At 37.4% G+C, this 72,089-nt stretch overlaps 2 protein-coding genes and 2 pseudogenes across 3 annotated transcripts; 2 read left to right on the forward strand and 2 right to left on the reverse strand.

Moving 5' to 3' along the window:
- Positions 1-1,878: 1,878 nt before the first annotated feature.
- On the reverse strand, positions 1,879-9,184 carry LOC143535161 (putative UDP-N-acetylglucosamine--peptide N-acetylglucosaminyltransferase SEC; annotated as a pseudogene). Its single transcript, XR_013135666.1, has 28 exons — positions 9,171-9,184; positions 8,117-8,262; positions 7,937-8,035; positions 7,794-7,844; positions 6,974-7,090; positions 6,824-6,880; positions 6,597-6,716; positions 6,418-6,480; positions 6,250-6,328; positions 6,057-6,166; positions 5,926-5,979; positions 5,758-5,825; positions 5,569-5,671; positions 5,277-5,474; positions 5,109-5,205; positions 4,913-4,984; positions 4,735-4,811; positions 4,541-4,657; positions 4,376-4,460; positions 4,127-4,294; positions 3,940-4,050; positions 3,758-3,844; positions 3,535-3,662; positions 3,373-3,455; positions 3,175-3,280; positions 2,452-2,598; positions 2,238-2,358; positions 1,879-2,154 (listed from the first exon to the last, which is right to left on the reverse strand). The product of XR_013135666.1 is annotated as a putative UDP-N-acetylglucosamine--peptide N-acetylglucosaminyltransferase SEC (transcript).
- A 7,353-nt stretch (positions 9,185-16,537) lies between these two features.
- On the reverse strand, positions 16,538-23,315 carry LOC143535169 (protein PUTATIVE RECOMBINATION INITIATION DEFECT 1-like; annotated as a pseudogene).
- A 3,727-nt stretch (positions 23,316-27,042) lies between these two features.
- Positions 27,043-37,652, forward strand: LOC143535155 (protein TIC 22-like, chloroplastic). The gene is made up of 7 exons (XM_077029492.1): positions 27,043-27,516; positions 31,973-32,047; positions 32,136-32,192; positions 32,414-32,473; positions 32,605-32,685; positions 36,401-36,436; positions 37,256-37,652. The coding sequence occupies exons 1-7, from the start codon at positions 27,043-27,045 to the stop codon at positions 37,334-37,336; spliced, it is 864 nt and encodes a 287-aa protein (XP_076885607.1). The 3' UTR covers positions 37,337-37,652.
- Positions 37,653-64,803: 27,151 nt separating this feature from the next.
- Positions 64,804-66,669, forward strand: LOC143535162 (xyloglucan endotransglucosylase protein 1-like). The gene is made up of 3 exons (XM_077029496.1): positions 64,804-65,067; positions 65,525-65,718; positions 66,239-66,669. The coding sequence occupies exons 1-3, from the start codon at positions 64,810-64,812 to the stop codon at positions 66,594-66,596; spliced, it is 810 nt and encodes a 269-aa protein (XP_076885611.1). The 5' UTR covers positions 64,804-64,809; the 3' UTR covers positions 66,597-66,669.
- The last annotated feature ends 5,420 nt before the right edge of the window (positions 66,670-72,089 follow it).

Here is a 72,089-nt window from a genome sequence, read left to right on the forward strand (position 1 = left end):
CCCCAAGTGCTAAGCTTGACGATAAGCTGAGAAATTGCTAGTCTTGCGAAGCCTGGCGAACCTTAAAATAGAGACCAAGTTCCGAGCTTGACGATAAGCCGGGGAATCGTCACTCTTGTAAGAGCTTGGTTAATAATCTAAGAATCATTAAAACAAACACCAAATACCAAGCTTGATAATAAGTCGAGAAATCGCTATTCTTGTAAGGTTTTGGTTATTAAATTAAGAATCTTTAAAAGAGCCGCCAAGATTCCTAGCTGGATGATAAGTCGAGAAATCGCCATTCTTGTAAGGGCTTGGTCAGGGAAAAAACGTGGATCCTAATATTGACATGGACCAAGTGAAGTATTATAGGTAATTAATCATTTTAAAATGGGAACTATCAATAATGTTTGTGGAAATGGATTGTTGATGTTCATCCACTAAAACCGGTTGATTGCTTCTTACGTGAGTGTGCAACATAACCTATTTTAAACAACTCTTGGGTGGTTATTACACGAGTTCTATAATTACTCAAGAGTTGTATGGTTTAATACGTAATTCAAGGTTAATCCTTTACAACTTAACTAATCTTAATTAATATTTTATACATAATACAAAAGTTATTTTTACTAAAGTATCAAAGACAATTTACTTAGTAATTTAAGGGATTGTCTCACCTTTAAAGTGAGTTATCTTATAAATATTTATCATAAACCACTTACTTACATAAAATAATGTTTTAGTGGAGGTCATGAAATCATGCATACCTCTTTCTTTAATTTATTTTTTTTTTATAAACATGAAAGTCATTAATAAATGTTCATTGGATTACATCGAAACAGAAGGCAAGAAGGCAATTCTATTTCTTTAATAAAATAGAATTGCCGATTATACAAGAAATCTCATTCCCTCTGCACACATCAAAACTATTCTTCTGCCACCACCACCACCGCCTTCACCATCTTAAAAACCACCATTGCCACCTTCCCTTGACCACCACTATCGTCGTCGTCGTCGCCACGCCACCACCACCATCATTGGCACCAGCCCCCATCGGCATCGCCACCACCACCATTACCATTTTTTATTTTAGTAATTTTTTATTTATTTCAAGACAATGGAATTTTTGTCATTTGTACCTCATTCTTGCGTCTTTTTGTGCCTATCAAACAACATAAACGAATAATTCTTTCAATTCTCATAGGTTAACCAAATAAGCAATTGAATGGTAAAAATCCAATTTCATTCCCTTTTCTCCCATTTCATTATTCCGTACCAAGCGCACTGTTAGTTTAACATTAAAACCATGTTCATCATTAGCTTGTTACCGTCGGCAAATGTGGGCCCTTCGGTGCTAATGTTGACAAATTGCCAATACCAGCAACTTGCCAGCACTTCATTAGTGGTATGTCAATGTTATCGGCATAAACTTTCACTCCTTCAGCATTGGGAATTGCTCTCAGTAACAACCTTTTTTTCATCAGTAAATCCTTCAACCTTATCAATCACCTGCTAACAACAGTTAGTACTTAATTTTGATTTTGCATCAATCAATTTTAGAAACCCTTCAGTGACACTTGTACGATTTTGATTTGTGTCAGGGCAAACGCGATTTGTATTCGAGCGTGTGCTATCTTACCTCTCCAATGCTTTTCCCCTTAATTTGTGTATGGATCAAACAGTAAGTTTCCCTTTTAGATGTTCCACCGAACCACAATCCTATCGTTTCGATATAAAGAACACAAATACACTTGGTTTTGCCTCCACACAAACGATAACCCTTTGATAAGTTGATGTGGTAATGACAGTCAACGCATCGGTTGGCACCAAAAACAACCAAAACGTTATAAAGCTTGATGCAAAATGCAAGAGATATACAAACCTCACTTCCACCGACAATCAGAACTCATATTTTCATTAAGATACGAGTTAGCCATCTCATATAACTCCTTGCATACCACAACAAACCAGTTTTTAAATACTAGGTGCTCGCGTCGTCCTAAAATACCACAATATAACAATGATATACATTATCTTCTTACTCATCATTACCTACCATTAATGATCATAAGGATACTCTGACTCATTCTCGGTCACTTTAAAGTGCTGTGGTTGTTGCCCTGAACAGTGCAGATTCCACATCTTGAAGTATGACCTTTCAAGATTCTTCACCTGCAAATTCACATCCACATCAACAAATATTTCACCTTAAACTGGTAAAACATATTTCACCATCAAAAACCAAAATAGCTTACCCAGCGGGACGTGTCAAACAGAGGGCAACTAAGGCGCGATAATTTAAGTTTGTTGGTCAACTCTTGAAGCTTTGACCGGTTTAAAGCTAAATACACCGCCCGATCTTCATATTCCTTCATACTTCATATGCAAAAAGGACAATGGTCAATTAAAACGAAACCTAAAAACCATAATTACAACTTCCATATTGTGTTAAGAAATTGGGCCACTAACCTGTTGACAATCATATCCTCACCAACTCCAGTGGCCAAGCAGAGTGAACCAGCAGCTCGAGTTGCCATTTTCTCAAGGGGTAGGGTCACCATTGGCAGACCAGCCCAAAGAACATCAGTGCCCGTTGTATGTGCATTGCATAACGGCCTACTCAAAACAGAATAAGAGGTTAGCTAGTGGTGGGTGGTGCTAGCCCATTTGGACCTGTTCTAAGTTAGCTAGTTTCATAAGATTGACTTCTTGTTCAATTTGAGTAACCCAGACATACCAATTTAGCTAAAAAAAACTACCAAATCAACCCATTTATTGAAGAATGGGTCACGATTAAGGTAAAAATACCCGACAAGATCCTTACATGACACAAAAAATAAAGTTTTGGATTAGCATATCTGTTATCTAACCTGTTTAACAAACGGGTAGTGTTCGGTTGACCTGTTTAACCCGTTTAGATAAACAGGTCGACCAACTAACAACCGGTTAACATGTTTACAGCTTTATTATTACCCGCCAAACCGTTTTGATAAATGGGATAAACAGATGGTGTTTGGGTTACATGATTTTAAGTGTGCAGGTTGGGGTTCATGCTTTGGACACAATTTAAGTGTGTGCAGGTTACACAATTTTACTGTGTTCGGCTTAAACAATTCAAGCCGCCAACCCGGCACGATTGACACCCGTCTCATGATTCCCTATATATAAAAAAATCATAAATAAATGACATACGTGTCAAGGCATAGATCTGCTAAAGAACTGCGTCTGATGTGCTCATTTTTCATAGCAACATCAGTGAAAATAATTTGGTCCGGCCGCACACCCTGCGCGGCAGCATCTACAGTAGCAAACATAAAATTATAACACAATTACAATTTCATACGCATGCATATAATAGAATATGAAAATCAAAAATTATAAAACGCATACAGGCACGGAGTCTCATTTCACCAGCAGCTGGGAATCTCAAAAGCCAAAGTGCACTATTTGGAACACGCTTTAAAATATTGCACCTGAAACATCAACTTAAGTGTTCAAAAACTAGTGACATGCAATTGTCAACCTTCAGTAATGCACAAACTGACATCATACCAAGTCATAAAGATTTCAGGATCCATCTTGTAAAGCTGATTAAAGCAACCAAATATAAACTTGTTCTCGGGCAATCCATAAGCTGACCGCTTTGGTTGACAGTTTGGATCCAGCACATCAAGGTTTTTCTGAAACCAACCATAATAACATAATTAGTGAGTATTTTATAAAATGAAGAAATCTATATGAACATTTTGAATAATTTTGGTACTCAAACGGCTACCTGTTTGTAGTCGTTTACAAAGTAACAATGAGGCAGATGCACAAGCTTCTCAGAGTAGATATGAGCAAACCTAGTTGGAGATACAAACTGCAACATAGGAATTATATATTCAGTTAACAATAAGGTACACAGAAAATAATAATAATAATAATAATAACAATATAAAAAAAAAAGTCTCTTACTTCATCAGTGACCAGATACTGTATGTAGCTAGCACCAGTTGTACCTGGGAATCCCATATACGAGACCTGAATGGGAGCAGGCTGCAGAGCAAATATTTCATTTCTAGCCCCCTGTAATAACATTATGAAAAATGTAAGATAAATGAAAACTGGAAACTGATGACATGGCGCTTAGGTTAAAGCCTACCTTGGTATAACCATTGAGGTTGATAAGTATTTGTATTTGATCTTCGTTAATCAGTTTGGCAATCATATCAGAAGTCATTGCTGACACATCCTTAAAGTGTTCTGCTTCTGACTGAATACGGAGCCTCCATTCAGTCCCATCATTTGGACTCAAAGCATAGCAGAATACCTAAATTTTTCAAGCATGTTTTAGTCTCAGCCCAGAATTTAAATCTAAAAACATAAAGAAGTAAAATTTAGACAAGCGAACCTCAACGTTCTCTCTATTATGCATGCCAAATACTGATCCCATCAAATGAGATAGTGGATGGTTTCCAAAATCACTGCTGACATATCTACACAAGCAGCAACAGTATTTCAGTAAGCAATCTCTTAATTTAGATCCAAAGGAACTAGATCCTATATAAATGCACACCCGATTTTCAGCCGATTGTTACCCCCTGTAGTTTTTATCCTAAACGGAAGAGGATGGTTGAAAGCAGGAAGAGAAAAACGGCTTGCAATTACAGAACAGTGTGACGCGTACTTGCAACTATAAAAAAAATAACCAAATTAGAAACTTAGTACTTCATAATTCCACGTTCCAGCTAATGTAAACTACGCACATACCTGATTTCAAGCGCAAGCATTGGATCAAGGGGATATGCAATTGCATGGAAAGGTTGGACACTTGGAATAACTGACATCTGGGTGGAAATAATGAATTCATTAAAGGTTAGAGCTATGCTACAAGAGTACACAAACAGGTTACTGAAAATAAGTCATTTCCAGAAGACACAGTCAAGACCTTGATCTGTCTTCGAAGTATGCTTTCCACTTCAATAAACATTCTTTTCCTGTCATCCCAGTCACATACACACTAGGAAAAAAGAAAACAAATGTCCAATTAGCAAGTACTGTATAAACAAATAGTCAAAACTTTCTCCAAAAAACACAGGAAAAACAAAGACCCAATGATCCAAAGAACTGTTAAAACAAAATACCTGTAGCGTATGCAGCAGATTACAAGTTGCTTCAGGGAAGTCAGGGCGTATGGCCAATGCTTGCCTGTAGCTTTTAATAGCCTCTTCCACGCGTCCACTACAAAACAAAAATCTAGATGTTATAGCGTGTTCCAAAATGATAAGAAACAGGTATGAACTTAAAAGTACCTGTCTTTATAAGCTGAAGCCAAATTTGCATTAGCTTCAGCCATGTTTGGGCGTATAACAATAGCATGTGAGTAGTCTTGAATTGCTTCATTAACTCTTCCAATCTCCTTGTAAGTGTTTCCACGATTAACAAGACGCTGCCAGTGGATCAATCCTAAGAACCTCATTGTAGCAAGATATAGCATCCGCATAATTACCCTGTTTGTGAAATCACATATTTTTATGTTTTTTTAAACCATAAAAAATAACCTTTAACGAGTTTTAACCAAACCCTAAAGGAAAAATTGGGTACCTGTTGTTTGTAAATTATAGCAAGATTGTTAAAAGGGGCAGACAATCCTGTGGTTACAGTTAAAGTTGCCTTGTAGCATTGTGCAGCAGCCGTCATCATATTCCTAAGTATCAAAAACTTCGCTTTAGAAACATTTAACATATATATTATAATATTATATCATAAATCAGTCTGTATGTGAAAACATACCATTCCATGTATATGTTTCCAAGATTAGTGAGAGCTTGAGGATGGCTAGGTTGCAAAGAAAGGCATTGCTAAATTGCAAAAAAGTTAAATACAGTCAGTTCTAAGTCAATGAACAGCTTCACAGTAGAATAATATTATTATATCAATGAAAATGATAAACTAACATACACGGTAGCAATGAATGGCTTCTTCAACTTTTCCAGCATCCTTAAGTGCATTTCCCTGCAAACATAACATAATTAGAAACATAATATGCAAACAAAACCAAATTAATAACTACAGACGAGACTAAAACTCACCAAATTATTATATGCTTCCAAAAATCCAGTATCACGGGCAACAGCCTGCCTATAATGGCTGATTGCCATCTCCAAGTTACCTTGCTCATAATATATGCTAGCTAAATTACCTGAAAGATACCAAAGCACAACAGAGAATGAATTTTAATTCATGTAGAACATAGAAAAATACTGATATACTAATATTACTCACCAAAAGCCATGGCATAATCTGGTTTAGACTGAAGAGCATGCTGATAACATACAATAGCTTCTGGAGCCATTCCCAAAGCCTATAATGCAAAATAAACCCACTTTATTAAAACTTGTCCCGGCATTTATATCTGCCAAGAAATGCTAGAAAAACCAACAAAAGTTTCACCTTGTACACGTTTCCCAAGTTCAAATAAGCATCAGAAAAAGTTGGTTTAAGCTTGACCGCCTCCTGCAATGTGAAGGCCCGCATTCAGAGTAAGTTAGTCCAAAGAGTACATGATATAGATTTGACATAATGATCAGTTTAAGAAGAAACAGTCACTAGAAGCAATAGAACATACAAACCTTGTAATACTGGAGTGCCCTATTGAGATCACCAGACTCCATGAAAAGGCCAGCAAGATTGGACCAGGCAATGGCAAAAGTTGGTTGAATTCGAAGTGCCTCCACATAGCAATTGTATGCCTGTTAAACAAAATTTTAAAAATTATAAAAGATGACGTGTTTCTAGCATATTAAACACAATTACACTTATAACATGGTGAAATGACATGCTGGTCAAGTATTCTTACTTGTTGAACTAATCCTTGAGCTTTCATCAAGTTCCCAAGGTTGCTATGAGCATCAACCTATAGAAACAGACAAAGTAACTATATTTGTTCAAAATAAATTAAAAAAAAAACAATAAATCAAAAAATATAGATTGGTTTTAAAATTCTGACCAATCTAGGGTTCAATGAAAGAGCTTGACGACAGCATTGAGCAGCTTCACTTAACCTTCCTTTCCGCATATAAGCACTTCCTAAGTTTGACCATGCATCCGCAAAATTGGGACGAAGCTGCGTTAATCATACTTGCAGAATAAGCATTAAGCAAAGAGATAGCTACCATATTTTACCAAAATAAAATGCTATAACATAAGGATTTTTTTTCACTAAATGTTTGCAGAGGCTATATTATGATTTATATAAATAATCTCTTGAGATAGTGAGCATCAAGCCACAATGCTGTTTGATCACTGCTGGGGTCCATCTCTAAAACCGTATTAACGTTGTGCAATCTACAATTTGTAAATATAAATATTTAATATCCATCATTATTTCTCTTTCAATTCAAAGTTATCTTCTATTCTTATTTTAAAATACTAACTTATCTTCTTCAAGGTTTTTACTTGGTAGCCAGCTCATTCAGTCCAGCTGTCTAGCCAACTTTTACTATAGTTTTCTAATTGGTTCAAGATTCAAGGCTTAAAGCTTTCTAAGCGTTGTGCTCTTCTTTTGTATTTTTCTTTAACCATCTGGTTATGCTATTATTATATGTCCCCAACTTTTATTATCCTATGTTCTTCTCTCATGAGGGTCAGTCCTTGGTTTTAAAATTAATGGCTGATGCAATAGGCAGTTTCTGGTGGATTCCATGGCCTATTAATTTTCATAATAACTAATATTCCCCGGTACCTTTCGACTTTATCAAGTTAAAACGTGTTCAAAAGCTAAGAAATACTAAAATTTCAAGACAGATATAACTAAAATGTCAACGTACCTCAATTGCAACTAGATAAAAACGAATAGCAACATCAATGTTCCCTTTTTCCTGTAAACAAAAACAACGAATGAAACACTTTACGTACTGCTCGCACATATATAAACCAAAGATGCACCAACAATTGAGTTGTGAATTTTCACCTTCCATGCATTAGCCATATTCCCATAACATTCTGCAAAATTTGTATCAATGCGGAGGGCTTCTTCATTCTTTGCAATGCACATATCAAAGTCATGAAGCTACAACAACAGTAAGCAAAACCTTTGTGAGAACCATGCATTAAACTAGAAAGCTGCATAACTCACATGTAAGCAACCAACCTGATAATATATTGCCCCCAAAAGAAGAAGATTATCTGCTCGCATAGGGTTCCTGTCATATACAGCCTTGCTATGATCTAATGCTTGTCTAAAGTCCCCAGATTTGTACTTCTGATGAGCGAGGGACATGAGCGTATCTTCATCAGCTGTAACATGTAATCATTATCTTCAGTTTCCAAACCAAATAACACAAAAGAAAGGACTTAACGCCTGTCTAAAATTATGCAAATTCAACAGTAACCTAACTATCTTCAAGTAAATCACATTGCCCTAAATTTGATCATCTAAGAGATAGTGTTTCAAACTTATTAAAGATTATAAAGACAAAAGATAATTAAGGGTATGTTTGGCAAAACTAGCTGGTAGTGTAGCTGGAAGCTGGTGGCTTGAAGCTAGTAGCTGTAGCTTTTTGGATATATTTGAATGTTTGGCAGAGTAGCTAGAGCTTTTAATAAAATGTATAAAATGACTAAAATGGGCATAACTAAAAAATATAATAGTAAATGTATCTATTTTGGAAGGTTATTTAAGTAATTTAAAATGCTAAAAGCTTATGGCTTTTTCTAAACGCTACTAGTAGGAGCTTCAAGCTTTAAGCTTTTTCTCATGACCTAAAAGCTTCAAGCTCCTTCCAACCAAACAAGGCTTTTAATTGAGTAGAAGCTTTTTCTTAAAAGCTTGAAGCTAGAAGCTCCTAGAAGCTCCCAAAAGCTCTATGCCAAACATGCCCTAAATCAACTTGTGATCCACTAGAATGACAAGTAAACCACAATTGAATAATTGATCATCTCACACACAAAACAATAACTAGAAATTCCCGAGTTACAAAGCCCTAAATCGAACTTCCAGGCAAGGGACAAGAGTGTATCTTCATCTTGCCAAATTTGGTCAAACAGCAAATTTTGTTTCAAATGAATAAAATAGAATTAAACCACAATTGATCATCTAAGGCACGAAACAGCAGCCACAGATTCCACTACTCTAATTCAAGTTGCAAGGTTTCATCCTACAATCTATCAACACCATAAAATTGATACTGAAATTGAAATCAAACCTTCACGAATGTCAACTCCTCCTTGCGACAATTTGAGACTAACGGTAGCCGCCGACGAAGGATCAAATTCCGTGGACAACACATGATGATCGCCGTTATTATTATTATTATAGGAAAGCCTAGCAGCTTGCTGGTGCTGGTGCTGAAGTTGCCTTAGATCGGGCTGTAACTGTAAGGACAGCATGATTAAGCGGATAATAATCTGAGATCCGATTGAATTTGTTTGATTTCAAAGATGAAGAATCATGGAACGCGAGGGTGATGATTGTAACGACTCCTCATAAAATTAATTAAATCACAGGATTAATCAACAACCAAAGATAAAGATTTTGATTTTGATTTTGATTTTGATTTTGATTTTCTCTCTCTGGTTCTCGATTTCTGGATATCTTTGCGTAAAAGAGAGAGAAAGTATGTTGTGTCTAAATTATATTATATTATAATACTAACAAAATTAGCTTAATTGATTTTTGATATGTATGGAGATTACTTTAGGAATGAAATCAACTATGAAACAATGAGGCTATCACACATTTGTTTACTTTTTTTTATATTGTTATATAAAAGTCGTTAGTTTTAACATCTCTATTGGTGCTACTCGACAGGATGCTTTAGAAATTGGCATTGTATCGGGTTTCAGATGAGTTCTAAATTCCACTTCACGATCAAGTGGTTGTTCAGGTAAATCCTATGAAAAGACACCATACTACCATAATTTCCTTTAGTTCTTTTCTTTTGGTGCTAATGATTGCATAAATCATATACACCGCGCCTTGCTTCCATAAATAATTTGTCGCTTTTATCACAAATATAAACTTTGTTGGTCTAGAAGGTTTATCTCTTTGAATTGTGATTATCTCTCCTATTGGCGTACCAATCTTAACAGAATTCTTGTTGCATAGGGTTCGAGCATGATTGAATGCTAACCAATCCACCCCTAATAAGACAACGAATCCAGCCAGATTCATTGGAAAGTAAGTTCATTTTAAATTTATGGCTTAATAAATCTATCTTCTCTGCTTGAAATATTTCACGAATATGAGTGGAATTTTTGTCGCCTGTTTCTACCATGCAGAATTGGTTAGTTTGGTTAACGGTTGATTGAGGGCTTGGCAAAAAGTCGTATTTATGAAACTTTGATTACACCAGAATCAAATAATACATTAGCATAAATGTCATGGATAAAAAACGTACTCGTAATTGCCTTTGGAATAATTGTGCTTCTTGTGTAGTAAGCACCAAAGCTCGTGCATTCTTCTTGGGTCCTTTTGTATTCTTTAATTTCTTGTCAGGCACCTTTGTAAGCTTCAGGCATTCTATACAAATGTGGCCATGTTCTCCACAGTTATAGCAAACATAGGTTTCTTTCCTTTTACACTTTTCCTCTATATAACCAGGTATCTTGCAATAATTGCAGTACCGAGTTTTCTTAATAGCACATTTCCCCAAATGCTTCTTTTTGTAGGTTTTACAGAAAGGCTAAGCTTAGGACTGGCCTGCCTCTTTCTTCCTATTATCCGAATGAAGTTCTCGGAAAATTTTCTGGGCTAGTTCCTTCGTTTTATTCTCTTCATGCGTTTGGATTAATCCTCCCATCATGGTATTGGCCAATTTAATTGTTTCCTCAATAGTCTGAGGTCTAGCCACCTTTACCAGATCGTGGATTTCGCTAACTAATCCCCAAATATAGCGAAAAATTAGTATTGATTCTAGCAAAGCCCAAGCCGAAACCATTCTTGCATATTCAAAGAAGTTTGTCGTATATTCACGACAATTCACACCCACCATTTTGTCGTTCAGGAACATTGAAGCAATCTTTTCACTTTCATGGGGAGGGCATAATTTTCTTTCTGTTATTTGTTTAAATTCTCTCCAGGTTAAAGTATAGACTAGTCACTTCCTTTTGCTTGAAGGACTGTGTTCTACCATTCTAATGTTTCATTGCTGAAGATATTATAACCATACAACACCTTTGTCTTCCTCAGCAAACTTACTGATTCGTAGAACAGCTTCCGTTTCCAGCCAACACAATGCTGAGATGGCTCCTTCATTACCAGTCAATTTGGTTAGCTAACAGGCCAAGAAATCTTTGTAAGTACAGCCGTAAGTTTTTCTCTTAAGTTATTTAGGTAATGGAGTTTTGATAGTATTAGATTTTCTCCATTCACATTGTGGCTAGCATATGTGCCAAGTTTTCGTTTATTACTTTCGGTCTTCTCTCTATGACTTTTGATCTTATCCTTACCTATTGTTACTGGTTGCCTAATTGCTTCAGCAATTAAAGGGATTGCATCAGCAATTCTTTGAGCAATCATGTTTTCAATAATGTTCACATTCAGAGAATTTTCCTAATTGGAATTTTCATGATTGTTTTGGTTAGGATGGACTTAATTCGACATCTGAATTGCAAACAAGAAAAGAAATATTAATATCGCAGATAATTAATAAAGTAGGCAAAATACTAGTGACACACAAACACTGATATATATCAAAATCGTCGATCATTGCGACTTTTACTCTTTTTATATATCTTTATATTCCGCATTTAATATATACTACCGATATATTTTTAGGGGGGGTTTACAAAAAGAAAATACGATAACGAACATATATTATATTATATGTTAGTTGTTCTTTTAGATGTATGGCTCCCGGTAATAGTACTTCCATGTAAGGCTTCCCCAATGTCCCTCAGTTAGTTTCTCGTCTCTACCATCTCTACTCCATATTGGCGTAGTTTTGCCATGTTTTTTGGCTTCATGTTCGTGTAATTGGAGGTTTCGACTTGGAATGGTGCATAGGGGTTAGTCATCATGTTTTGGAATTGCCAGTTGTTGGTCCACCATTCCTCTAACTGAGCTTGGTTGAGCAGTTCATAAGGGAGAATAGTAGTTGTCTGATTTTCGGTCACCGAGTTATAAGTTGGCATGGGAGGGTTTATAGATGTTCCTTCATTAATCTCATTTATTATGGGTTGGAAGATTTCATACTCTGCGAGGCATATATCCAGTCTCCCCCATAGGGGTATTGGTGCGGTTTCTTGTGGCTGTGACGGCTGTGTGGTAACAGTTCTCTTTCAATTATTTTCTCTTTTTCCATCCTTCCATTGTAGATATTTCCTCTTCTTTCGTTTCGGGTTTGCTGAGGCTTTAGCTTGGAATATCATTGGTTCATTTGTGTCTCCTCCATCTCCAGATTGATTATCACCTACTTGTATTTCCATATCCATGTTTGAAACGGATATGTTATGAAAGTCTTCCACCAACATATTGTTAATAAAAAACAATAAAAACAACGAACTCCACAAAAATAATCATATATTTATATTCATGTGTGGTTAGAATCTTATCCATATAATTAACACAGAAGTTAATACATTTATTTCCTAACTTTATGTTTAAAATTAACTATTATCAAAATACATATTTTGCTTAAGTCGGTAGCTCTGATACCACTTTCTATCACAGCCCCCGACCCCTTACCCGAGCAGGGGCTGCAGACACGAGCAATGGTACCGGTATTTATTAAAATATTTAGCGACGAATAAATTCATCAAGGCTGTAGTTAGGAAAAATCATCATAGTTCAAAACACCAAAATTTTTATTTCATAAACTGGTAATAAAACCCATATTTTATAAACAAAAGTTTTATAGGGATAAACCCTAATTTACAAAAGACCATGTCCTTTTCATTCTGATGGCAAGCCACCTATTTAAACTGGAGTGCCCCGCAACATTATTTCCATTTCTTTCACACCAATCACCTGAAACATGTTTAAAAATATTTAATCAGCGGAAAATACTGGTGAGTACATTCATTTGTAAATGACATATTTTTACGATACAACATTAAGGTGCTTTTACATTTGCCTGCTTAAAATTACCAAAAAGTATTTGTCACTCGATTGTATCTGTAACTGTGGTCATATTACTTATTAGCTAACTCTTTGTCCAATAAGTAACGATATTATAAGTATTGTAGAAAAAATCCCATAAACCAGTAGTAACCATCACGTAAGTCTATAAAGACATAATCACTGTAATGTAATGAAAATTGTTTGAAACGTTTTGAAAACAATTGAACTGTTATACTCTGTCATGAGTTATACAGGTTTTAAAATCTCAATGACAGTGTTGGAAAACCGGGTGTCTCACAAAAATGTGAGCTTGTACAAAACTCGAATGTCTCACCTTACAAGTTTACTATTTACAAGTTTCTTGGTATTAAACACCTAATTTAATGCACTGTAGTATGTATTAGTATAAACCGAAAAGCTTTAACGATGATCATGAGATTGAAAACTTTACACGATAGCAGAAAGTCTCACCTTGTTCAGGAAGAGATTTGGATTTGCGTATCAAAGCCTCGATCGATTGGACAGGGTATCGTTGCGTTGATTAGTGGCATTATACCAACACTATTGTATAAGAGAAAACAAAAGAGAGAGAGAGAGAGCGAAAGTGAACGGGCAAAGAAACTAAGCCTTTCACTCCCCATTTATAGTTGACTTTCTTACCAGTCGCGTATTGTGACAGCCCCAAGGGATGCGCATCGCGTAGCTCAAAGGCAATTTTAGGTTTATCGAGTCAGCCCTAACTATGCCACGTAACATGCAACATGTCACGATTACTTAACCTACACTTCGCGTATAAAAACTTGCATTTCACGTAGCGCGATAGCCGCCAAAATATCTGGATAATTATTGGTCACCGCTTATCGCGACGGGTCTTCTAATGATCCATCGCGTAGCGCAAGAGAAATAAAAATAAAATTTTTTATTTTCTTATGTTGGTTGTCGTCGTATGGCGTTTAATGTTTTGATTCTTGGTTGCTTCGGAAATATTTTTGAGAGTCCTTACAACGGGTAATGATCCTGCCAATTGTGACATCTCATTTTCCCGAAGTATGGGACTAGTTGTAGTCGGTTCGTTAATAACCAATCATTGCATATTATTATAACGAAGATTGCGAAGGTTATGTTTCTAAATGCTAAGTAACAGAAATAAAGGGGGTAAAGTGAAAGAAAGGAGATTATAATTATATACACACATACACACATATATTAAAACACAACTTCCTGACATGTACTTTATGCTAAGTGGTATGTACTTCATGCTTGTATTTATTGTTGTATGTTTGCTTTACTGCATATAAAGAAATTGTACAACCTGCAATGTGAGTTGTAATTTTGCAGAACTTTCTGATTTTTGCCACGTATTGCTTACTCACTTGCTGATTTTGACACAAAATCCTATTCTCATTCATACATATACACGTCATGTATCTAGAAATAGGGGTCTGCCCATCATTGATGACCCTCCATAGCCGATGGTCGCAACCGATGCATGGCGTTGAATACGCAGGTTATGCTTTTGACCACTTTCACGACTTTAACCCCTTCATCGAAAACAAAGGCGGCCGGGGGAGGGCGGATCTCCGATGAAGAAGAAGAAGAAGAAGGAAGGTTGTGGTATTTCTATATCTAGTTCTAAAGATGAAGAAGATGAAAGACAAAGAGAGATGGCGACGACAGTGGTGTCTTCAGGAGAGTCGGGTGATGGTGTTTTAAGGTGACTGAGATGATGACTAATCTCGACTGTGTTGTGGCGATGCCACCGTGGTGTAGTGAGGAGGAAGAATGTTGAGAGAGAGAGAGAGTAGAATGGAAAAAAATAAGTCAGGCTAACGATGTTTGATATTATCTCCAACTCTATTTTTTCAAAATCATTTACTTTTTACTTTTTATTTCTACAATAATTTTTTTGTTATTGGTTTATGGATGTGAGAAACTTGATAGAAAAATGGTTTCAAATGTTGGACCAGACTCGCCGGCCCAACGTTGAACTAGAACATTAAATTGTAGAACATATTGATGATTTTTTAGTGTCACAAAAACCATATAAATTTCTATTTCTTTTGTTTAAAATCAAATTCGATTAAAAAGTATCAACTATTAACATATATTGTAGTATTTAATATAGTTTATCATCCAAAAAACTTGATTCAAAATATGAAAATAATTAAATGATCTCTCTCAATTATGACAAGCATGCTCATGTTAATGGTCATGTCGCTTAGTTTTTACATGTTGATTGTCGCTTAATTTTTACATGTTGATGGTCCTGTCGCTTAATTACACACAAATAGTTTATTTTTATCGTTTAACATTCCCGTCGCAACACAGCGGGTTCTAAGTACTAGTTTGTACTAAATGTGAGGTATTTTGCCAATTAAATGACAGAAAGCGAAAACAATAAATGACCTAATCTGTAAATTGACTACTTTTAGAAGACAAAATTTGTATTTTTGTCCTTTTTTAAAACTCTATTAAATTAAAATTTGCACTCCTTTTTTTTCCTTATATTTAAACTTATATTAGTATTTTTATTAAAATAAAAATTTAATAAATTGAGTATAATTAATAATAATAATAATAATAGTTAATTATCAAATAGCCATTATCCACCTATGCGTAAAAAACTAATTGCTTACGTGACAGTGTTTTTCACATTTAAGTGTAACCACCGTAAAAACCAAAAAAACCACTCTTCAAGCTTTCGTTCCCTTATAAACTGACAATAAATTTGGAAGGAAATCCATGGCAAAAGATTACGTGTATCGCTATAGTGGACCTCTTCCATCAATGAAAAGAAGAAACTCCTAATGTTTTAGTATTAAGTTAAAGATCTTTCCATTTAATAAAATTCTTTGGTTAATCTCGTCATTTAAGCCATTTGTTTTAACAATCAAATGAATAACCTTCGAAAAATTAACATATAATGTTTAGCATTTATTTAGAAAACTATTTGTAGCTGGTTAGTGGCACTAACTACAAACCAGTTTACCGAACCGACCCGAAAATCAAACTGAACCAAACTGGTTTGGAACTGATTATGTGAAAACCAGTTTGTAATTCTCACTACCAAAACCGGTTAACTGAACCGAAAACCAGTCAAAAACCAATCGTAAATTGGCCAAAAACCGGTTTCAAGCTGAACCCAAACCGACCATAAACCAGCTTTGACTTGTTGACCAAACCGAACAGGTTTAGGGTTTGAAGCTGGTTTGTGCACCTCTAGTTAGTGTGGTTAGAAGCGGCTTTTTACATTCAAAATCTATAATTTGTATTATACACATGCATAACCACATACTTAAAAAAATGAAAGATTAATAAATGTAAATTCCGAACTGTGAGCTCGAATCATTAAACCCGGCCTTTTGAACCAGAAACTATAAACCTGACTGTATAAACCTCAAAATATCAGTAAACATAGTTTGTACATGCTTCTTGGTTTCACCTTCTCTTATATTTTATAACAAAAACTATTAAATATATTCAAATTTAACCTATTATATTCTTTTTTTTTTATTCTAATTCCATCAGAGTTTCACAGAAAACTTCTATTTCTTCCAACAGCCCCTCATTTAGAGACAATTCAGGTGCAATTAAGTTTATAATTACCTCATAAACTTTCCCCAACTCAACAGGATAAACAACCATCTTCTTCTCCTCTATCTCATCATCTTTAGCATCCTCCGAGTAAACACGTTTTCTGCACGCCTGCAAATAATAACAATTCATATCACACTATTAACCTGTCAAAGATTCCAACTAGTACCAGTTTTCTTTACCTGAAAAAGCTGATTTAAGCAAGCAATATGCTTAGAGTTGTTAAGATGCCCTGAACGAATAAGCTCCCGAAATAATATCACCATTTCACGCGTTATATTACCCGCTGAAAGGTTTTGAATGATACCGGATACACAGGAATCATCAAACACATCAGATACCCATGCAGGAGCTTCCAGTCGTTTAAGCATTATAACTGCTATATCAACCGCTGGCTTGTGATGAATCATGATGGATTTTGATACCCGACCTGAAACAGCCAAATTCATTACCAGTTCTTCAGTTATCAACCGATACCAGATGTCTGTTTCAACTTCTTGGTCCCAATCAACCGCCATTGATATACAGCTGGCGCAATTTGTAGCCACCCTGATATCACTGTGAAAGATTAAGCCTTGTAGGATGGAGATTATGGACCGCATATGATGTTTGACTTTGACTTTATCGGGTTCTTTACTTTTTTGTACTGTTATTCTCTGAAATAGTTCGAGCAGGCAGTATGAAGATAAAAGTTTGACCGGATTTGACCCGAAATGAAGCAGCCTGCACAAGTCATAGCAATGAATGCTGATATAGAGTAATGACTGCTGGTTACGGTTTTCATGGTTAACTAAGCCTTGTGCATCTTCAATCCCTGGTAGAACAATATGTACACTAAAATACAAGTATGTTAGATGTATAAAAAAATAAAAATAAAAAATCCTAGTATTTTGTTCTGTACTAGGAAGTTTTAAGGTTTAAGATTTATAAAACTAACCTTCTGATACAGAAGTAGTTTAGCATGAGACAGAATATCAGGCGTTCTCCGGTTTGTGTTGCCTCGTCATGATCATATAATGCGGGTCCTTTTAAACAAGCATCATGGATTGTTTTGGTAACTAATGAGATCAACTGAGTGTTCAAAAGTATGGTCTTGGAAGCTTCAAGAAGGTTCTGGTGAAGAGAGTGATGTAAGATTAAGCAAAGAATTCCCATCACTAGGAGAGCTTCTTGAGTGCATCCAGTTTCAGTTATTGTGGATATCAGATAGTGCATCAACTACATAAATAGCTAATAAAATTCAAAAAATGCATAAAGAAGTGTTTAATTTTGTAAAAATGTGCTAAATTACCTCTGTTGCAACTGCAAGCCAGTCTTCATCATCTGAAAGTGAATCTGAGTTAACTGACTGCAGTACTGTAAAAACTAGTTGACACGTGGCATTGAATATCTCTCCAGAAGAATGATGATGATGATAAACGTTCTGGGTTGCAAGGGAGATTCCATTTAAGCATAACTGCCCTGAAGCAGCTGGAAATAAAGTAATAACTGATGCAATCATATTTAATAACAAAATGATGTCATCTTCATGTCCGTTTTCTTCTAGAAGCTCTCTCAACAAACATACTACTAGTTTGGCTGCATAGTTGTCTCCAGAGGCTACCAACTCAGCAATTTCTTTAAACTTTATGGTTTCGGTATCATTAGACACAACAATCTGGTTTCCATAGATGATACATCTTCTACACCACCTTAAAACTTGACTAGACAAATATTCACAAATTGTCTCTTGTTGAAACAACCATTTTAGTGATGTTTTGTGAGTTCTTGTTGATAGGATTTCAATTTGTTTTTCTGTTACGAGATTGAAAAGGGTATTTTCAGCATCTTGACTATATGGTATTTGGTATGCCATTTTGGCCAGGCCCCTATAAAGGGCATATAGATTTACGACTACTTCCAGTATCAGCGGTTTGACAATTCCACTTAGAATTTCAGAATTATTAAGTAAAATATATTGCTCCAATGATGCTAATACCATCCTATCATCTGCAAGCCTTGGGTAAGAATATAGAGCAATTAAACACCATAATTAACTATGTGATGGCAGGTCAAAGTAGGTAAACTTTGTACAGGCCAAACAGGTTGGGTTCACCCGAAACATCTTTCATCTAGTTTTCTTTTGTTTTTTTTTATAATAACTAGTGCAATAAAATACGATTAAAATTACTTTAAGAGAATTATTTAGAAGGTTTTATGCATTAAAAGTTCACTTAACACAACCTTTACCCCATATGAATTGCTTCCCATTTGCCTTCTTTTTTTCTTTTCACTTTTAACTGTTTGACCCATTACAGATCAAGCAAAACCCAGATCGGCACATTTAGGCTTGTAAACAAACTGAATAAACATGTTCATGTTCGTTTAACTTTAACTGAACAAACAATCGAGCACGAATAATTAAATGAAAGTTTCCTTGCTCGTGTTCGTTCATTAAAAAAAATTAATTTGTTCGTTTATGATCGTTCGTTAACAGTATAACAAACGATTTACAAACGTAAAAGAATATAACTTAAGATAGATAAATAAACATAAATGTGCGAATATCAATTAAAAATTTAAATGAGAACAACAATCTGTTAGGCCTAAACATCTAGTGAAAGTAGATTAAACTGTAATCTTCAAATTCATAAAACTAGACCAGATTGTATGGAATCTAAGATATTTGAATGGATGCATAGATGAACGAACTTAAACAAACATAAACGAAAGAACTTAAACAAACATAAATAAACGTTCACGAACATAATTGAACAAACAAGACATGTGTTCATGTTTGTTCGTTTAACTACGATGAACAAAATATGTTGTTTGAGTTTGTTTGTTTATTAAGTAAACAAACTTCCTGTCAAACGGTTCACTGAACGTGCTGCTCATTTATAGGCCTAGATCCATTAATGAATAAACGGATCGAAATTGCCACCTCAAGGAAGTCAAGAGTCACCATGAGGACTTTGTTACCTGTCATCATACAAGGAGCTGGTATATAAAATCAGCAGAACTGCGATTGGCAATAAAAGACTTCCTGATTATGGGATCCCTTCTGCCCGAGCAGAAACAACAAATCAACCGGATCAGATGGAAGATGCAAAGCAGCATCTCTAATGGGTTGACCAGAGTCAACTCCAAGAATCACATCCAAGATGGAACCCAACAAATAATAAACTCTGCATTTCATCTTCTCAGTAGGAAAAAGGCCTAAACACCCAAACGAAAAACTGAACCAAGAGGATGAAACCAGAACATCTACAAATTCCTTGGGCTGAAAATCAGTATAATCCAGTATGGAGTGAAATAACTCAAGCACACCCAATGCAATATCCTCATCGATCTCGTTAACACTCGTGGAAACCCAAGGCAATAGTTTAGTTTCACATATGTCTAATATACAGTCACGCAATCCGTTATCGTTTGAACTTAAGTGCCTAACTTCAAAACTGTATTCGTATGCCTCTTTGAGCAGGTATAGGGAGTGTAACATTTGGGAAGAATGTTCCCCATAATAGCTCAAACAAATTGTAATAGTGTACTCCGATATATCTTCTAGTGATTTGGCAATGATAAGAGTTTCATGAGAAGATGGTGATTTCATGAGAGCTACAAGAGTTGAGCAAACTAAAGTGAATGTTTCTGGAAGCATGTTGGCATCCCCATCGATATGTTTCTTGAGCATTGCTTTTATTACAAGGCTTATTTCTTCAATGTTGGAACTTGAAATGATTCCAGGGCAGTTTGAAACACATTCTGATAGAAGTTTTAGTGATTGTAATTGAGCAGGATGAAAAGGAACTTCAGCAACATAATGTAAAACAGGAATCAGAGTTGTGAACCCGATAGCAAGCCTTTGTTTGAAAGCTACTTCTGCCATTGATAACAGATCAAGAACCTGTAGAGATGAATTAACAAGAGAATCTTTTTTGCACCCTGTAAACAACAATATACATTTTACGTTAGCTAATCAAATATGCAAAAGTGCAACTCTTTGAAAAGAAACCCAATTATTGAATAGTGTTGAACCTACCCGACAATCGTAAGATTTCAAAAACATAGTCAGCAATATTCTCCTCAACAAGAACTTGGACCTCCTTTTCTGAAACACCTCCACAAGACAAATACAGGACAATTAAATCCAATGCGGCAGTTTGAACTTCAGAATCTGAAGAAAGCAGAGGCGCTTTTATGGCTTCAGCAAACAAGAGATTCAAAGGAGTCTTTTCTGGTATATACTCATTTGTATCCATAAAATTGTCTACTTCATCATTGTCTTCAAATGCATTCTCAAAGACTCCTCTGCGTGCAAGCACAGACAATAGTGCTTTGCAGAAGCAACAGAAACATGTTATTTGATGGGAGATAAAACAATATAATAATAACACAGTTTCAAAGAAGCATGGAGTTTTGACAAACCTATACAGTTCATACGAACATCATCACGTTGGGTCTTCAAGAGGGCTTCTAATGACAAATGCAAGATCTTTGAAGAATAGCCACATAAGACATCACCACTGAAATTACCTAACCACGCATGATGAATAACGCATATTTTGTACAGAACAAATAGAATCACGCCTTGGATCTCTTCACTGCATTTAACAAAGCAAAATAGGTAGCAACAATCAAGCACGCTGAAACATGAACATATACATAACAATTGCATTCAATCCAACTGTTACCTTGGCAACTGGAGACCTGTTACGAGGTTCAGATAAAGTGCATCCTTGTCTTTGATGTACGTGTAGGGGTCGTTCTTCTGAGAATCCAATAGAACACCTAAGCAGTGTAGCTAAAGAATGAAATGTTAGCTCTAAATTAACCAACTAGACAAGGTGATACAATAATTCATTGGCTTAATTCACTACTTTGTTGGTCTTAAATCACATAATCTGTTTATAATCTGCAAAAGCAGGATGTTTGTAAGCTATATTACAGTGGTTGAATCATGAATGAGTGGCGCCACCGATTTAAGTATCAAGTATCAACTATGACTAAAATAGATCCTCACTTTTGTTTCTGAAACAGTCAAAATTATAAATCAAACTAAGAAACAGAAACGAGCTGAGAGATACGATTATTTAGGGGTGGCAAATGTGACCCATGGGTTGTATTAAAACGTATATAATGGGTCAGAATGGGTCAAACTAAAAAAAAAAATGATTGAAACGGGTCAAAATGGGTTGACAATTCTTGAGTATTTTTTATTATTATTATTATTATTATTATTATGGAACGAGAAAAACGGAGGAAACTTTTTAGCTTTTTTAATTTTTTAGTTTTAGATTTATATTTTGAGTTATGATTTTTTAATTATTTTTTTTAAATTTTTTAATGTCAAAATGGGTTGAGATTTAAGATACCCCTCATTAAAAAATTCAAAAAAAAATAATTAAAAAATCATAACTCGAAATATAAATCTAAAACTAAAAAGGTAAAAAAACTAAAAAGTTTCATCCGTTTTTCTCGTTCCATAAAAAAAAAAACTCAAGAAATGTTGACCCGTTTTGACCTGTTTCAATCCTTTTCTTTTTTTAGTTTGACCCGTTCTGACCCATTATATACATTTTAATACAACTCATTCAACCCATATGACTTAATACAACTCATTCAACCCATAGGACACCCCTACTATTATTCCACACGATAACGCAAACTGACAAAACTTAGTATTCTACGATGCATTCAAATACTCCAAATAAAACAATATGTATAACTGAATCAAACATCGAGTACCATATTGAAGAAACACGAAACGTACCGGGTATAGCTCGGATCGTCTTCTACGGGATGATGTAACCAAATCTCGCTCTCCTCCGCTCAGATCTGCAATGGTTTTTGGGGGTGTGGAGGTGACTGCTAAGAAATCTCGAGGATCTCTTGTTTACAGACACAAAAATGGTTATGGTGGTGGCTCTTATTGAGAACCCCCTTTAATAAGGAGGTGGAGACCTCCTTATATAGGGAGCCTCATGGCCACCATCATGGTACCCTAATGGGCCTAGCCCAGTTAGGGTTACCTCCACAAAACCCCCTCAGCCCAATAATATTGTATTAGTCCATATAATAAAATAAGCCAAACATAATAAATTAAGGTCGTAAGCCGGGTTTAGTACCATACCCCTACAAGCCCCCCAAGTCCAGTGTTGCTCCTAGGCGTGCAAGCGTTTAGGTGGAGCGCTGGACTTCATAAGGTGTGTTAGGATATGAGGCGGTTTTTTCCCCTTTCTTCGGCCTTGTCTTTGAGTTTTGAGAGGTTTTCTCCATGACGGTGACATGTTGTGATCCTTATGATAATAATGGTGCACTCCACATATGTATAACTGAATCACACATCGAGTACCATATAAACCTGACGCCTGCTCCAGGACAAGGAGCCCGAAGACAACCGATCCGAAACCCTAGCAACGAACTCGCCATAAAGCGAAGAGTCAGCATGACCGCACAATTCGGAAACGAAATCAATGGTCTGTTTGGCGAGCGGCTCGTCTTCGAAGGAAGAAATAGCGGTTACGAGAGGAGAGGCGGATGGTAGGTGAGGAGATTGTGGAGGAAAAGAGGCTGGGAGATGGCGTGAGAGAGTGCGTAGGAGACGTGTAGGGTTGGGGTTGGAGATGAGATTGGACAGGCAGACTAAACAGATGGATCCGCCCTCTGAGGTTTGGAGGATTAGAGAGCACCGCTGTTCATCGGAGGAGTACATTGTTTAACCTTCCCGCGCTTCAACTATCAACCATTTATTTGGTCATCATTTCAGGTGTGTGGGTATGTATTGGTGTTTGTTCAAAAACTTAATTATATAAACGAAATGAACATCAAGTAACAATTCAAATATAAAATTGTTATTAATATAATATTAAATTATTTTCTATTAATATTTAAATGAACGTTTACGAATATAAATGAGCCAACGAAACATGTGTCCATGTTCGTTCGCTTAATCAAACATAAATTTTTTGTTTATGTATTAACTAATCCTTGATTTGATTAACTGATTGACAATTACGCAATCTGATCCATAAAGCCACACCTGCAAGAAATAAATGTATGCAAAGATCTTGGGCAAATCCAAAGATGGTTTTTGTGTAATTATGTTTCTCATTCTTCTCCTTGTCTAAGATTATTGTTTAAACCAAACGAATAGCAAAAAGCAATTTTTGGTTCACGAATAGAACGTTCGGTTCGTTTACAGACATAAACGTTAACTAAAAGTGTGAAAATGTATTGTTTCGTCACATCACTATGAATGTCACATGGATATAGAGGTTGTCATTAACGTTCCACACAAAAACACGTAATGGTTTTATAGAAAAACAATTATTGTTTGATATTTTTTATTTCATTTTATACAACATTATGTGTGAGATAGTTTGAATGGTTGGAAAAAAAACTCCCACCCAACACCTTTTACCCGTCCGCCAATTAATCGGTTAGAATGTCATAGACTTCACATATTGGCGCTCATGTGAAATGAGTTGGCTAAAGATGTTGGGGTTAAACTACAAATGTGGTTGGGGTCGCATCTCAATACACTCAGTCTAAGCAGTGTCGTGCTATAATGGTTCATGTAATTGATATCAATTAATTATAATTCAAATTCTATACTTTATGTATAAAAAAATATTGTGTAAAGTGTATTTCATACATAATTAGCGCACTCCCACTAAGTCTCCCTTTTCTAAACTACGTTTTTATGGGACACGAATATACGATAGGTGTCGGGTCCCAATTTTCAGCAAACGACCCCTGTCCTTCCCTGTGTCTTCTCTCTAAGCTTTCACACATCTATTTAAGTGGCCATTCCGCTCTTCTTTCATTTTTCACAACTCTGCTTTAGAAATCAGCAGTTCATACTTGTACGTTTCCTTCTCCCTCTCGTCAGATATGTTACTGGTGTCAAAATGTTACTGGCGTAACTCGTGCCACAGAATACAGGGATAGGGAATGAGATGTGAACACCATAGTACTTTGGTTGTGATACATAAGATATCATGTAACGTTTATCTTTTCCCTCTCACGGAACTTTGATTATATGCACTATATACAAATGTATCATCGGTTATCATAATTCTAAATATATATATATATATAGAGAGAGATATATGTATATATATATATCTATATATCCAAAAAAAGTAGTTTCTTAAGAAGACTATGAATAAATTATAGTCATTGGATCATGTTAATCAATGGTAGAGATTTAAAATTACCAAAAACCGACATAGTTTCATAAATTACTCTTTCACCATTATAACCGACATAGTTTCCTATAATTGTTCTTTCATCATAGGTTGTAACGTCACATGTCAAAAATCTGTTGTTTCTTACAATTCCTAGGAAACTCCTTATTTTTATTTGAATCATTCTCTCTCTCTCTCTCTCTCTCTCTATATATATATATATAAGAGTGGGATCAAATGAAAACTTCTCTTGAAGAGAAAACTTAAAAACTCATAAGGAATTATTTTTAACTTTTTTAAAATTTATTTGTAGTTTCTTTTTTTTTCATTATTCTTATATGTTAATATTTTTCCAAAAAAAAACTGTTGGTGTAGTACACATGTGTAATAGTATGCATTGTATATATGCAAAAGTGTTGTATTACATAGAATACAACACTATTGCACATATTGATACACGCTATTGTATATATGCAATATAAGACTAATACACACATCAAATACATTTTAGTACGTATGTGTAATACAACATTAACGCACATATGCACTACATCGACTTTTATTTTATTTTTTGCATATAATACAACCTACTGCCATATATAATACACAAATATTGAATATATGCAATTAAACACTATTAAACATAAAAATACATAGTAATACACATGTGTAATACAACATTATCGCACGGTAATACGTATGTGCATTACAACGTTATTTTTTTGTTATTTTTTGTTTTTTTTCGAGTGAAGGGTAACAAAATATAATAATAATGCCAAAAAACGGAAATTTAAAAATATTTTTTTATTTTTAATTAAAAATAAATCTTTAGGTGTTTTTAAGTTTTCTCTCTGATGATGAGCTTTCTTGTAACATCCTACTTTTGTTAATAATAAATAAATGAATTTTGTTGATTTAATAGTGTGTTATTGTTTGATTATGTTGAATACTAATAAGTTGGGTATGGACTTGGAAATGGGTTAGGGAATGGTTATTGGCCATAAGGTCCATGGGCTCCTATATAAACCCCATGAACCCCCTAAAATCTCATTCTTCCATCACCTTATCTCCACACACACTCAATAACTAACACAAACACTCTCCTTCAAACCCGGATCCGAATCCGAGCCAAAGAAGGGCAGATTTCGTGTTCAAGCACCATCACACAACAAGAAACACCTCTAGATCATGTACTAAATCGGACCCGAGGCAAAACTAAACCTAAGAAGGTATGTTTTGGTTAAAAAGGTTAAGTATTTGAGGTCAGTTTGCCATGAAACTCAGTATGGTAGTAAATCGGGCTGTAAGATGTAAGAAAACATAAACTCAAGAGCACAATCTTGGAAGTTACAGAACCACATTTTGCGAGATTGTGATGTTGATGGATTGGATTATGGTTTTGGGTGTGCGTTAGATTGTTTGCACAATTCCATTCCAAATCTTGATCTTGGCGGGTTAGCTAATAAGGACACAACCCCCTAAAGCCTAACATGCTTTGGCAAGTGTCACTTATAATAAAATCGTCCAAAGTCTGGGAGAGAAGTTTGGCCTATCCACCGGCATCTCCATCGAAGGATTAGGCTAGCACATGTCGGTAGTGGAGTGCCGAGCCATTCTTAAGTATCGTTTATAATCCCCGTGTTTCCAGTTGATGAGCCATGCACGATCTGTCATAAAGTTTGTTTAGATACTTTTGGTGATCATGCGGTAAATGAGCGGGGATCTCGGCAAAAAAAGAGGTCCCGTAAATATCTTGTTGGATCCACGTGAAGGGAGGTCTTCTTTCCGGCTATCCGACGTTCTTGTGTTTGGATTGGGGGGGGGGGGTGGGGGCATGCTTGTGTGAACCTTACTACCGTGTCCCCCTTTTTCGGGCTTAGGAACACTGGGTTTGTTGCTAGGTAGGCCGTATTAAAGGCAGAATCCGAAAAAATTACTAAGCACGAGAAAGTCTATGCTAAGAATCAACATGCCTTCATTGTTTTTGCTTTTGATGCATTTGGATCCTTTGCCCAAGATGTGTTTTATGCTTATGAATGAAAAAAGTTCAGCAGATCGTGTGCACGATATCATATCGACAACGGAGTATAATAAGATTGTTTTCAATAGAATCGGATTTGCCATTTAAAAATGGATTTGAGAGTAGGCTGTAACATTTATTTATTCAATTTGCAAAACCCAACCAAAACCCTTATCATAATAATAATAAGCATCTTCGTTCTTCTCCACCTGCAAGCAGCGTCATACCAGATGGAGTCATCATCAACACCACCAAAACCCTCTAAATTCAACCTGCATCAAGCCATTCATCACCTTCAAAACCAATGTTCTAACTTCCTCCACCAACACCTTTTCAACCCTAACCCTAACTCCAGCTCCGGCAAACTCCAATTCGAATTCAACTCTCCGGCAGCCGTAAAAAAACCAACATCATCTCTCTCTTTCGGAAAAACCCCTGCTTGGGCTCGAATTGCGTCCGACAAGACCGCTGTTTCTGCCGCAATGTCGGACGAGGATATCGAACAGCGGTTGGCCGGAGTGCCGGTGTACGCTCTGAGCAATTCTTCGGAGGAGTTTGTGGTGGTGTCGGGGAATAATCAGGAGAAGTCGCTTGGGCTGTTGTGTTTTAAGGAGGAGGATGTGGAGACGCTTCTGGGTCAGATGAAATCCATGGACCCCAGAATGCGCCCCGGCTCCAAAGTCGTCCCTGTCGCTCTCAGCATGGTACTTCGAATAGAAATGTTAAATAACTTTATTATTATTATTATTGATTAATTAGGTGCCAAGTAATTAGTTCTGGATAAGGTTTGTATTAGCAGCTGCATCTGATTATATAGTAGTTGATTATCTTGATTGATACATGTATTTTGGCAGATAATCACTTTTAAAACACAATGACCAAGGACCACTAATTAAAAACCTATCAATTTTTTGAGTTGAGTAGTGAAGTCTTAATCTTTAAATGGTGATTATACCGTAATCTCATAGATATTCGTTAAAGATGTATATGAAATACTTCTGTAAGAAGGTCTTGAGTACCAAAACTAGGTTGGATACATTCTCGTTTTCAGAATATGTTATGATGGATCTTATTATAATCTAAGCAGTTAATTCGGAAAAATATCGGATATCGGTCAAGGACCGATATATGAGATATTGGCTATCGCAGTGAGACATCGGTGGGATATCGGTAATTTTAATATCATGTAAAATTCATATATATATAGCAATTTAACACTAATAATTCAGTGTAGGCTCCTACCATTAACAAATTAACCTTTTGCAAATTGAAAAACACTAACAATCGTAGCAAGTAAGAATTGATTAAGACTTAAAACAATAACATTGAACACTAAAAGTTGATAATTAAGAATTAAAACATTGATATTGGGAATCGGTGATATATCCGTCAAATATTAGTCCAATATCTGTCAATATCGTTGGCATTATCGGTACCGATATTCTGACTTATATATCGCCAGGGGACCGATAACCGATATATCACTGATATATTGGTGATATATCGGCGTTATCGACTGCATAGATTAATCGCCTTGGACTTAGAGAATAAGAGAACATAACTGTTAGATCTTTTACTTAATCTGGTGAGAAGCGAGTCTTCAAATAGATGAAAATCATTAGTCTCAGTTTCATTTTATGAGGATCAGTTTCTTAAGGGCCTATAAGTGAAAGTCATGTTTTCAATATTCCAAATAGCTTTCAACTTTCTACCAAATCAGTAGCTTACACGGTCTAGCATATATTAACTAGAACTAGCATTTTGTTCATACCAAGATAAGACATATTTAAACCTCACAAAGTTATACCTGGGGAGGACTGCAAAGTCATACCTGGGGAGGCAGTTGTGACTCAACATCGACTACTAGTGACAGATATAGCCTTCAGAAATAAACTGACTGTTCGAGAGAAGAAAGGTACACCGAGAATTCGATGGGGAAATTTGAAGGACGAAAATCTCCTACTGTTTAAGGATAAACTCATGCTGCATACGCGGGCTCGACTAAATGGGGACTCAACTCATATATGGGAAGCTATGGAGACAAAGATCATCCAAGTAGCAAAGGAGACTCTCGGGGTCACAACAGGAAAGACAAGTGGGCATAAGGAGGCTTGGTGGTGGAATGACGCGGTGCAAGACAAGATAAGGGACAAACAAGGATGTTTTAGGGAGCTAATGAGGTGCACGAATGAGGAGAAGCGAGGGGAATTGAGGGACAACTACAAAACGGCCAAGATAGAGGCGAGAAGGCAGTGGCGAAAGCAAAGAAGGCGGCCTTTAAACGGATGTATGAAAGTCTAGAAACAAAAGAGGGGGAACATGCTATGTTTAAGATTGCCAAAGCCAGGGAGCGTAGAAGGCAAGATCTAGGACCGGTGAAGTTCATAAAGGATACAGATGGGCATGTACTGGTCAAGGAGCAGGACATCAAGCTAAGATGGCAAACCTACTTCCACAATCTTTTTAACAATGGGAGAGCTTTCCAAGAAGAACATGACAACACAAACTTTCAACGACAACAATCGAATAACTGCTACTGCCGACGGATCACACGAGAAGAGGTGAAGGATGCACTTAGGAGGATGGGAAGGTCTAAGGCGGTTGGCCCAGACAACATACCCATCGAGGTGTGGAAGTGTCTGGGGGAGGAAGGAGTCATGTGGTTAACTACTCTGTTCAATAGTATTCTCAAATCAGGTAAGATGCTAGACCAGTGGAGGAGCAGCGTTGTAGTTCCTATCTATAAGAACAAAGGAGACGCCCAATGTTGTGGTAACTACTGAGGAATCAAACTACTAAGTCATACTATGAAGCTATGGGAAAGAGTGATTGAGGGTAGACTTAGACGAGAAACTCAGGTTACGGTCAACCAATTTGGCTTCATGCCGGGCCGTTTTACCACAGAGGCAATACACCTTATAAGAAGATTAATGGAAAAGTATAGGGAGAAGAAGCGTGATCTACATATGGTGTTTATTGACCTAGAAAAGGCCTACGACAGTGTACCACGACAGGTGCTCTGGGAGTGCTTGGAGGGTAGAAGAGTGCCCAGGAAATACATAGAGATAATTATGGATATGTATACCAGGAGTGAAACAAGTGTCCGTGCGCCAGTGGGGGATACTGATTTATTTCCTGTAGAGGTAGGTCTTCACCAGGGGTCAGCGTTGAGCCCGTTTCTTTTTGCAGTAGTCTTGGATGAATTGTCAAAGTCGATTCAGGGGACTCTCCCGTGGTGCATGATGTTCGCAGACGATATTGTGTTACTTGCTGAGAAAAAACAAGATCTAAACATGAGGCTTGAGGAGTGGCGAACAACCTTAGAGACAAAAGGTTTAAAGATTAGCCGATCTAAGACGGAGTACCTCCACTGTGATTTTGGTGGGATAAACGACAATGAAGACGCACAGATCACAATTGAAGGTCAGGTGGTCCCGCAGGTAACGAAGTTCAAGTATTTAGGATCATTTGTACAGAGCGATGGGGAATTAGACAGTGATGTGACCCACCGAGTTCAGGTAGGATGGTGTAGATGGAAAGCAGCCACAGGTATATTGTGCAACAAGAGTTTCCCGACTAAACTAAAGGGAAAATTCTATAGGGTGGCAGTTAGACCTGCAATGCTATATGGAACAGATTGTTGGGCCATCAAGAAGGCACAAGTGCGGAAGATGGAGGTAGCAGAAATGAGAATGCTACGTTGGATGTGTGGGCACACAAGGCTAGACCGAATAAGAAACGTTGAGTTTCGCGAGAGATTAGGGGTGGCGAACATAGCAGACAAGATAAGAGAGTGGAGATTGAGATGGTTTGGACATGTAAAGAGAAGACAGACGACGAATCCTGTTAGATCCGTAGAAAACATTACTATAGAGGGGAGGAGGGGTAGAGGACGACCGAAATTAACTTGGGATGAGAGGATTAGGCATGATTTGATAGACCTAAACCTCTCCGAGGACATGGTTGAGGATAGGAATTCGTGGAGAAGTAGAATTAAAGTTAAGGATTTTTAGAGAGAATTGAATACCTTAGGGCTTAGAATTAACTTATTTAGGTCACATACCATAATGGTATTTCCCTTACATATATTATTATTCTTATTATAATTATTATTAGCTTTTATATAGTTGTTAAACTGTGATCTTATTATTAATATTATTATAATTAGTAGTAGTTTTTATATAACTGTTAAACTTTGATTTCCTTTATTTTGCTTCATACACATGTACTTAGAGCCGAGGGTCTCTCTGGAAGCCACCTCTTTATTCCTTTGGATAGAGGTACGGTGTGCCTACATCCCACCCTCCCCAGACCCTACTTATAGCTTTGCTGTCGGTGGGATTTTACTGGGTATGATTGATTGATTGATGATTGAAAGTTATAGTAGCAAACTGGTCACTTGTACTAAGTTGGATATTTAACACATCTATCCTCAAGATGGACGCATATAAGTTGAATTCTTAGTTTTGTAAAACTATACATAATGGTGGTTGAACGTCTAATAGTCAACCCAAATTCAACCGTGTGCGTCTTTGAGGACACTTTGCAAATAAGTGATCCAATGGCCAATATCATCATATACATGGCCAAACGATCAATGCAACGCCTAATCTCAGCTATTATCATCCGTTTGGTCATGTTCAAAGTTTCAAACACCTAAGAGTGGATTTGAGTTTCATTTGCTCATTTTCAATCCAACCCGTTTGTTTCAGAACTCACGAAAATGTATTTGATCTCCCCTGTATCAGTTTTTAAGTTTGAAATCATATCTGGAAGTATAATTAATCATTTAAAACCAATATTAACTAGTTTGGTCAATCAGTTCACCAAATTGTCAAAACCTACGGTTTTTGTAATTAAACCTTGGACATCTTAATGGTGATTATAATCAAATTCAATCAACAATTGAAGTTTATAACATAATATTTTAATAAAAACACTCTTGGTCAAAATCCACCAAGAAATCACATATCCAAATTCTTGTTAAGCTATATAATCATCGTATATGATGTTTCTGAGATATTGAATGCCTTAATCATGATTAATTTCCTGAAGTTCAAGTATTTTGTGCAAAACCCACTACTAGTTTTATGGAGCACTGGTAAACAATTTACAAGATTTGGTTTGGTCTAATAACTAATTTTTTGATTGTTCTGGCAGGTTTTCCAACTTAAAGTTAACGGGGTGTCTTTTAGGTTTATTCCAGAGTCTTTACAAATAAAGAATGCAATCGAGGTATATTAGTTTAACTACATACATATATGCATCAAATTTTACATTTTTGCATGCTATTTTAAGTGATGTTTCATGCGTTTCTGTCTAGGAAAGACGCAAGGCTGGTATATCGTATGACTGCTTCTCTGGTGTTCCTGTTTTCCAGGTTGATCTTTTAACTTCCGATTCTACCCTTCACTAATTTCTCATACTTCTGATTCAAAAACTAAAATTTGTTACAATTTAACGTTCCGTCCGACCAAAAAGACATCATGTCTGGAGCCTTTATGTACAATATAATGTTTTTATACCACATATTTGAATTTGATTAAACACAGACTTATGTTTCTTTTATAATGATTTTGATAAGACATTATATGAATGCAGTCAAGAAGCTTAGTTTTGAGAAGCCAAAACCGAAGATACCGTCCAGCTTTTTTTAGAAAGGTTAGCACTTGTCACTTGGCATGATTATCTTGATCCTTTGAACATAAAACATAATTATCATCATTTGCATTGTGATACTAATTTGGACATCATCTAAAGTTATTTGTGTCTTATTCTAATGTGCCGTGTAGGAGGATCTTGAAAAGTCTTTAGAAAAAGCTTCTGTTCAGCAAAGGCAGTTGAACCCCGCCCTTAGGGCGGGTGATCTTGAGGTACGGTTCTAATAATTATTATAAATAATACAAAACAATTGAAATTGTTTAGGTGTTTTGAGTAATTAGGAGGTGTTTCACATTGCGTTTTGATAGAGCTAATTATTGCATTTCCAACTCGCAGATATTCAGTTACTATATATATATATATTCAATTTGTAAGCAGCTGCAACTTAGGGTGTGAATTGTTGGTCTGGGTCGGTTTTAGCCCAAAACAGTAATCTTAACCGCAGTTTCAGTTAACTGGTGATTGATAAGTGATCAGTTTTGATTAAGTCGGTTATGACGCACACCATAACAAAAGTTTTTGGTTAATCGGTTTGGTTTAGACCCAACCATTGGTTAACTGTGCGATTCAGTTAAGACGGTTAATTCGGCAATGGTTCGGTTACGTTGGTTATTTTTGCTCACCCTAGCTGCGTTCTGTTGCAAACGGGTTCGGGTTGGGTTCAAAAGGGTCACAGGTCAGAACGCATTAGGGGTGAAACGGGTCAAATAAGAATAGGGTTGTGGTTCGGGTCGGAACGGGTCCGGATTAAACGTACCCGGGTCCAAATGGTTTAGCGTCAGAACTGGTCCGGGTCCGGGTCGGAATGGGTTATGGGTCGAAACAGGTTGGGTTTTTTTGGCCATTTATAAAAATAAGATTTCATGATTTCATCATTAATATACTTTGAATTCGGATCACAACAGGATTTGGTGCTGATCGGGTTTTGGGTTGGAACACATTTTTTTGAGGCCAGGACAGGTTTCGGGCCAGAGCGGGTTTTGGGTCAGCGTGGTCTTCGAGTCAGGATGAGTTTCTGATCAGAACAGGCTCGGTTTGGGCCGGGACTTGGTTCAAGTTGGATTTCAAGGTCGGGACATTTATGGCTCAGAATGGGTTTCTGGTCGGAACAGGTTTCGGGTCAAACAGTTTTCGAATCACAACAGGTTCGGTCTGATGCTGTCCCGCGGGGAAACTCGTGTCGGCCTGAAACCTGATCCTAACTGAAACCCGACCTGTTCCTAAACTCGTCCTGGCTCGAAACCCTTGCCGACAAAAAATCGTGTCAGTCCAAAACCTGAACCAAAACCCGAGAAATCTTGATTACTTTTTGTGTTTGATTAATCTTTGTATTTTATTAATCTTTGTATTTCAAATGTGTTCGTTGACTTTTGCTTTTTATGATAACCACTCTATCCATTGAACCTTCTCAATCCAACAACCATGAGTGGTGTAGATCTTGCTGTTTCCGTAGTCGCAAAGCTGCTCGAATACACAGCCTGCCCAGTTATCCAGCCAGTTAATACATCCTCCATCATGATGCCAACATTAACACCTTAACAACTCAACTCTCGTCTCTAGAAAACACTCAATCTGGAGTCCAACAACAAGTAGATGCAGCCAATCGGAATGGCGAAACCATTCTTCCTAGTGTACAAGCTTGGCTTACTAAGAGCATTCCCAGCCCGTTCCCTAGCCTATATCCATATATATATCATATAATTACACTAAACAACACTGTATTTTCCCTCTCCTGTTTAATTAAATAATATTTTTTATACCTTTATCATCGTATTTTCTCTCTCTTTCACTCACAACCACTTTAGAAAATATAAAAAATTATAGGGTATGAATAGTGAATCCTCAAATTTAACTTTCCCATATAAATTTTCTCTCTCCTCTACTCACAACCACTCATAACCATACCATATAATTTGCAAATCCTTCTCACATAATTTTAGGGAATGGATTGAGAATGCTCTAAAGCAAACAATTTAACAACCGAATCCGAAAACTTTTTAACTAATGAAGCTGGTAAAAGTAACACTTGTGTTAGTGGATCATGTCCTAACTTGAAGTTGATTTTCAAAAGTAGCAGACAAGCCAAGAAGATTACAATGGAGGTTGATGAGCTCGTACAGGGTGGAAAGTTTGATCGTGTTTCACACCCTGCTTGGTTACCTCCCTTATGGCCTAGTGGTAGTGTTACTGAGCCGGATGGTTTCGATTCGAGAAAGACGCAATTGAGATTGATGATGGAAGCACTGGAAGATGATGGTGTTAATATTATTGGTGTGTATGGTATAGGTGGAATTAAGGCTAACAGGGATGAAAGTTAAACAAGCATTCTTCTAGAAGGTTAAAATAGGTAGACGGAGTGAGGAGTGAAGAGAAACGAGATAATAGAATGTTGAAAATATTAATTTTCCCCCAAATCGACCTTCAAAGAAACACTCTTATTATCATTCGATCAAGAATCAAGATAATTAAATAAGAAATCAGTGAAGAAGATCGGTTGGAATAACATAAAAAGTTTTTATGAACAGAGAATAATGGCCCAGATCGAATTAAACACGAACTAAACTCGCAGAATACTTTGGCACAACTCACCAATTTTATTAATCCAGAAAATAACTCAAAACTTGATCAATTCTCCTACATGAATTCTTTAGGGTTATATAGAGGCTCGATTACAATTAGAGTAAAATACAAACTCCTATTTATCTATTAAATAAAATTCCATCTCTATCTAATAAATAAAATAGATAATTATCTCTAATTATAATAATTAATTAATTAATGAGATCGATCCATTAACTCGAACCGGCCCCACCTTCCCGACCCATAACTCGGTTCGGGAATTAACTCCAACAGAGAATGGTGAAGGTTATATATATATTCAATTTGTAAGCAGCTGCAACTAAGGGTGTGAAACTGTGAATTGTTGGTTCGGGTCGGTTTTAGCCCAAAATAGTAATCTTAACCGCAGTTTCAGTTAACTGGTGATTGATAAGTGATCAGTTTCGGTTAAGTCGGTTATGACGCACACCATAACAAAAGTTTTTGGTTAATCGGTTTGGTTTAGACCCAACCATCGGTTAACTGTGCGGTTCTGTTAAGACGGTTAATTCGGCTACGGTTCGGTTAATTTGGTTATTTGCTTACCCTAGCTGCGTTCTGTTGCAAATGGGTTCAGGTTGGGTTCAAAAGGGTCACGGGCCAGAACGCATTAGGGGCGAAACGGGTCAAATAAGAATAGGGTTGTGGTTCGGGTCGGAACGGGTCCGGGTTAAACGTACCCAGGTCCAAATGGGTTAGCGTCAGAACTGGTCCGGGTCCGGGTCAGAATGGGTTATGGGTCAAAAGGGTTGGGTTTTTTTTGGCCATTTATAAAAATAAGATTTCATCATTAATATACTTTGGTAGTTTGGTTCGGATCATAACAGGATTCGGCGCTGATCGGGTTTAGGGTTGGAACACATTTTTTATTAGGTTTGAAGAAATATGTAATTAAAGATCTTAGGAAGGGGAAATATCTAATTGAATTTTTTGGCTTGGGTAAGTATGTAATTGATGAGCTTAGCAAGGGGAAGTAAAAATCTCAATAATTAGGTGTCATTTTACGTGTTAATCTTTAATTAATAAATATTGCCAAACACTCAAAAGATCTGTTGATCTTATTGTCTGATTATGAAAATTCCAAACAAAAGAACATCCAAACATTTTCAGAAAAGCAAAGATAATTGACAAACATCCCTTATCGCGCATCCACATGTGCAGCTGTGATTTCTGATATTTCATGAATTTTTAGTAAATGTAGATTTATTAAGGTAAGACAAATCCATTGTAAGAAAAAAAAAACAAATAGGAAGCATGGTAACCGTAATTTTTTAAATTCAAATCAGGCACATTTTTATTTTCTAACAAATTCTTTATTTGTTCCCACAGGTAGCTGTTCTCGAGGATATAATACAGGGGATGAAGGTTGGCGGTTTCTATACGTTGCAATCTTTTTCTACCAAATCGAATGAACACGAACAGAGCATGTTTGTGTTTGCTCGTTTAGATTTAACTGAACAAATGATCGAACACAAACAATTAAACGAATATGGTTTTCTTGTTCGTGGTTAAGAAAATGAACATGTTTGTGCTCATTTATGTTTGTTCGTTAACAGTATAAACGAATGGTTCACGAACGTAAACTGACGAACATAACTGAACATGGATGAACGAATATAACTGAGCTAAACTCATTAAAAGTAATGTGACAATGTATTGGGCCTAAAATGTTATTAAAAGTTTAAAACTATACCGAGTTATCATGGGCCTGAAAAGTTATTGAAACTAGACTAAGTTACAATGGGCCTAAAAGGTTACTAAACTAGACTAAGTTATATGGGCCAAAAAGTTATAAATGAATACATTAACGAACGTAAACTATGAACTTAAACGAGGGTAAACTAAAGAACATAAATGAATGTTCCCTAACCTAAATGAATGAAAGACACATGCGTTCATCGGTTCATGTTCGTTCGTTTAACTAAATGAACAAATGTTTTTGTTCATGGTCATTTATTTATTAAATAAACAAAGATAAATGAACTTCCTGCCGAACAGTTCGTTGAACATTCGGTTCGTTTACAGGCCTAGCCACTAATCTTGGTTTCATAAAGTGCGCCTGAGGCTTAAGTCATGTGAGACGGTCTGGAAAACGCCTCAGAGCCCGACATTAGATGGCCTTAAAATTTGTTCTTAAAAAGAATTAGGGGTATGATAAATTGACATTTAATTAATTTTTTGCAGGATAGTTCTACAACTGATTGGGATGATGTTGTTTTCATCCCTCCTGGTTTTGATGTGTCAACTGGTCCATCAAGGCAATAGCAAGTAAAGCTAAAATCATGCAAGTTTTGTCACCACAAATAGCTTCAATGGTAGGCAACAATAATAATTGTAATTGTAATTGCAATGCAATAATAAACAAAAAACAAAATAGTTACATATGCTTACAATGGAATCTTTAGAAGCATCTTTCAATGTACTATTGGAATCATATTCTCAATTAGTAGGGTGGCAGCTGTCTTTGCACAATTCAGTGCCATCAGCAACTATTGCATTATGCATATATTATCAAAATGAATATAAAGATTTTTATTTTGAAATACAGTAAGATAGGTCCACAAGATTTGATTATGTGGCTTAATGGTGTGTGTATTTTGAATGCAGGTTTCTACTTCAGTCAGTGGATTTGGAATATGTGATGTGATGTAAGTCAATAGAAGTTTTGATTAATTCATGAGTTAGTTAATGTATAAGACAGATGATTGTTATTAAGTTGATGAGATCCTTTAGAAATGGCTGTGTCGTTTGTGTTTTCTGTATAGTTTTGTGTTCTTGGCTTGTGTTTGCGGTTTGTATGATTGGTTGTCGGAAAAAACGAGCCAAGAGGTTGACTAAAATGTTGTTAGAAAGATATGGGAGGTTTGGACCTGTTTAATTCAACGATTAATAGTCGTGTTAGGTTAATTATGTTTATTAATTGAAACTAAAATTGACATCGTAATCTGTAAACCCTTTTTTAAGTAAAATCCTGGACTACTTGTTTTGGAGCTTGTTAAGCTTGTTTGTTAAAGTGTCGTGTTACTCACATAGAGCTTTAGGGGGTGTTTTGGATTCCTTATTTTACCTCCTTATAACTTTTCATTAAGTTAATAAGTTACAAAAGTGTAACTTATTAACTTTTTTCTCTCACATCAAAAGCAATCCCAAACAAGTTAATAAGTTATAAATTTGTGAAAATAAGCAATTCCTTAAATAACATATCTCATTAGCATTGTGTTGTGGCTGGGTCACCTTATTTTCTTGTTAAAGCATTTGGGTCTTATCATTTTCTTGTTAAAGCCCCATTATCATATTAACTAATGCCTGAAAACATCTCAGCCTTGAAACCTTGACGCGGTGTGCGAGGCGTTAAGGCAGGGGCCACCTCATTTGTACCGACCATGACAGTGCCACACAACTACGGTCTTATTGATGAACTTCTCGTTTAATTTGAAAAAGGAAAACATTATCTTTTAAGCTATGTGCTAAAATTGTTTGATGAAGCTTGCAATTTTATGAGATGGTAGGGTTATAAGTTATTAATGATGTAGTTAAAGTGTATTTTTGATATTTTAAAGTATAATTAGTTAGTTTACAATAATAGAGAATAAAAGATTAGCCCACTGAGAGAAGATTAAGACTAATCATTACATTGCCAATTGATTTGATGATGATCCATCAATTTTATTAATAAGATGTTGTTCTCTTTACCTAATTACTACTTTGCTCTATTATTGGATTGTGACATCCTTTTATATAAACAAGACAAGTGTTAATTATCCGTTTAAATCTCAAATCATATAACAAAATAATTAGCATTTTTAATATTTATATATCTAATATTTAACTAGACCTGTAATAGTCATTTCCACCTTAGTGGGGTGGTAAGACGGTTAAAGTGTATAATTAGAAGTCAAGGATTTAATCATTGTAGAGTATAAAAATTTAATCGTTCAAAAAAATAAAAAGTACAAGAAACAAAAGTAGACGTGTGATATAGTGATAGCTTTGAAGCTTTAATCAATTATCTAATATATATAATTGTGAAGTTTGGTGCCGCAAAGCCTCTATTGGGCCACTTTGCGGCACCCTAGTGATAGTATTTTTTTTTAAGTTTCGGCCCGTAATAAACGTAATGAAAATCTGCCGATTGTGAATTTTGTTTTTGTTTTAGTTACGGTATCGTGTCTAACGCCACGGAAACCGACCGAATTCGCGTAGACTCACCGCGTTTTGCTTTAGTTCCAGTACCGTAATGAAAACTAGCCGAATGCTGATTTTTGTTTTTTGTTCCGGTACCATAACGAACATGATGAAAACTGACTGATTTCGCGTAGACTCAACCGTCTCAATGCCTGAGATCGATAATGGTCGGGTTTTACCAACGGTTGAGTTTTACCGACCGATGCCACACCATTGGTCCATCCCAATTTTTATATATATATATATATATTTGTTTTATTTTTGCCTTAGTTTCGATACGATAATGCACGTAACCGAAACCGACCGAATTCGCGTTAACTTACTGTATTAATGTTTGAGTTTTACCACCGCCTGGGTTTTATGGACCTGCCCAACGCTACGCGCCGGGAAAATACTAGTTTTTTATATTTAAACGTGTTACAGACTTACAAATACTGGTAAAAGAATCAACATGTTGAATTTGTTTTGAAAAACCTCCTTCATCCAACCAGAAAGATCATGGCTGTATAATGAAATAGGATTTTTTTTCAAGGCTCTGATAACTATGAGCTATTTGTTAAGACATATGCTGTATTTAAATGATAGTACTTTTACGGTATCATTTTAACCATCTAAAAACTGTTAACTACAATTACCATAAAGAAGGTGATGTATATTAAATCATAATTTCTAATCTCTATTCTTCTTAACTCATGCTATCCATAGTCATGAGTTAAAATCATTTTGACAATTGGGTTATAAAATAGTCAAATTTTCATTCTAATTTTCTAATTTTTCATCTCATTCATACTAGCTATTAATAGGTTATAGGCCAAAACCATTTTAGCAATTGGGTTATAAAATAGTTAAGAAATTAAAAGTAAAATATTGATTAAAGATCAAACAAGTAAAAATATGAAAAAGAAGTAGAAAATAGTAAACAACAATCTTTCTAAGGTTGTTTTATTCATTCGATATCCTTTTTGTTTTCATGAACATTATATGTTGCATTAATCAGGGTAACAAGCAGACATAGTTAAAATTTGTTTATATTAGATGACGATTTGAATACTTGTGATAAAACAACAAATGTAGTATATAAAGAGATGTTATCAAATTTAAAATTTTGAGATTACAAACTTCTTATTGTTTTAACAATACATTTCATTTCTTTTTTACCTTTAATTTGTTTATTTATTTTTAATAGCAAAACTTTTTTTTTTTTTTTTTATTATTTGACATGTCTCGTGTAATACACGGGTTTAAAAACTAGTAACAAATATTTTGGGAACCAACCCATTAGCACATACATAAAAATATAAGAGATTATATCATATACGTTGAAGGAAGATAATAAAAAAATAAAAAAATTTTAATAAGAAAATAATTTAGAAAGCGAGGAATGGGAATGGGCATGCTCCTGTTATCTATCCGGCCACTTATTTTGTGGTTAGCCTCTTGGTAACTGTGATGAGGTTTGTTTTGCTTACATCATGGGTTTGAATACGTACACTAGTCAACTAGTCATTGCATTCTAAAATAAATCTTCTCTTCTCTCTCTCATATAAGTCATATTTTTGTCTTGACTCCCAGACTCGCTGATTTCTCAGTCCCCAGACTCGTATGAATTGTATTAGACAATTCAAGAATACGGATATAACTAATATATTAAAGCAAAACTAATATATTCAAGAATACGGATATAACTAATATATTAAAGCAAAACTAATTGTCTATTTGTCTTTTTTTTAGGGTGTCCATTTAATGTTCTATGTCATCTATTTTTCATGCCTATAATTTCTACATAATTAATCAATTAATTTTAATCCTAATGCTAATTAACATTTAAACCAATATATAACACAAGCATTGGTCAAACTTAACATTTAAAGTTTTGAATTCATAACTTAACACTTTTTTTAACCAACCTAAATATAAAAAAAATTCAATGCTTAGATTACATCGATACAGAAGGCAAGCGAGCAATAAGCTGCGCCGCTACCCTTTTTTGAATTGCAAAACCCAATCTTTTAAAAACTGCATTTGCTGATCTTTGAGTCATAACATTACTATGCATGACCCGCTATATACGGGTAAGTAACTCCACAGCTTCAGACGTGAGGAAACCAAAAGTGTCAAAAACAAAAGAAATAAATACATGTTGGTTGTCAAGACATGCCTTAACATTTACTTTGACTTTATTACATTTAATCTAACTAATATATTAAAGGAAACCCAATTTGTCCACTTGTCTCTCTCCTAGGGTGTCCAGCTAATGTTCCATGCCATCCACTTTCCATGCTTATAATTTCCATATAATTAATCAATTAATTTTAATCCTAATGCTAATATTCTTACTATATTATTAAAGCAAAACAAGATATCCATATAGCCATCAAATAGGATGTCCACATAAGCTTACAAGGTTTCCATCTCTAGAATTGCCACATAATTCACTAAGTAATATTTTTTTAGAATCATAACCTCACTAATTAATGTTTTTTAGAATCATAACCAACTATTTCCTTTTAAATGATTTAAAAACCGATTTTGACTACAATTAATTATTTATAACTAATTAAAGAATTCTTATGATAGCTATATATATTTTTCCTACATCTTGTGATTTTACAGAAACAATGTAAAGAATTTCCTTATGTTTCCATCCGTGTATACACGGGCCACTATCCTAGTTACAAAATATGTAAAAAACTTTATTATCATTTATCAAACACCTTCAATAAACCAAATCTCTTACTATACAATGAAGATTGACTACATGTATCAATCACTTTTTATTATAATAATAATAATAACAACAACTACAACTACAACGACAACGACAACGACAACGACAACAACAATAATACTACCATTACTCATGAGAAATATACAAATATCATTCTGTACATAAAACCGAACGAATCATGAAGATAAAGTACACATTTTATAAATGAATTGACTCAAATCGTTGCCTTCTATGATAACTTTAATAATATCTTCGACTTCGTCACTGACTGCAAAAGAATAAAGAAATTTAACAATGTCTTCACCTTTGTCCTTGACTACAAAAAGAACAAACCAAATGCTGACGTTTTTGGCTAAGGATTCGTGTTTAACACGGATCTCTTAATATAGATTTCGAGTCACCCATTAAAGAACTCGTCTGTCTCTCATAGTACAACAACCTAAGCAATATGTACTACTGGAGATGCTCACGCGCTTGAGAATTACATCGGGCAAATGGTGTTTTCTGTTGTGGAAAAAGAAAGGAAGGCGTATCAAGATGTAATAGAATGAATGAATGAGAGTGCTTCCCTCTAATTTAAGTTTTCATTAACGTTGTGTTTATGTGGTGAAAACTGGCCATCTAAAATGATCTAACATGTTCAATATATAATCTCAAGAAAAATAAACCGTAAATCTTGTTTAACTATGTAGTAAACAATACGTAACTGCATTGAAATGACTTTTTATTTCGTCAGATAAAAACTATTTATTTATGGTTGAAGGGGTATGCACCCGCCTTAACATCGAGCGGGGCGGGTCAACCCACAAGATATAGACAAGAGGCTTGAAATCAGGATGTCATAAAGACACAAAGCCAAAACCTATGCGCGTGGCGCATATCACATATGCTCACGCATATCACATATGCTCACGCATATCACATGCTCACGCATAACACATCTGCGCATGAAACATCTGCGCGTGAGAATAAAGAGAAGACCTTGCGCATCCCCGGGATAGGCACATAAAGGCCGCGCGTAAGCGACACATAACAAATGAGACAATAGTCTAATCCAAATCAGGATAAGGACAACCATGATTGTACTCATCAGACAACCTTCCAGAAGGTATCTTTTAAGGAATAAAGAATGTGCTGATGTTGACAGCTGCCAATGAAGGGTGGACAACTCAGCAAAACCCATGTGCCACCACGTGATGGCACATGGGTGAGGTAAAATACTTTGGTCAGAGAATAATCAATGAAAAAGCACCAGGTGTCCTAAGTACACGTGGCGCGAAGCAATAGGAGGAGGCCAAAAAGGCCCTAATTGGGTCTGAGCCCAATCATTGGAAACCCTAATACTATAAATACCACACCACCTCCACAGTTGGGGTCAGGCAAGAAAATATATTCCAAGTCCTTACTCATTTTCACATTCTTATCTTCTCCTACAATATCTTATTCTCACACCGAAGGGTTACCCCAAAGAGGACCCCTCTGTCCCTTTCTGAGGGGTAAGCTCACGGTGCTGTTCGTCTTGTAAGTGGAAGAACTCGTATCTCGGAAAACCATCGATGATATAGCACACTCATACCCGAAAAAACGTTGATCGTATACAAGGTAAGTCGATCCACGCTTCTTCATTAGCGTCATCACCTGTTACAACGGCAACAAAACCACTACTTCATCAATTCTCTCTCTGAAAATCTTCACCATGGTTTCCGGTGTTCAAAACAACGATCAAGTTCTGGAGGATAATGAGCTTGAGGATGTTAATGAGGGACATCAGGTTCTGAGGGCGCCGCGTGATACTGCGCGCACCACCAGTAACCATCCCTTCAACACAACACCTCATGATCAAACTGAAACTCCCCCAGACGATCTCACGTTCCAAAATCTGACTGGTACAAAACAAAAAGGACCAATGGACCCGGAAGTTGAAACCAATGACCCTAAAGAATGGCTCATAAACGAACAACGGCGTCTAATGGACAAATACAATGAGTTGGTAAAACACAAAAAGTTAGCCGATTTAACACAAAGGCTCACATTTGATAAACAAACCATTCAGGGAACAACAAAAAAGACGCGCGCGCTGGAAGACGGTCATTCTGTTCACACCGAACAAGCTGATATTAGTGATGAGGAAGAGGTGCACAGCATGAAGAAGGCACGAGATACTCATGCAGGAGGTTCACAGCTTCGCGCACACATGCACATAGCACCTGGAGCCAAAGCTGATATGGATTTATACACACCATACAACCCACAAGCGAAAGCGCAAGTGGACGTAACCACACCATATAGGCCAGCCATCTTGGTAAAACATTCAAAATTCACTGAGCGCATTGCGAAGGCACTCATTCAACACAAAACCAAGATGCCAAGTGGTTTAGGCAAGTACGATGGTACAACAGATCCAGATGATTTCTTACAAGGTTTTTATAACACTGGAAACTTAGAAAGCTGGACGATGCCAACATGGTGTCACATGTTTGCTCGCTGCCTCACGGGTGCAGCGCATGTCTGGTTCGAAAGCTTGCCGACAGGACAAATCGATGGGTTCGAAGAGCTATTGGAAAAGTTCCAGGCTCACTTTATACAGCAGCGCAGACACACGCGCGACCCCGATGACATCATGCACTGCGTACGCAGAAATGATGAAACCATTGAAGACTACATAACTCATTTCAATCAGGAATCTCTTGCAATTGGAGGCATCACTGAACAACTCTTGCGCGTGGCCTTTATACAAGGTGCGCGCAGTGATCAACTCCGCAGAGCTCTCGTGAGCAGAGAAGGCATGCCAACCACTTGGGCTAAGCTTATGGAAGCATCGCGAGTCTTCGCGCGAAATGAAAAACAAATTGCCCAAGACAGAGCAAGAGATAAAGGGCATCGAACAGAAGCACCACGCAACAATGAAAGGAGGGGCAAACAAAACTCCGTATGGTCCAGGTTGCAACAAACCAATTATTCTCCCGCAGAAAAGCAAGCGCAACAAAGTTCACCCCCACCCCAAAAAGACATTCTTAATCGCGGAGAATGTGACAAGAAGGAAGGTGGCAGAGAGCCTAACAGACCTATACCAAGAATATGGACTCCCCTCACCAAAACGCCTTCGCAAGTGTTAAGCACAGAGAATGTCCAGTTTAAAAGCCCCAGGCCATTACTCCATAAAGGAACACCGAACAGTGGCAAATATTGTGAATTTCACAAATTCACAGGGCACAACACCGATGCATGCCATCATTTGAAGGATGCAATCGAAAAGGATGTGAAATCAGGCAAGTTGGCTCACCTGGTAAAAAATCCAAGACTAGAGAATGAACAACCAGACGGAGTGTAAGGCCCCAAACCGGTAGCCCTACTTTAGCGTCGGATTTACTCATAAACACAGTTCTTGCAATCAGAGTTAATTAAACTTTAGCGGAAACGTTTACTTGAAGCATTCGTTACAAAACATTCAATCTCTTCTCTGATACTATAAAACAAGTCATTATATTTAAAACATCTTTTCTTCCATCTTAAGATGCCAGCCGTTCAATCCATGCCATGTGCCATCCTCATGCTAGTTCTTTGGTCTGATCACCTGCGTGCATACTAAAAGTCAGCTACGCTGAGTGAGTTCTAGTTAATCAAGCAACTTATCATACAACCACTACATGCATCATATACGTATCCGCAGACACGTAGTCCACTATCTAACCTGCTTACCTTACCACTTAGCCTCTTATTTACACCTACCACCTTGCCACTTTGCCACTTTAATAACGTATAACGTTATGCCACTTTGCCACTTTAATAACGTATAACGTTATGCTACTTTGCCACTTTGCCGCTTTAATAACGTAGTCACGTATAGGCTTACCCTACCACGTACTATCGTCGTGCCACTAACACTCTTACTACACTCTTGCCACTTCTAACACGCTCTACCTCTACTTGTCTACAACATGCTTCATATCATTTACATAATAAGCAAGTCACACCATAGCATTCATACACACTAATAACCACTTGGCAATCACTATCCTTGGCGATGTGTACAATATCCGAAGATCGTTCACGCACCAACAAGTATTATATAATAGCTACCTCGTATAACATCTATAGCATACACTTACCACTTAAGGTAAATGTATTCACACTTCACATCGAGTATGCACACAGCCCCGAAAACATAACAAGGAAATGGGGCTAGAAACTCACCTGAACACGGTTACGTTCACCGTTAATCGTAATCCCTTTCTTCAGTTGTGCACGGCTGACTGTATAACAAGTATACGTATCAATTAACTATCACTACTCATATTGTATTTCTATCTTTATATGACCCACAACGAACGGGGGTCCGGGGGCAGCGCCCTTGGCAGCGGGGTCTAGGGGCGGCATCCCCTAGCAGGGTCCAAGGGGCAGAGCCCCTGGCTGGGGTCGAGCTGCTAGGTCAGCTTGGAAAATTTTTTTTTCCATTAACTGTCTTAACACATTTTTCATTAGGTTTTTAATTTATTTTCTAAGCGAACTTAACTTTAGGCGAAGTTAAACCTTAAGCGAACTTAGCTTTAGGCGAAGTTAAACCTTAGGCGAACTTAGCTTTAGGCGAAGTTAAACCTTAGGCGAACTTAGCTTTAGGCGAAGTTAAAACTTAGGCGAACTTAGCTTTAGACGAAGTTAAACCTTAGGCGAACTTAGCTTTAGGCGAAGTTGTCATCAGGCGAACTTAGCTTTAGGCGAAGTTAAACCTTAGGCGAACTTAGCTTTAGGCGAAGTTGTCATCAGGCGAACTTAGCTTTGCAGACGAAGTTCATCAGGCGAACTTAGCTTGCAGGCGAAGTTCATCAGGCGAACTTAGCTTGCAGGCGAAGTTGTCGGCTGCAGCTACTGTTCGTCCTTAATCATCTTCGTTTCTTAACCAAATAACTTGATTTAGGTATCCACGGAATCGTCTGACCAGCGCCTACAAACCCCAACCATCAAATCGACCTAACATCGATGTTTAAAGGGTGCAATTTAGGCATATAGGTTACGGGTTCTTTTATCAATCGATTAACCCATCAAATCGTAACCATTTTCAGTAAGTTTAGCTTTGTTGGATTCGTTTTTACCATACAAACACAGATCTATCATTTCTATACTAATCCAAACCTAAACGAACAAGTTCTCGATATAAACGTACCGTAAATGAGTCGAACTACGAACACGAGCTGGTCTTGTTGCTTTGGTTCGTCACGACGATCTAGCACCAACGAGCTCGGGTCCTCGCCTTTGGATGTTGGTTCGGGTTGTGTGTTTTGGGGTGTGTAGAGATTAGGATGGATAAATGGATGGAATGGAAATGATTGGGGTTTAAGGGGGTATTTATACTCCCTTAAGCCCATGGACCGAAGGCCCATATTTCCTTTTGGTCCCTATCTAATCCCATCTAACTATCCTACTAAGTCTTCATATTTTGCTATTATTATTATCGTTCCACTAACTCGTTTATTTCACCCGACAAAATAATATATTAAATATTACTTTAGAAATTTCGGGATGTTACACGGAGCCTCAGCCAGTAAAAAATTCAAAAGAATCTGTGTAGCTGAAGGAAGAAAGCAAGGGCAAAGATCGAGGAAGAGAAGCGCGCAAATCCAAGGGGATTGGCGCGAGCAACAAGTAATCTTTCCAAGAATCAGAGGAGGCCCGTCTATCAGCAGTCCTCTAGTCATCACTGCACACATCGCTCATTATGAGGTGTCAAGAGTCCTGGTGGACACCGGTAGTGAGTCAGACATCATGTATGAGCAATGTTTCAGGAAGTTGGATCCAGAAGACCAAGCAAGGCTCGAAGTTGTGAGTGCACCAATCTCGGGTGTCTCAAACGAAATTATTCACCCCCTAGGTCAGATATAATTCGAACTAACTATGGGGGATGAGAAGCACAAGCGAGCTGAAATTGTCAACTTCCTGGTCTTGCCCACCACTTCATGCCATAGTATGATCTTGGGTAGAGGAACGATTGCCCAATTCAACGCCATACCGTCACCAGCGCATGGCGCGTTGGGGTTCCCAACACCAACAGGAGTAACATTTGTGTATCGAGATATTTATGCGCAGTAACAAGTATACCTCGAGAAGGAAGAATGAAGCTTCCAGTGGCAAACAACGCGCCAGAGGAATGGATTCTCAACCCAAAATTCCCAGAACAGACAATCACAATCGGAGCTACGATATCAGATGACACAAGAGTGAGAATGAAAAAATTGCTCACAACGTATATGTCAGTCTTCGCGTGGCAACATTCTGATAAGACGGGGGTTCCGCGAGACCTGGCGCAACACTCTCTCAACACATTCAAGTCTGTAGAGCCAATTGCTCAAAAGAAAAGAGTTATGGGAGACGAGAAGGCAAAGGCCATGAATGAGCAAGTAGAAGATCTACTGCGCGCGAATATCATTCGCCCAATACGATACCAAACATGGTTAGCCAATCCTGTGATGGTAAGGAAGAGCAATGGGTCATGGAGAATGTGTATTGATTTCAAGGACCTCAACAAGGCGTGTCCAAAAGATTGTTACCCCCTCCCAAACATTGACATGAAAGTGGACTCTGTGGTGCCATTTAAGCTCAAATGTTTCCTGGATGCCTATAAGGGCTATCACCAAATTCAAATGGCACCACAGGATGAAGACAAGACTGCTTTTAGAACTGACAAGGGTGTTTTCAGTTACACAAAAATGCCCTTTGGTTTGAAGAATGCAAGAGCCACTTACCAAAGACTCATGGACGCAATTTTCAACGAGCAGATTGGAAAAAACCTAGAAGTCTACGTGGATGATTTGGTGATTAAAAGCAGGGAGGAAAAACAAAGGCTCAAAGACATCGAAGAAACCCTTCGGCGCCTAAAGGAAGTAAACATGAAGCTCAACCCGAGCAAATGCACATTCAGCGTGGAAGAAGGGAAATTTCTCGGCGTAATGGTCACCAAGGATGGTTTCAAGGTGAACCCAGAAAAGGTGGAGGCTATCCTCGGCATGCCCTCACCATCCACCATGAAGGAAGTTCAAAAGTTGAATGGTAGATTGGTATCAATTAACAGGTTTCTAGCAAACCATGCACGCAAATCTACCCCATTCATTAACACATTGAGAAATTGCTTAAAGAAAAGCCAATTCAAGTGGACGCCTGAGGCCGAGCAAGCTTTCAATGAGATAAAGGAATGTCTGATAAATTTGCCTGCGCTCACAGCTCCACTACCTGGTGAAACTTTAACGTTGTACCTGTCAGCAGGAGAGCGCGCCATTGGCGCAGTATTATTGGTGGATCGCAAGGGAATCCAAACACCAATTTATTATGTAAGTCGGGTGCTGACAGATCCTGAGACGCGCTACACCATCATAGAAAAGTTAGTTTTATCACTAACGCATGCGTCGCGCAAGCTTCACAGATATTTCAATGGTCATCCTATTGAAGTCCTGACTGATTACAACATCCAGCAAGCCTTGCGACGTCCCGCGCTCTCAGGAAGGCTGACAAAATGGGCGCTGGAATTAGGGGAGCACACGATCACCTATAAGCCTCGTCCAACAATCAAGGGACAAATCTTAGCTGATTTCATCGCAGAAATCCCTGAAGGAAAAGTCGAAGAGGCTCAGCGCGAAGTAGACCCTCCGCAAGCCAATAATGAAGAAAACTTTTGGAGATTATTCACTGATGGAGCTTCAAACAACGAAGGGTCCGACGCAGGCCTCAAACTGGTGGATCCAGAAAATCATGAGTATACTTACGCAATCAGGTTGGATTTCAAGAGCACCAACAATGAAGCTGAGTATGAAGCCCTGCTGGCTGGTTTGCGCATCGCGCGCAAGTTCGGAGTTAAAAAGCTAGAGGCTCATGTAGATTCATACCTGGTAGCAGCACAACTCAATGGCCTTTATGATTCCAAGGAGAACACCATGCCTCTGTATCTAGAGCAGGCGAAGAAACTCACCGAACAATTTGACTCTTTCAGAATCATACACATTCCGCGCAGTGAAAATAAGTCTGCCGACGCGCTAAGCAAGATGGCATCAACCAGCTTCGATCATTTTGGCAAAGATGTCAGGGTGGAAGTAATGAGCAACCCGTCAGTGGGAGCGAAGTCTGTCCTTGTAATTCATACAACACATTCATCATGGATAACTCCAATAATGGAATTCTTGAAGGAGGGAAAGGTACCAGACGATCGCGCACAGGCGAGGAAGATAAGACACAAGTCGCAGAACTACGAACTGCTTGATGGTACGTTATATCGACGCTCTTATCTTGGACCGCTCATGAAATGCCTAGACGCTGAGGAAGCAAGCTATGTGATCAGAGAGATACACGAAGGAATCTGTGGAATACATGCTGGCCCGCGCATGGTGGTTGCCAAGGCAATGAACGCAGGTTACTATTGGCCAGGCATGTACTTGGACGCGTTAAAAGAAATCCAAAAATGCAAAGCGTGTCAGAGCTATGCGCCAAACACCATGCGGCCAAAGAACAACTTGATTCCGGTGACCTCTGCATGGCCTTTCCACAAGTGGGCAATCGATATTGTGGGTCCCTTACCACAAGCGCCAGGGCGAGTAAAGTTTTTGGTAGTGGCAGTAGACTATTTCACAAAATGGGTTGAAGCCAAGCCACTGGCAAAAATCACAGCTGAGGCAATGAAGCAATTTATTTGGAGCCACATTGTATGCCGTTTTGGCCTGCCCATGGAAATCGTGAGCGACAATTGCAAACAATTCACTGACAGGAAGATATCCAGTTGGCTCAAGGAATTGCGCATCAACCAGGTCTTCACTTCAGTATACCACCCTCAAAGGAATGGCCAAGTGGAACGCGCGAACCAAAGCTTGCTGAATGGGCTGAAGAAAAGGTTGGAGGGAGAGTCCCATGCATGGGTCGAGGAGTTACCCAATGTCCTGTGGGCGCACAGGACATTAAGCAAAACCAGCAATGGCGAGTCCCCGTTCAGCCTAACCTATGGAACGGAGGCTATGATTCCAGCAGAGGTTGGATCTCAATTTACTTGAAGGACGCAGAGAGGCGGCTATCATCAGTGAAGCCAAATACAAGAAAAAGCTAGAAAAATACTACAATCAGCGCGTGAAAGAATGCCACTTCAAGAAGAATGATTTTGTCCTTCGGAACAATGAAGCTAGTCGCGCAATACCTCCGGGAAAGATGTCTCCCAACTGGGAGGGACCTTATCAAATCTTGGAAGAATTGGGAAAAGGCGCATACGCTTTAAAAGATTTAAATGGAAAGAAGATCCCGCGCACATGGAACGCAGCACAACTTAGAAAATGTTTCATGTAAAAGTTGTCAAGTTTGTAATCAATGCTTTTTAAGCCATTATGAATAATGATACGCGCTATTTTCTTTTAATATGCGTTTTATTACCTTTTGCATACATGTTTCACACTTCCCTTTATTAATTTTGAGCAATATGACAACATTGTATTGACATCAAACTAAAAATAAAACGAAGTAAAACATTCATGCGCGAGCTTCAAGCTCAAACGCGTTAACGAGTTTTAACTCTAAAATGTCAGGGCCTTAGCCCAATAATATGAGCCTTAGCTCAGGGCCTTAGCCCAATAATATGAGCCTTAGCTCAAATTACTCATAGCATCCATCCTACGTATTGCGCAGCTGGACCATAAAAATACCTAAGCACAACTAAGGCAAAGCACATGCCAAAGCATAGTTGTTAGGGTCTCAGGTCGGGGCCGCGCATGGGATTATAACGGATATAAGCAAAGTAACACATACTGACACGTAAAGGCTAAAGAACTCATTCATAATTCCCAATAATAAATGCACGATAACGTCGCGCAAAAGAGGAATAATGAAATGCTAAGGCACATGTCAGCATATTCAGAATATTGCAAAATAACTTGAAATATGACAACTGTTAATGATTAAGTAAAAATAATTTCCTTACAACCTTGTTCAAGTTTCAATGTGTAAGCATACCCTATATTCAACAAGCACACGCATGCAATAAAAGAGATGAATTGGGAATGCGCAAGATGCGAATAAGGGAAAAACAAAATTTTATTCCGAAACTTAGAAGTTTACAAATTTACAAATGATGAGGTAAAAACTACAAACAAAAAAAAAACAGGAAGGGCTTTTCAAGTCTCTGTATCAATATCAGCCTCTTCATCTTCCTTATCATTATTTCCTCCCTCAGCATCTGGCGCAGCCCGCTCCTCGTCATCTCCAAACTTACCATAATCAAGCTGTTCGTCTTGAATATAGTCGTCTTCTGTCATGACAGCGTCAGGAGCAGGTCCTTTGGCCACGCCAGAGCCGCTGGCAGAGGTAGCATTGCCCGCGCCATCATCACTGCCACCAGTCCCTTTCACATTCATCAAGTAATTTCTTTAACGCGCCAAGATCGGGCTGGTCAGCAAGCGCGGCTATCTGCAAGTCACAAGGAACAGTATGAGTACAAAAGATTATGAAAATAAGTCAAGTAAACTCATTAAGGTTAAAATACCTGCTCAAGGATGGGAATTAGAGTATTCAAGTACTTCTCCCCCACCTCAGCCATGTCAGCGCAGAAAACGTCGAGCTGATAAGGGTAGTCGGATGGATTCTTCTTTAGCATGCCATATTCATAACCATCCTTAAACCCTTCAGCCCGACCCACCAAGCGCGACGCTGATGAGCTCCTGCCTGCCCCATGAGAAAAAGGCTTATACCTGAGGAGAACCGGCAGAAAGATTAGCGCCAGCTGATGAGCTCCTGCCTGCCCCATGAGAAAAAGGCTGCGCCACAAAATCTCGTGGCGCTATAGGGCTTGCACGGCCACCATCAGAACCTTCAGAATTAACCTCCTCATTATCCTTTAGAACAGGTCTCTTCTCCTGCGACTTGAAATAATAAAAAATAGTCTCACGAGGAGGGCTGCGCGCAGGAGGAGGTGAGGGAGGTCTTGATGCTGTTAGAGTAGCGCGAAAAATAGTCTCCTGCTCCTTAGTGATCCCAATGAGGGGAGATTCAGTACTTGTGGGAGCAGGAGCAGAACTAGCGGCGCCAGCGCTAGTGGTACCACCAGCAGCTTGTGTGCCATCTATAATTCCTATGAAAAAACCAACAAGGAGAAATGATTCATGACTTGAACTAAAGGAAAAAATCAGACAATCAAAGCGCAATATATACCTTGGCGCACCGCAGTCCGCGAATTAAGCATCGCCATGAAGTCCATTTTCCCCCTTTTTGAGGGCAAAACAGAGGACTTCAAAACAATTTTCGGCATAGCCTTGGCACCTTGCTGCGCCTGAGGTTGAACCACCCATGTTGCCGGCTCTACAAACATTTGAGTGAACAAAGCTTCATTAATAACTCTATCGGAATCACGCTCATAAAAACCACAAAATATAAACAAAGTATACCTGTTGGAGAAGACGAAACAGCAGGCGCAGCGCCGCTTCCCTGGTCCGCCGCGCACAGGGATGAGGTGGCGGCACCATACCTCGTGTGGACTGTAGGACTGCCCACACCTTGAGGCAAAGAAGACGAAGAAAACTTGGAGGTAAAACCCTTGGTTTTCTCAAGTCCCTTCGCTTGAGTAGGAGGAAGATTCTGGGCAACAGAGGCATCATCTTTTTTCTGTTTTATACTGGCCCCTGCGCCAGTTTTGCCTTTAGCCTTGCGCTTGAGTTTTTGCGCTTCAGCTTCTTCCTCCTCCACTTCCTCTTCCACAAGCTCCAACTCATAATTAGCGAGCGCATCTACAATACGCGCAACAGAAATGTTAAAACCAAATTTGGTATTCTAAGGGCCTAAGCACAAATACAAAGGCTTACCAGGCGCATCGCTGTCAAAGCAAAACTCTAAGTCAACAGGAATAAACATATCGTCAAAACGATCAGGAAAGGCGGGTTCCCCAGGGTTCAGCGCAGCAGATCCACCCTCCATATGCTCGTCATAGGCGGCGTGGATGTATTCCTTGCTTTCTGCATAAAACAAGAAAAGTGATATCAGCAAAACGAATTATACTCGCGCAAAATTAATGCAATGAACAAACAACCCACCTGAGCCATCAACATGGATGACAGGCTCAGTCTCGCTGTTAGTCCATCTCTTGCTCATACCAACCCCCACCAACGCTTCCTCGCAAATATTCTTGGCGGGGGATGGTTCAGCAGATAACTTCTTAACCCATGTGCCCGTTGGGTTCTTGAGGACATTGTCATCCGCGGGCGCAAAAGCGATCGCGCGCATAGTCATGCGGATTGGAATCACACCAGCCTTGATGTAGAAAAACTTCTCAGTCCAGTCATGAAGGCTCTTAAAAGTGACCGGTACAGCATCTAACCTTCTGACTGCGCGGAGTAAACGAAAACCAAGAATCTTGAACTTTTGGTTTATAGAAATATTGAAAGCGGCGGGGAGTAGGCTCTTCGCGCTGAGCTTTGCACATAAACTCAAAATGAGTCATGCGCGCCAACCCAAAAGGGTGAACTTGGGATATGTGAATCCCATAAAATTGAAGGAGCGCACCTATAAACCTTGTCATCGGAAGACAAAGGTTACAGTGAGTAAAAAAATGAGAATATAGAGAGATATAGCCGGCAGGAGGATCCGCAGCCGTCTGCCCAGCTGCCGGGAGCAGACAACCATACTCAGGGAGAAAGCCCTGAGAAGCAATAAAACTATCAAGCTCAGGCTGTTTCAACTTGCAGGGGATCTCGTTCCATTTTTTCGCCGTTTTATTCTCTCCCCCTCCTCCGACGAAGCCTCAGCAACCCGAATACCCTTGCCGGTCTTCTTCAAAGTAGACAAAACCACTGATTTTACACGGCGTTTACTAGGGGAAATTGTGGTGTCTGGGTTATCAGACATACAATTGCGAATCGAACAATATGGTTACTTTAAGCACGGAATTCAGGGACAAAGACGAAAGCTCTTAGTCGGAATGTAAATTGAAGAAGCAAAAGCTCTGAAAATGACAATGGAGATGAAGAAAAAACCACCCAAAAGGTTTGGTTTTATAGGCCCAGGGGAGAGAAAGAGAAACAAGTAATAATCAGATCTACGCTCACGCGCCCCCACTCGCAGGCGCAGGCCAACATGAGCGCGACACGTGTTCCTGACACTGTATGAGGAGACGTGAAAGGCAACTGTAGCACCTCGAGCACGCGAAAGGTCTGACACATAACGTCTCCATCTCTGATACAACTGTAGCACCTCGAGCACGCGAAAGGTCTGACACATAACGTCTCTATCTCTGATGCATGTCAGCACCAACCAACCACGTGCATTGACGATTTTGTTTTAACCAAAGGGATGGAATTTCGCGCAACGCGCGTACAAGAAAAGAAAAAGAAAAAACAAGCCCTATTAAAAAAGAAAATTATTAAGTCTAATATCTATCTTACCTCGCTCGCGCGAGACAAGACACACATTAGACTGGGGGGGCTTGAAGGGGTATGCACCCGCCTTAACATCGAGCGGGGCGGGTCAACCCACAAGATATAGACAAGAGGCTTGAAATCAGGATGTCATGAAGACACAAGGCCAAAACCTATGCGCGTGGCGCATATCACATATGCTCACGCATATCACATCTGCTCACGCATCACATATGCTCACGCATATCACATATGCTCACGCATATCACATGCTCACGCATAACACATCTGCGCATGAAACATCTGCGCGTGAGAATAAAGAGAAGACCTTGCGCATCCCCGGGATAGGCGCATAAAGGCCGCGCGTAAGCGACACATAACAAATGAGACAATAGTCTAATCCAAATCAGGATAAGGACAACCATGATTGTACTCATCAGACAACCTTCCAGAAGGTATCTTTTAAGGAATAAAGAATGTGCTGATGTTGACAGCTGCCAATGAAGGGTGGACAACTCAGCAAAACCCATGTGCCACCACGTGATGGCACATGGGTGAGGTAAAATACTTTGGTCAGAGAATAATCAATGAAAAGCACCAGGTGTCCTAATTACACGTGGCGCGAAGCAATAGGAGGAGGCCAAAAAGGCCCTAATTGGGTCTGAGCCCAATCATTGGAAACCCTAATACTATAAATACCACACCACCTCCACAGTTGGGGTCAGGCAAGAAAATATATTCCAAGTCCTTACTCATTTTCACATTCTTATCTTCTCCTACAATATCTTATTCTCACACCGGAGGGTTACCCCAAATAGGACCCCTCTGTCCCTTTCTGAGGGGTAAGCTCACGGTGCTGTTCGTCTTGTAGGTGGAAGAACTCGTATATCGGAAAACCATCAGTGATATAGCACACTCATACCCGAAAAAACGTTGATCGTATACAAGGTAAGTCGATCCACGCTTCTTCAATGGTACTTGTCAAAGCAGTCCAACAAATTGAGCAATGGAAAGTTTCAATTAATGACGCCATGGAACTACACCTTCAATAGGAATTTGAAAGATCCGCTCACCAAGCAAGGCAGTGGAAACATCTACTAACAGATAATGGAAACCTCCACCACTCGAGCCATTGCCTTAGGAACAGAAACATCCACTGCCCAAGCTACCCCGTCAATGGGAATATCGACATACCAAACCAATGCCCAAGCTTAGCCATATGGTGATCACGTTAATGGAAACCAATCAAGCCTTCAAAAATGCAAATGCAGTTTATGGCGATGCGAGTGTGGGTTATGGTGCTTCATACAACTTGCGCCCATCCGAGCATTGTGAGCCATTGTGGTTCTCAGGTGAGATCAGTTGGCATCCCTTTATCATCTTTCCTTTTAATTGGACGTTAGAGGGGCGGAAATTGATCCCGCCTGACAATCACATGGGCTCACATTTCTCATTTTTGAAAAAAACAGGCACAAGTAGTTCATGTCCGTAAACTATAGGAATGCAAACTGCTATCTCAAAACAAGTTTATCATGCGCTAGATATAACACTTCCAATTTCATTAGTTAGACAATATAGACATGATCTTAATGAAAGCCCCCCCCCCCCCCCCCCCCCCCCCCCGCTAGAACTTGAAATTAATCAATTTTCCCAAGAAGCAAAACATGCAATTGTTGGTCCATCCATGATCACGAAACTAGGTTAATTGTACATTCAAATGAGTGTGTTTCAAACATAATGTTTAAAAAAAATAAGATACCAAGACTATTTTAATGAGATGTATTTGATGATTATTTACTTTTAAATAGAATATATTTGATATCCGTGATTCATGTGTCCAAGTTTGGTGAAAGGGAACCTTGAGAAGTTGGAAATAAATGCTTAAATTTGTGGGTGGGTGGGTGGGTGAGACATGAAACCGGCGGTGCACCCATCACTCCCGTGGTCCTCCTTATACTAGCTACCAAATTGTTTTAAATTATAGACTTTATTATAAAATAGGAGTAGCTGCTTTTTATTCTAAAGAGAGGCAAATATGATAATTTATTATGGATGAAAACAAAACTAAATTTATTATATCAACACTGTGTTGTTCAGGGACTAAAAGGAGGATATGATAATTAAATTGAATTTAATTCTTAAATCTTTAATCAAGTCTCGGATCGATTATCAGACATGACGTAAACAAATAACTCTTGTTTATTAATCAGAAAATGTAACTCAAAAAACTGATTACAGACTCTTAAACCTTAACTCAGTTTGACTCTTGATGAACCCTAACTTGGTTACATCTACTTCATCACCTCTAATGTCTAACCATAACTCAGTTTATATAGACTAACATAACTTGTTAGCAAGACATTAACAAATATAATAAAACCTTTCTAATTCTTGGGCTGGACCCTACAGTTTGACTCTTGATGAACCCTAACTTGGTTGCATCTACTTCATCACCTCTAATGTCTAACCATAACTCAGTTTATATAGACTAACCTAACTTGTTAGCAAGACATTAACAAATATAATAAAACCTTTCTAATTCTTGGGCTGGACCCTACACTTGGGCCAAACAACAATTGAGCCAACAATCACCCCATCAATTGTTGTACCCGACTCACTCGACTCACCCCCTAATTTCCTACTCGAAATTGGCGGGTCTTCAACTTCACGCTTGTCATCCTTTCCTTGATTCTCTCGAGGCTTTTCTTGATCTCTTGCAATGTTTTTTGGGCTCCACTTAGCTTGAAGAAACACTTGCTTCGTTGATCATAAAACGCTTTCCCTTGGGCTTGAATCTCTTTCTTGACCACGCATTTTGTTTCTTTAACTCTCTTCTTTGGACTTTGAATTTTGGAACTTGGATTTTTTATTGGAATCTGACTCGTACTCGGCTTGTCTTCTTTCAGTCCAATTCTTTGAAGATCCCTACTTGCAAAATTATTCATTCCAATGATAGCTTGTTTACCGAGACTTATTATCTTGAGGTTAATCTTGTATAATCGGTTCTTGGTCCTTTCAATCTTCATCAAAAGCTTACCCGTATTATCTTTAATGGTTAGCAAATCATGTTTCATGTGAATCTCGCATCCACCTTCCGTTGCTTGACTAAGACTTATGATATTGCACTGTAAGCTCAGAATGTAGTAGACATCGATCAACAGGCGCTGCTCCCCTGTCTTTCCTTCAATTAAAACGACCTTTTCCTCGAATGCCAATACAAGATTCATCTCCGAACTTCACCTTTTTCGTGACATGTTCATTCAATTCATAAAAATATGCTTTATTACCCGTCATGTGATTCGATGCTCTGTTGTCGAGATACCAAACATCTTTCTTCATTGGTTTGGTTTCGAAACGCTTTGGAACCACTCCATCTTCATTCAGTAAAACCGTCTTTTGATCACCTTTATCATAAATAAAGATGGATCAAAATCATCAATTTTGTTCAAATTAGATTCTTCTTTTTTCTTCATACGTTCCGTGCACATATATGCAAAGTGACCGAACTCATCACAACGATAACACTGAACATGTGATCTATCCTTTCTTCCCCTTTGACGATCATTCGTTCTTCTTTGACCCGCTTGACTTGACCCACGATCTTGATCACCTCGGTTTTCACAACCATCTTGGCTAGCCCTTACCTCGGCTACCGGACTTATCATACGACTTGCCATTATAATACTTTTTGATTGACCGTAAAGTAACCGACCTTGTGAATTTGAAACGCGTTCTCTCCCCCATAAACGTTCCTCAAATGCCTTAAGTCTTCCATCAGCATCTTCAAACCTCATACTATCACGATCAACACTTTGCTCGATTGAGGCTACGAGTTGAAAGTATTTGTCAGGAACCACATCGTCTCGGGTTTGACCTCCGATTTCACGGCCTCTTCCACGCCCCTGTGAACTTGGCTAACCCTTACCTCGGCTACCGGACTTATCATACAACTTGCCTTTATAATTACTTTCTGATCGACCGTAAATAACTGACCTTGTGAATTTGAAACGCGTTCTCTCCCCTGTAAACATTCCTCAAACGCCTTAAGTCTTCCATCAGCATCTTCAAACCTCATACAATCACGATCAACACGTTGCTCGATTGAGGCTACGAGTTGAAAGTATTTGCTAGGAACCACATCCAGTAACTTCTTCACCAAGACATCTTGCTCGAACACGTGACCTAGACTCGTTGCCTTTGAAACCATACCTGTTATTTTTCCTGCAAACTCGTCAACAGTCTCGTTTTCCGCCATCTTGAGGTTTTTAAATTCACTTTTCAACGTTAACAATTGAGTCTTTTGAACTCTCTCGGCCCCAACATACCATGCTTTCAAAGCCGTCCATATTTCTCTGGCGTTCTTGTTTTGAAAAATCTGAAGAAGAATACCACCTTCCACTACTTAAAACAAAAACGGTCTTGCTGTTTTATATATTCTTCTTCACATTAATAACCGTGCCCTCTTTCGGTTGAACAACTTCCCATAGGTATTGATCATCCAAAATCGCTTCCACCATAATCGCCCATGTGATGTAATTAGTTCCATTCAACTTTGGAACTTACGGTGATACCCCCCCTTTGGGTTGGATTATATGATCTTCTTTGTCACCTGCCATTAACGGTGTTGAACCCTCTTGCTCCACTTCGTTGGAACAAATACAAACCAATCAATACTGAACTACTTTTCAGAACTGACCACGTTTCCTTAAAAAAAACCGGTTACGAATACCTCTCGAAAACCGAATCACGTACAAATGAAACTCAACTTGTTGATCTCTTTTTTCTTTTGTTGCATTCAAAAGAAATTAAAACAAGAATGCAAATCTGCTTGTACTTCAAATAATATTTGTTGTTACTTTTGTGACAATTAAATCACAAAACAATTAAATAACCTAACGAATGTTTGATGAAATACTTTTGCGCCGAACACTCTAAGCCCGCCGCAAACCAAAACCACCGTCGGAATACACAACCAAAACTTTGTTGATGTTTTCCAAATCCAGATCACTTATTGCTTGATCCACCTCAACACCGATCGCAACTCGATTATCGGTTTCTTGAACTTGACTTTGATACAAATTCAAGTCCCGAATCGATAATCAAACACGATGTAAACAAATAACTTTTGTTTATTAATCAGAAAATCTAACTCAAAAAACTGATTACAGACTCTCAAACCCTAACTCGGTTTGACTCTTGATGAACCCTAACTTGGTTGCATCTACTTCATCACCTCTAATGTCTAGCCATAACTCAGTTTATATAGACTAACCTAATTTGCTAGCTAAGATATTATCAAATATATTAAAACCCTTTTAATTTTTGAGATGGGCCCTACGCCCCTACACTCAGGTCAAACAATAATTGAGCCAATATTTAATTCTTGGAGTCTTTGTAGTTTTTAATTTTAATAGCTTGTATCTAATTAACTATACAAGCTTCGCAATTGAATGTACCCCCGTTATTAAAATAATAAAATACAAAACATGTAAAAGAAACTAAGAAAATATAGAACAAATTTAATATATTTTTATTTAAAATCCAACTCAGTTTCTCTATCAAAATTACTATCTTTAATCTATATCTCTCTCGTCTCTCTAAAGCCACCACCACACCCAACCCACCGTTTCCACCTACAAACTTCCACCAAACCCGCTCGTAACCTCCACCACTAAAAACGCTCGTCGCCACCTACAAACCTTCACAAAGACGCCATTGTCAATGTTATCAAGAAAACAAGGGTTTTTTTTAGATAGGTAGGTTAATTGAAGTTTATTGAATCATTACCCCTATTTGATATTTTGTTAATCGAACCCGTCTCCTAATCTCTAAATAGGAAAAAGAACAAGGACCACTCGCTTCTCTAATACAAGATGTTCATGTTGTCAGCTCTGATTAATTTTTTTAGGATTTATAGAAAACTAGAATGGCGGGGTGGGGTGGGGTGGGGTGGGGTGATTGAATAGTATTTTTTTTTTTAAATTTTTACATACAATTTTAGGGCTAATGACTTTCTTAAACTCTTTTTATAACTTATAAAATAGATATAAATAAGTAAAGAGTTTAGGTGTTAGAAATGACACATCTAGATTTATATAGATTTAAGTGAGTGCTAACTAATTCACCCTATGTCCTTTCTCCCAGCCACCAATCGAGAGTTTTCTTCACTAGTCATCTCCCTAAACGGTAAGGATCACTGATACGAGCGTCTCACCTTTCAAAGGAAGTGATCACCTTCTTCATGATACACACCAAGTACTTAGCTTTACAATTTCTTTTTAATCTCACCATGTTAAAATGGTGAGTCTTCAATAATAGCTAAATAACTCTATATCAAGATAGAGTTCCTAACTCAATACAAAACAACACTATATCAAGATAGTGTTCTCCTCTCTTAATTCATCAACTAAATGATGAATCCTCACTTGTCAAAACACTAGAACAACTTCTAGTGTTGACCTCTCAAAATACAAGTAAGATGGTAGGTTGGTAGCTTTGGAAAAGCTCTCTTTTTGCTCTACACTTTGATCTATTCTCTTGATAATTGAAGCTGGACTAGACTTGAATATTAGTAGAGATTACTGAAGTGTGTTGTTGTAGAGAAAAGGGGTGAAGAGTTTAAATAAGCCTTATATTTATTTATACCCAAGCATGTGAGATGCAATGATAGAGACTGGGTACTCGACCGTCGATCTCACAGTTGCTCGAAGCAACCGTGGAGTCATGGACGTCTAGTCCGCTTCACATTGTTTTTGCCAATATTAACGTTAAGTGTGGTCTTTGTCTTGAATTTTAAGTTCCTTTAGTTGTCCAACACATGTGGGAAGTCGTCCATTTCACTTCCCACTTCACCATGCAACACAATCAAAATTTTTCACCACTTTGGTTAAACATACATTTTGATCTTCATCCTAAGCTTTAACCCTTGCCTTCTAAGGGTTTGACTTTTCCATTTGATGAAGGTTGATTGTCCAATGCATGATTTGAATAAAAGACATCTCAAAGTAGAAGATGCATTTCAAATAATATTTGAAATTCAAATATTATATATACTTAAACACTAAGTTTGTAAAACTAACAACCTAACTTAACTAAGATGTTAATTAACCTTCAATAGAAATGTCTTGTGATTTATTCGTCTTCATGTTGATGTGGAGATCTTCATACAACACTTTGTAAAATTGAACTTGTTAAGTTCTCTACCTTTGATCTTGAATGTGTAGTCATGATTAAATACTTTGTTGCTTAATTGTGAATAATGATGATCAATCAAACAATTAACATTTTTTATTTTATTGTTCATGAATTTTGAATGATCCTTCTCTACCCCTTAGAGAAAGACAAATATGAGAGTTGGGTACTTTGAAAACTATATAACTTTGTAATTGGACTTGGAAAGGTCAATTTCAATGGGAGTGGTACAAGTGAATGGTCCATGCTCTTAAAAACCGTTTAATCATTCAAGCCACCCTCTTTCAAGTGTCAACCACTTATATTACCAACAATTAAGTGCGACTGTTGAAAACATTAGTCACAAGACGATCACAAACCAAAATAACTTTACGCACGCCAAACTTATTTCATATTAAACTCAACTAAAACTATTTAATGATTTAACCGTAAGTTGTTAAAAAAGTAGATACTCTTATACAACCATGAAATCAGAGTTTTGTTATGCTAGATAATCAATATTATATCATTGAAAACTAGACTGTGAACACCTCTATCAAGACTAAGGGTGCCAAGTTTTCACACGACAAGATATAATATAAATTACAGATTAGACACGTTAACGTTTGACTCGTTAATTAACATGTTTATTTTACAAATTTCTTAAAAGATATTTTATGTCATGAATTAAAGATGTATCGATATTTAAAAGTTAAAAGTTAAATGAATATAAATTTAGAGTATAAAAATGTAACAAATAGGATAACAAAATTCGAGTTATGTTAAAATTTAAAAGTTAAAGTTTGAAGGAAAACACGTTCAGAGTATTAATATCATATAAAAGATAAGATAATAAATTTCTTTAGTTAAATGAGATGTTTGTATCAATACGATGTAAAGTTCAGGCTCATGTGTATCATATAATTTTTGAATTCATGTTGTGTTTAGGTTCGTATGTAATTTTTGTTTTAAAATGCGTTTAGCTTACAACCTTGAAAGATTTTCATTTTCAGGATGTCGGTTTGATCAAGCCGAATTTTTATACATGGTTTTTTGAACACCTAATAAGTATATATTTTTTGAAAAAGAATGTTTTGATTCGGAGAACCCCTTTTTTGAGGACCATGCATATAATAAATGAAGTAATAATGTTTGGAAGCATATAGTATGGTTGTCATCCACTTCTCAATACCAATGAATCTCATAACCAAAAGCAAGGGGGGCCATGCCTATTTCCCTGAGGTTCATGGAATCATTTCATAACATACATTTTTTAAATATAAACTTACACACGAGGCTATATAAATATAAATAAAAGTAACGAACAATAAACCATTAGATTTTTATAAAATGCAAATTGTTTTTTAAAAACACGATATTGCACATCGATCAACTTTTAACATAAAACCTCTTAAGTGTTAAAATCTAATTCTTGCGGACCAAGCTGTATATAGGTGCAAGCCATACTATTGACCCAATGACCCGTTACATGGTATGGCTTAACATGTATAACTTTTGACCTGTTTAAGATTAAGTTATAAATTCCGAACAAGCATATTGTTACAACATGCTGCCATAGATCCAAAATTTTTCTTTGATAGCTTATTAACTTTAACCTCAACATGATTTCCTTAATTTTCATTTTGATTACGTTTAAATTGTACAAACGTGCTGGTCAAGAATTTCATTAAATCAATTGTTTTAAGTTATATCTTATTACTCTTCTTGATTTGACACTGCCTAGCATATTTAGATTTGTTCTAGGGTTTTTATTTTACGTATATATGTACATGCAGAATGACATACTAACTCAAACCCAATTAAACTTTAAGACTAGAATTTGGTTTTAGAAATTTTCACAATTATAGACCGTGTATGAGACACCATTTAGAGTCAGGCGTGAAACTGAGATTATCACTACTCGTAAGTGTTTGTTATTTAATAAATCTTCCCTAGCTTTCACTATGTTCCAATATTAGTAGCTTTTCTGCCCATAAAATTCCCATCATAAAAAGGCAAATTCAAACAAGATAATCCATCCATCCATCCATCCATCCATCCTAGCTTCCTACCAAAGGCTCCAGCTTTTATTATTATTATTATTATTATTATTATTATTATTATTGCTCAGCTGGCACCAGCTTCCCCCACTCCAGTTGGCATCTGCTCACAAGTTTCGTCACCTTTCCTTAAACCCTCATACACTCCCACTCTCACTAATTTACTATATATATGCATGCTTCTAAAACCCCAAACACACAACTTCAAACTACTTCTTCTTTACAAAACCTTTCAAAATGAAATCTTTCTTCTTATTCACTGTTCTAACCTCTTCTTTCATGGTTGCTTTTGCTGGCAACTTTTACCAAGACTTTGACCTCACTTGGGGCGACAAACGAGCCAAGATCTTCAATGGTGGTCAGCTGTTGTCACTCTCTTTGGATAAGGTTTCAGGGTCGGGTTTTAAGTCCAAAAAGGAGTACTTGTTTGGGAGGATTGACATGCAACTCAAGCTTGTTGCAGGCAATTCTGCTGGCACTGTCACAGCTTATTATGTAAGTATTTACCTATTCTTAATTGAACCATGTTGTAAATCACGGTGGTGAATTTATATAAACGTATTTGAGTAAAAACGATTAGTTTTGGAACAAACTCTCCAACTCTATATATTAACCAAGAAAATAAATCAAAACTTGATTATATATAGCTAAACATAATTAAACGATTTAAACCCACCGTTGAGACTAGCTATAACTACAACTCTAATTAAATAATAAAAGCAATTAAAATAATTAATCCAAACTTGATAATTATCCATAGCTTTTTTAATTAATCTTTAATTGCACTCCAAGATTATCACAAACCACATACTAGTAAAATGACGGTTGGGTAATTAACTCAACAGTGAAGGTAATTCTAGTGAAAGCAACATATATGTTTCGTAAGAACAAGTTAAAAACGATATCTATATATGTATGATATTTAAGCAGGTTTGATGTTTTTGTGTTGCAGTTGTCATCAGAAGGACCGACACACGATGAGATAGACTTTGAGTTCTTGGGCAACACCAGTGGTGAGCCGTACATCGTACACACTAATGTCTTTACTCAGGGGAAAGGATACCGAGAGCAACAATTCTACCTGTGGTTCGACCCGACCAAGAACTTTCACACCTACTCCATCGCTTGGGATGCACGACAGATAGTGTAAGCAAAATTACTATTACTACCATTTTAGCGGTTACTTTAACCCGATAATGATTTTTGGGACCACAAACGCTTTTACGACCGAAAATTTCTATCATCAACCTTGAATTGTGACTGGATCAATTACCTTTTTTTTGAATGTCTAAAACAATGGAAACGCTTTTACGGGGACCGGATTAATTTTTTATTTTTTTTAATATTTGCTACTGACTTACTGTTATTTTTTAATTTTTTTTTAAAGAATTTAGGTGATTTTTTTTATAGGTCGACGTATACTTTAATTTTGTTCTTTTTTCCAAATTGCAACCAACTTATATGTTCTTTATAATCAGCATTATTTTGCGACTGACTTGTAGTTTTTCAGTCACTATCGGGTCGTTAATATGTGATAGTATTAATCTGATGCAAATTTGGGCAGCTTTTAACATTTTTTTAGAGTAGTGTACAATTAAAAAGCTACACAATTTTAGAAATTTATAATCAAATATAACATGGGTTTAACATTTTCTTGAATTTTCAGATTCTTGGTGGACAACACTCCAATTAGAGTATTTGCAAATGCTGAGAGAAAAGGTGTTCCTTTTCCTAAAAACCAACCCATGAGGATCTACTCGAGCTTATGGAACGCCGATGACTGGGCCACGAGGGGTGGGCTGGTTAAAACCGACTGGTCAAAGGCACCCTTTACTGCCTACTATCGCAATTTCAACGTCCAGGGCTCTACTGGTTCGAGGTTCATGAATGGTGCATGGAAAAGCCAGCAACTCGATGCATATAGTAGAAGAAGATTGAGATGGGTGCAGAAGAACTTCATGATTTATAACTATTGCACTGATCTAAAGCGGTTTCCTCAAGGTTTACCTGCCGAATGTAGATAATAGTACATGGTGATCTGTATGATTTGGAGAAGAAGATGATTGTATCTTTTGTTCATGTAATTCAATTTCTTATGTACCATGTTAATAAAATTTCACTATTTGCTTTATATGTCATATATACCAAGATTGCTATTTTATTATTACACTTTCAAGAAAAGTTAGGTAAGAGTAAATGGTAAGATACATTATAATTACTGATGCCTAAAGTAAAGATAAAATTATCACGTGTTGATTGGTTGTAACATAAACACACCTATTAACAGAATCGATAGTGTATAATTTATCCTGATCAAGCAATGAGGATACAATATAAAAATGGCTAATACGTTATGCAACTATATAACTTTACTACTTTAGTGATCTAGAAAACAAGTAGTATTTGTGTCTTATGAACATTATGGGTCCAAACCCAACTGATATTTATAAGGCCAACCAAGCAGCCCAGTCCAAGAGTAGTAAGGGCCCCCAATAAGTTTAGGAGTCTATGAAATCATGAGTACGAGATTTTTCCCAACTAGTGATTTGAAGATCTCGTTAGTTTATTAAAGAATAGTTAAACTTTGTTAGGAAGTTCAGTTAACAAAGTTAGGGTGCAAAGTGTAATTAGTAGATAGCCTGTATATATTGTTGTAGTTAGTAAGAATATAAACGAGGCGTCGTGTTTATTAGGGAAACGACACGACGGTCGGAATGTAATCGTATGAGGGCATAAATACCTCCAGCCATCAACGTTGTAATCATCAGTTCTTCAAGAATTTCATAATACAAATTCGTTTTGCTTCATTGTTGTTCTGTATTGTTTAGTTTCAATTCATTTGTTTATCTATCCTATCAAGAAGGGGCCATCAAAGAAGTGAAAGTAATTGTAACTCAATTTGTACAAGGTTAACGTAAACCTTAATGTCGACTATCAACGTGTGCAACTTACTTTAGAAAGAACTAGGAAGAGAGAAACAATAACAGTCTAGGCAAAGAACTTGCTGCTACAGTTGTCTTTTTTTATTTCTGGCAAAGGACAAGGATGTTCACAAACAACCACCATGCATAGCCATATATCCTAGCTTCATCTCAAGTATCTCTACCATCATTGTAATATGCGGAAATCCAAAAACCCTAAAAAACAATAAATATCGCATTACTTTGTCGGATTTTAGATAAATTAACATCTCGTAACTAACCTAAACGCAAAAGAATGATAACAATAATAATAGTGGTGGTAGTAATAATAGTAATACCAATAGGTATTATTTAATGTGTCTACTAGTTAATAACCACAATAAGATACATATACAATATTAATAACATAATACGTTATGTTCTTACAAATATAAACAATATAAACTTGTAGTGCACAACATATTATATTGCCACTAAATGAATTCTTAACATGTAAAGTTGGTAACCTCTATTGCATGTGCAACCGACAGAAGCTATATAATAAGTAAACAAATGAGGGAAAGGAAAGAATTAATAGAGTTTTGATCATCCTTGCTTTCATTCCAAAATTCTTATCTTATTGGGCACGACCCTCTTTTCTTAAACATGGAAATCGTAAATTACGGGATTTCAAATCCCCTCTAAAACAATCCGTCAATAATATTAAGCATACATCCTAACCGACTCACTTCCCATAAAAAACCCTTCCAAAGGTTTGTTTATTCTCTCTTGCTCAAACCCCCTGCTCATCTTCAAGACAACGGGAGGAAACGTCGCTGACAATCGTCAAACTGCTGCTGCTCGTTTCTGCACAGCCCAGCCCCCTCGTTTCCGTTGATTATCCACAGACCATCGACGTTTCTGTGATTGCCGGAAACCACCGCCACCGGTACTCGTACAGTCGTTGTCAAGCTACCACTGCCTTTTTTCCGTGCGACCAAGGTAACCGAAGTCATCGTATTTCCTGTTACGTATTTTCTAGTCGAGTCATACGTTTGGTGATGTTCTAATTGGCATACTATTTAATCCCGTTGGCTTCTGTTCGATTTTCGTTAAGCCGCAAGCCATTGACACTTGCCGTCCCGCGTTTAAGGTAACGGGACATTCCAGTTAAGCCGTACTGTTGTTTTGTTTTTCGGCTGCCAAACAATATATGCATTAATTCTATTGATTGATGTTGGTGCCAAGCACATATCAAGTGTACCTTTATTTCTGGCTATGACCACTCGAAAGTATAGAAAAAAATAATAACAATGATAATAATTGTGAAAGACTTGTTAAAATCCAACTTAAAAGATTTCTAAGCCATCCTTCGTTTTGTATGTCTTATCCGCGCATTGCAAACAAAGTTTTATTATTCAACAAATGATAAACCGCTAGTTTCATTATTTTGGTTTATCTAATATGGTTACGCTTCATAATCTAGCAGGTTAAAAACACTTTAAGCAGTTAATGCATAGGTAAGTTAACAAGTGGCCATAAAAATTTAATAATTTATTTGCAACCTAAAAAGACATGGTCATCGAAATCAACTAATAGACGAAACTGGTAGATCTAATTCAAACCATAATTAAGTGTAGGAATTGGTACCACTCAAGGACGACATCAGTTTGCTTGCTCTTGATATTGCTTTTGATTATAAGGTACGAATTCTGTGGTATTTAAATTATAGCGTAAATATTGATTTCATCGATCTCATAGTGTATGGGTTTCGTGGCCTTACGCTGGTAGCGTCATATTATGTCCTTGTTTTCGTAATATATCGTTTCTTGAGTTATTAGTCGTATCATAGTTTTGATCCGTTTCATAGTATCGTGTCATTGTCATCCTTATTAAGTCGTTTATTTATGTATGGCAAATAGTTAGATTGTATTGTTAAATTGATAACTGAAATGCATGCAATAGAATAATTTTATTGCGATCATTATTGCATGTTCCAAATAGACCATTGTACATTGACTTATTGTTATTGAGACATATTATATTGATATTGGCCGTTGTTAGTGTCTTTTATTTGACCTCAATACCCGAGCATTTATCCACCTATGGGGACATAGGGCGTCAATCGAGGCACCTTTGACGTGCTCTACCTGTGGCGAAACAATTAGTCCACAGCGTCTATATATTATTATGCGACGAAAGCACTTATTGATTTACTGATTATTGAGAGGCGTATGGATCGATCCTAGGTAAATTGTTACTGGAGTGAGATGGTTAGGTGTGTGTGCCCACATTCCTATCTCACTTAATTATTTGTGCATTAGTCTACAGCTAATGTACATACTGAATTGTTACTGTTACTGGCTCACATGGGTATTTCCAATGATAGAGTGTTATTGTACTGACTCATAACTGATCGTTCAGCGTATTGTTACTGTTACCGGCTCGCATACTTTATTGGTGTCTCTTTTGACCGTTCATTGTATCGTATTGTTCTTCATCGTTTATTGTTATTGCTATTGTTTCCTTCGTTACTGGGCAATTTTTTGCTCAGCCGTATTTCTTTGTTTTGTGTTTTCTTGTATTTGTTACAGGTACTCAAGGGAATCAGGGGAATGTGTGATAAGAGAGTAAAAGTAAAAGACTAGAAGTTGGAAATCGAGGAACTTAATAAAATTTCTTTTGAGTTAAACAACTTAATTTTTGTCGTTTTGTCGAGAACTTTTAATTTGAATGTTTTTGGACCACTATGCGATTTTAAAATTAGGGTCAAGACTTCAAATAAAACATTTTTAAATGTCTATAATTGACGTATCGAGTGATACGTCAGCCCTAACCGGGCCGGGGTGTTACAATCACTGATCATGGCAAGAGGTATTACACCATATTAGCCTATTGTGGTTCCAATTCGAGGGACTTATGACGTAATTGTTGTAATCCAATTTCATTATACACTTGGGAATATTGGCACAAGGAACACTCAAATTGGTGTAGTTCAACAAGATGTACCCAAATAGTTTTAAAAGAGTGCATTTAAGGCTATGTGTTGTGGCTGAAGTCGGGCTCTGAATTCATCTAATAATATTGTGCCATGCAGTGCTGGTTGGACACTCGCTGAAGCCGTCTAAGCCTGTTGTGGTTTAGACGCACGGTGGCTTCAACGGATTTTATGATTTTTTTTCTTTTTTTTTTGTTTTCGAAAATATGAAATAACAATATAAATAAAAAATAATTTTCTAATGAAAGAAAATAATATATAAATATTTTTTTTATTTATTTAACCATCTAAAACAAATTGGGCCAAGGAATACAAAATAAGTTAAGTTGGGTCAAGAATTGGATCAGGAGTAGTATATAAAAAATAAAGCCCATGTATAAAACAAATTAGGTAACACTTTGCTTTCTTCTTCATCAATGCCTACTACAACAAATTAGGTCTCCACCATCTTCTTTCTTCTCCACTTCTTATTCACCAATTTCACACAAATAAAAAATAAGGAGGAGCAGCAGCAGCATTCCCCTTCAGCAACCGCTACCCGGTTGTGCCAGGGTGTTGCGATGTTTTTGGCCGACGTGGCTCGCGTCAGGCCATTCGCTGCTGGGGTGGTGGGCCACAACGAACAGTCTAATAGTGACTTTCAGAAGCATACATTTTGTAATCTTCCTTCACTTTCCTTGATTTCAAATATTGCAGTTTATCCACAACTAGATGAGAACAACGAGGGTAATCTTTTACTAAACGTGAGTCTCAATAAATATTGCAGTTTATCTAATTGGCAGCCTCATTATCACAAACAATTACCCTAATTGCTAAAATACTAACACCTGAATATACAACTCAATAAATAATTCAATTCACTAACTATTATGTTTATGTTAAATATATTGTAAATTTTTGGTTTTATTGTGTTTAAGTGAGTAGGAGTCTAATGGGTTGGAGCTGTTTGGAGTCTAGTGAGCTTGGAGCTGTTTTATTGTTCTAAAACGTGTTGTTCTGGACACGTAAACCGGACCCACGCCAAATTGTCCCACGCCTGTCATGTGAAAGGTAAATTAGCCTCACTCAACGGCAAGGCAATTGACGCTTAGGATGTAACACCCCGACCAAAGGCGGATTATACATCGGGGCGCCACATATTGTTTCATTACTCGTGACACTATTGGGTGTCAATATTTAATAAATACATTCATTCGCGCACGCGCAAAGTAAACATAAGATAACATAAATCATCATAAATCAATATATTATAAATCATAATATTCGAACAGCAATAACTTGTCTTGATACATTTTAATCTAGGTCAAAAATAAAGAAAACTTCCTACGTGTCCACAAGCTCCAAAACAGCTACTGCAAACCTGAACATGTGTTAAAATAAAACGTCAAACACTTGCGTGTTGGTGAGAAATCAAGTTTAATACAATACATAGATAACAATAAATCTGCGCGCAACATGTGTATGTCTGGTTTTCAACAAGGGTGTAATCTGATCGGGACCAACTCTAAGATTCATAAGACTGCCAGTGCTCACAATTGAGCTCACAAACAAAACAAACTGTGCATGTGTAAACAAAAGAGAAAATCATAAACGATAGTTCTCCCGTGTTCATCTAATGG

The sequence above is a fragment of the Bidens hawaiensis genome, unplaced genomic scaffold (genome assembly GCF_021521415.1).
Source record: "Bidens hawaiensis isolate Kalapana, Puna unplaced genomic scaffold, B.hawaiensis_p1.1 tig00010424_1, whole genome shotgun sequence".
Classification (NCBI taxonomy): Eukaryota; Viridiplantae; Streptophyta; class Magnoliopsida; order Asterales; family Asteraceae; genus Bidens; species Bidens hawaiensis.

Bases quoted from the DNA above. Each gene is read 5' to 3' on its own strand.
- LOC143535155 (XM_077029492.1), top strand. From the start codon at position 27,043: ATGGAGTCATCATCAACACCACCAAAACCCTCTAAATTCAACCTGCAT. The intron at 32,193-32,413 runs GTTGATCTTTTA...ATATGAATGCAG, and splicing joins CTGGTGTTCCTGTTTTCCAG to TCAAGAAGCTTAGTTTTGAG. The intron at 32,474-32,604 runs GTTAGCACTTGT...TGTGCCGTGTAG, and splicing joins GTCCAGCTTTTTTTAGAAAG to GAGGATCTTGAAAAGTCTTT.
- LOC143535162 (XM_077029496.1), top strand. From the start codon at position 64,810: ATGAAATCTTTCTTCTTATTCACTGTTCTAACCTCTTCTTTCATGGTT. The intron at 65,068-65,524 runs GTAAGTATTTAC...TTTGTGTTGCAG, and splicing joins GCACTGTCACAGCTTATTAT to TTGTCATCAGAAGGACCGAC. The intron at 65,719-66,238 runs GTAAGCAAAATT...TTGAATTTTCAG, and splicing joins TGGGATGCACGACAGATAGT to ATTCTTGGTGGACAACACTC.